The 72,089-nt window shown below is 42.2% G+C and overlaps 1 protein-coding gene and 1 long non-coding RNA gene across 2 annotated transcripts; one reads left to right on the forward strand and one right to left on the reverse strand.

The window, feature by feature from the left end:
• Positions 1–5,770: 5,770 nt before the first annotated feature.
• LOC131193255 (uncharacterized) lies at positions 5,771–45,121 on the reverse strand. The gene is made up of 3 exons (XR_009153871.1): positions 45,049–45,121; positions 7,813–7,955; positions 5,771–6,999 (listed from the first exon to the last, which is right to left on the reverse strand). It is a non-coding gene; the product is annotated as an uncharacterized LOC131193255 (long non-coding RNA).
• Positions 43,006–52,610, forward strand: PIRT (phosphoinositide interacting regulator of transient receptor potential channels). Its single transcript, XM_058173255.1, has 2 exons — positions 43,006–43,318; positions 50,755–52,610. Exon 2 carries the CDS (start codon positions 50,791–50,793, stop codon positions 51,244–51,246), a length of 456 nt encoding a protein of 151 aa, XP_058029238.1. The 5' UTR covers positions 43,006–43,318; positions 50,755–50,790; the 3' UTR covers positions 51,247–52,610.
• Positions 52,611–72,089: the final 19,479 nt, after the last annotated feature.

A 72,089-nucleotide genomic window follows, 5' to 3' on the forward strand; every position in this document is an offset into this window, starting at 1 on the left:
TCCATCTATTTGCCAGGAATTGAGGGGGCTGGATGCCATGATCTTAGTTTCTTAATGTTGAGTTTCAAGCCAACTTTTGTACTCTCCTCCTTCACCTGAATCAAGAGGCTCTTTAGTTCCTCTTTACTTCCTCTTCACTTTCTCTGTATACATACAAGCAAATGTACATTCACAATCCCAGCACCTCTCCCTCTCTTGTTGACTCAATTAGGAAGGTTCAAATCATCATGGATCTCGTCTGGCAACTATTTCTATGCTCTCAGGCAATATTAATAACTTTATCCATTATAATCGGGGTGAAAAACAATGAAATATTTTGTGGGGAAGGGGAATGGAATGCTAATGGATGCCCTTCTCTCTCTGCCTTGGCAAAAGTCTTTCTGGATACTTAAATCTGGAAAGGCTTCTTTGTGGTTCTGCTAAGCTGAAATGGATCCTTTCCTACAGTCCTTCTTTACCCAATTAATGTGAAATCCTCCTGGTAATTCTGTTTGTTATTGATACAGCAGATCAAAGTTTTTCTACCTTTCTCACTTCTTCCTAAAGTTACTTACATGGTCCAACATTTACAGCCAATCAGCAGCACAAGGAAGCCTACTGGTTTCCCAACAGATGGCAGTCAGACTGCCATCAAGGCTAACTGCAGAAAAAACAATTGCTCCCAACCTGCCTTCCATTGAGGGCCTGTATACTGCACCAGCCAAAAAGAGGGCTGTGAAAATATTTACAGACCCCTCGCATCCTGGACATTTCAACTTCTATCCTCAAAAAGACGCTATAGAGCACTGCACACCAGAAAAACTAGACACAAGAACAGTTTTTCCCCGAACGCCATCACTCTGATAAACAAATAATTCCCTCAACACTGTCAAACTATTTACTAAATCTGCACTACTATTAATCTTCTCATCTTTCCCATCACCCATCTCCTTCCACTTATGACTGTATGACTGTAACTTTGTTGCTTGTATCCTTATGATTTATATTGATATTGTTTCCTGATTGCTTATTTGTACCCTATGACTATCATTAAGTGTTGTACCTTATGATTCTTGATGAAGGTATCTTTCTTTTATGTATACTGAGAGCATATGCACCAAGACAAATTCCTTGTGTGTCCAATCAGACTTGGCCAATAAAAAATTCTATTCTTTTTTTTTATTATTTATTTTGTCACAACAGTATACACAAACATTGTCATAGATAAAAACAACACATCATGAATTATATATAAGTCTGTGCTGCAGGGGGATTTGAGCTGGTGAGCTGCATAGCTGTTGTTTGGCTTTGTGGTCGTGCTACATTGACTAGATTGAGCACAACCAAGCCCCCACCAACACAGGACACACCCCCAGCCAATCAGAGCACAGAAAAACCCCCATCCAATCAGAGCACAGCCAAGCTCCCACCCAATCAGTTCAAACCCCCACTAGCAGTTAAAAGGAAGAAACAGCTGCGATCACACATTGCTCCCAGAAGCACGAAGCTGAAGCCTGAAGATGACGAATGAGACTTCGTCGAAACGTCGCCAAGACACTTCCAATTTTACACGGGAGAAAACCCGAACAACCAAAGACCTATATATATATATATATATATATATATATGTTTTCTGAGGTTTTCACGGGTGTTTGTATGTAGGTCTTTGGTTGTATAAATGAATAAATGGCCTGCATGGCCTTATCCCCAAAAACTTTTAGTCCCAATTCACATAGGAGGGACACACTAGTTTTGCACTTCAGAGCAGATGAGATATGACCTAACTTGGAGTGGAAGGATTTTAATGTCCTTTGTCATGTCAGATAATTTCTTTGTCAGATTGTAAATCATGGACACTCTGAACTTCTGAAATGGCAGAAGACCAATTGAAATGCTCTGCTCCTGATGCCTAATAGATCCATAGAATTTCCAGAGGGTGCTTTTTTCCTGACTTTTTCATGAGTAACCCTGGCTGAAGAGTGGAATACAGAAACAGCCCTGGTGGTTGGTGAAATTGCTGCTCTGAAATCCCAAGCAGGTTTACTGGAGAGCTTAAAAAATACCTACAGTAGTAATGGCAGAAACGGGCACTTACCTGGGTATTGAGAAAAGCTCATGCTTGAGCCCACACAGTGATGATAAGAATGGGAAAGCATCATTTCTTCTTTTTCTCTATGCTTCTTGACTCCACAGTTTCATCCTCAATATCTCTGTACAGGATTATCCAGATCCTTTCACAGAAATGCGGGTTGGATAAAACGCCTGTGAGCATGTCAGATGAGTTCATGGATATTTTTGCTTGTAAAGTATCTTGTATCCACTCAGAGTTGGATGCCAATTAGTCAGAAACCACGACAGTGACTGAGGTGATGTCCTGTGTAGTAATCTGACATTGTTTTGAACTTGTAGAATTCAAGGGAATAGATGGAGTGCACTGTGGCTTGAACTGCACCAAAATTGACATGATTTATGTTCATCTTTGGCTCCTTCAGGCAGCCAGACAAGACATAATATGCTGATCTATGACTGTAATAAAGATTGATTTGATTTGATTTGACAAGGCTTAAACAGTTGGTTCTGAGAGTTTGTCAATGCTGCAATGAGGGAGAGTATTATTTTGCCTTCCTTGAAGCAGGCAGTGGTCTGCCCTCTTTTGAAGAAACTTCTGTTTTAGGCAACTTTTGTTTAGTCTCCTGTCAAGTAAACTTGTTGAAAAACTGATGAAGAATCAACTGCAGATGAATGGAAGATTAGGGTCCTTTTCATTTGGGATTCAAGCCAAGATCACACTTGGAGTACCACATCCTGTTTTGGTTACCACAATATAAAAAGATGTTGAAACTCTGGAAAGAGTGCAGAGAAGAGCAACGTAGATGATTAAGGGGCTAGAGCAGGGTGTCAAGCTTACGTCATCACGGCAGTGTCATGTGACATATCAGGACTTTTTTTCCTGTCACTAAACTGGGCGTGGGTGTGGACAGTTCATGACGCATTTGGTCTGCGGGCCGGGAGTTTGACAGCCCTGGGCTAGAGGCTAAATCATATGAAGAACAGTTGCAGGAATTGGGTATGTATAGTCTAGTGAAAAGAAGGACTTGGAGGGGGGACATGATAGCAGTGTTCCAATATTTGAGGGACTGCCACAAAGAAGAGGGACCTATTTTCCAAAGTGCCAGAATGCAAAACAAGAAGTAAATGGAGGGAAACTAATCAAGGAGCAGCCTAGAATTAAGGAGAAATTTCCTGACAGAACAATTAACCAGTGAAATGGCTTGCCTTCAGAAGTTGAGGATGCTCCACCACTGGAGGCTTTTAAGAAGAGATTGGACAGTCATTTGTCTGAAATGGTATAGCATCTCCAACCGCCTTGAGCAGTGGGTCGGACTAGAAGATCTCCAAGGTCCCTTCCAACTCTGTTGTTCTGTTCTGTGACAGAATTGATGTCACTTGCTCTGGTTGATGACCTTCTTTGGAACCTAGGCAGAGGCCCCAACTGCTTGTATAGGATTTCTTGATAGCATTCAATACCATTGTTGATGAAGGTTGGGGGCAGACATTCAACAGACATTCTGCTCCCACTTAAGTGGTTTTTTTTCAGCTGATAGTGCTGAGGGAGAAGCATTGAAGCTCTAGGTTTCTCCAATACGGGGTTATTCAGGATTAAATGGTCCCCTTGTTTAACATGGCATTAAATATCATATATTTAACATTTAATGATATCAATGGGGGAAGTCACCATGAAAGCTTCAAACCAATACTTGGAAGCTCTGAGGATTAAGACAGGGGGAAACAAATACTGATTAAATTTTAGGGCTGCTGGTCCTCACCAAACAATATAATAACCCCGGTCCCAATAGTTACTCTGAAGAATGTTGTTCTCCTTCCAATGGAGCTGGTTCATAATTTGAGGGCATCCTGAGGATAATTTGAGGATATCCTGAAGTTGTGGGTGGTACCTAAAAAGCAGATGGTGGTCATGGCTGGGGAGCATCCATCCCACTAGCTTTAGCTAGTGTACCTGTTGCAGGCCCAGATTTGGCCAGAATGTCCTCCAGCACTTATTCCTTAATCATCACTTAGCTTACAGTTATGTGATGTATATGGGATTATCTTCAGAGGTGACCTGGAAGCTATAGCTTTTACAAAATGTAGCAACTAGACAGCAGAATAACATTTATTTTAAGTTACTTAATTGGCTACCAGGAGATATCTACATGGTTTGGCTCCAGTATATCTTAGAAGCATGTTTTCTAAGTGGAATCTTCCTGGGCCATGCAGGCAAATGCAGACAGAAGGCTCTAGTTCCAGAGGAATGTGTGCCTAAAGATAGTCTTTCTCCATACTGATTCTGCAATTCAGAACAACCTCCCTTGGGAGCTACGCTTTTTTCCTCTTAGTATGTTTTAGAATAGAATAGAATACTTTATTGGCCAAGTGTGATTGAACACCTAAGGAATTTGTCTCCGGTGCATAAGCTCTCAGTGTACACACAAGCAACAAGTGATAAATCATGATCGTATTCATAAAATACAATAATCATAAATCATAAGATACAAACTTGGTAATGGTCATAGGATACTAAATAAGCAAACAAAATAAATCATAATAGGATACTAAATAAAAGCAATCAACATAAATCATAAGATACAAACAACAAAGTTATAGTCATAAGAAGCTAAGGAAATAGGAAATATGAGAAGGATAATAGTAATAGTAATACAGCCCTATTAGGTGATCTGGCATCCCAGAGCATAAGACAGTGTTGTGGGAATTAGTTGTTTAGCAGAGTGATAGCATGGGGGTAAAACTGTCTTTATGTCTGGTCATTTTGATGTGCAATGCCTTATAGTGTCATCTTGAGCAAAGAAGTTGAAACAGTTTATATGCAGGATGTGTGAGGGGTCTGTAGATATTTTCACAGCCCTCTTTCTCACTCGTGCAATACACTGGTCCTCAATAGAAGGCAGGCTGGTTGCAATTATTATTTCTACAGTCCTAACTATTCATTGAAGTGTTTGGTGGATCATTTTCATGCTTCTTTTTTTTTTTTTTACTCATAATGGGTTGCCATGCTGAGTTTGGGCTTGAAATATTTCTATATGTTTCATCTTATTATTGCAAACTGCAGAAAGGTAATGCCGGGTGGTATATACAGTACATAGATTAAAATAAAACCAATAAGTGAAAATTTTCCTATAGCAGCATGTAACACAATAACATGGCAAAATGAAGTAGCCTAGACTAGAAATAGCTTTTGGTCTTGTAAATGTCACTTTTAATAGAAATAAAGGGAAACCATTATTCAACATCCTAATGCTCTTTTTTTCCCCTCTAAAATATAATCCATTGGTTTTGTTTGCACAATTTGCTGCAGATATCCCAGGATTTGTTTTGATGGAAGGTGTGCGAACCTAAAATATAAAACACACAAGACCATCTGTTACTTATTTATACAAGCAGGTATATTTCTATTATTTTTCTGCTTATTGATTCATAGTTCTGTTATGATTTTTCCTTTGGGAAAAACATTTTGATTTTTCATTGCACTTCCAACTGTTTCCATCTCTCTAGACCACTTAATTTCCAAATGCTGTTTTTATTTCTCATGGTAGAGTAGACAAGGCATCTTGGACACCAGGATTCCCAATGGAACTTCATTATGGCACTTAACCATGTGCCTCATCCTCCCAGCAAAACTGGTGGTTTTATTTTTTACATTATAAAGTTTTTTATTTATAACACAACACAACATAATAAACACAAAACACGTAACATACATTCCCTTTTTACAACTGTTTCGTAGCGGTGATCTTCTAATATTTACATTTAACTCTGAGTGTATTTTCCCTCCTAATTTTTTTTTACAGGTATATCTCAATGTTTTCTCTTCTTTCCCGCAAATTGGCTCAAGTGAATTATAGCATGCACTTCAGTATCGGTTTAGTTTACAGGTACAATTGTACAAATTCAGCATTTATTAAGAGGAAAGAGTGTGAGCTGGCTATTCTGAAAGGAGAAAACACATATACAGTACATAGAAAATGGCATAGGTAGGTGAGTTGGGACTGTGATGAAGAAAATTGAATTGAAATATGGCCAGAATGCTCACCTGAATTCAGTGCCTTGCCTGAATTCTGGAACGAGGAAGGGAAAATATAAGACCTCTTACAAGGCTCATCATTGACTCACTCCATCGCAGATAATCTTCTCCTCTTCATGTTGGGAACAGCAGGTTTATCTTGCTTCTCTTGGGAGAATCATTATTGGTGGACCTAGAATCTTCCACAAAGCAATCATTTTGCAGAAGTCCCTAACTCTAATAGAGTTTCCTTTCAAGGGAAGTTCTAGATTCAGATCCTTATGTGTGAGTCCACCTCACTGGGTTTGGAGACTGCAGTTGAGCTTGGTGACTGGTCCAAGCTAATTTTCAATCCCCCCCACCAAACCTTCCTCATAAGTAAAAGCTTACAAGACCCTACTCACAAGTAGGAATAATTTCCAGATGCCCTTAGTAACTGAGTGGAGGTTCAGGTTTATAAACTCTCATTTCTAAAAGCAAGCATGGAAACAAGGTTTCTGGGTTGGTCTTTTGATTTTCTGGGTAGGACTGAACTTCTGCATCTTGTCATCTAGATATTTCTAGTACTCCATCTTGGAACCTGATTCTTCCTAATGTCTTGCTCTTGTGTTTGGAAGACCTTCTTAGTCTTTGGCTGGGCTCCTCACCTTTGAAAGCTTGGCTGCCTCGCAGCTTCTTCTGCAATCTTGACATTCTAGACTTTTAGAAGGACACAAAGAGACAGAGACAGAGAATGGACTGGGTTCAATGATTATCTTGCTCTTCCTTTAAAACAATTCAGGCTCTGCTGACATGAGAAAGAATGCAGTACCACTTGAGAAAACCCCAAAATGTCGTGTACCAGAGCAACTCCATTACGATCACTCCTAGTTTACCAAGAAGCAGCCCATCCATTCTTTGAAGTTTTGGGATGTGGGCTTGTAGAGGCTGAGACCTTTCCACTGAAACAAGAAACATTTCTCTTTTAATGCTAGGATCACACAGTTGGAGTACACCCACAACACACTTTTCATCACCCTTCTCCTCATTAAGTGCTTCTCTATATACTCTGCACTTTTCTTTCCTGACTTTTTATTTATCTAATCACACAATGAATGTTGTGTTTAATCATGTGGATTTCCCTTTGAGGCACAAAGCTCTTTCTGTGGAGTTTTTTGGGCAAGACTCCATCAATGAAGCGATGCTCTTGATAAAGTAAACCCCTAGAGTGTTTCTTGCTGAGCACTGCAGGCACACCATGAATTGTGAGCAAATAAACACAGAGCTAGAGATTGGCAGGAGTATAAAAGGACTGTAATGGTTTTGTGGGGGAATATATACTGTCAATAGGGAACAAGAACCTCCCCCTCACCTGGCTGCATCATCAAATCATGTACAGAGAAACAATTGAACAATTGTTCAACCTCTCTCTAACACAGAAGTTATTCTCTGTCTCTGCTTCTAGGAGAATAAGGTGTGCTTCAGCAGGTATAATCCTATCAGCAGTTAGCAAAATCTGTTATCATCCCAGAAGGTTCCAGTCTCCCAGTTTTTAAGAAGAGCTGGACTGCTGCTAATAGGCACCTAGCATGGTCCTAAGACTTACAGGGCATGGTAAGGTAAAGGTTCTCCCGCACATGTGTGCTAGTCATTCCCAACTCTAGAGGACAGTGCTCATCTCTGTTTCAAAGCCAAAGAGCCAGCGCTGTCTGAAGACGTCTCTGTGGTCATGTGGATGGCATACGAAACACGGAAGGCACACGGAGCGCTCTTACCTTCCCAGCAAAGTGAACCGGTAGGAAAGGTAAGTACATTTCACCCCTGGTAAGCGGGTCTCCAATTCTTCTCAGCAGTTTCCCCTGAAGATTGATTTCAGAATAAACAAATCTCTCCTCTTCCCTACATTTTCATTCTGATCCTAGCAAATAGACAAAGATAGATAAAGATAAGGTAAAGGTAAAGGTAAAGAAATAATATGATCCCTGGATGAGGTAGAACAATCTGTGACTTCCTGTCACATTGTTGTGACCTAGGCCCAAGTAGTTATTACCAAATACAATCAGTCCTAAACAAAGATATTTTATTAGAACAGCTGAGAATTACTTCATTCTCAGTTTAGTCCAAAATAATTCCAAAACAAGTCCTTCAGAAAAAGTCCTTCAGCTTTATCACAAACCTTTGTCTTCTTTGGCACTCTGCCAAAGGCTTTTCTTGGCAAAACCCCATGAAGTTCAGAAACAAGAGACACCAACAAGAAACAATTGTAGCAACGTTGCTTTCCTACAAAAAACCCGAGAGCCGTTGCTGCTCTTTTAAGCCTTATGGGAGGGGCCAATCATCTCCTGGCCTTACTCCATTTTGCTTTAACTGCTCTTGCCTTCTGGCAGCTCTTCGCATGCGTGCACTAGGAATAGGCTCCTCCTGTTCCTCTGCCTCTCTGCTGTCCGCCTCAGGAGGATCCGAAGTCTGTACGTCGCTCCCTCTGCCTCTGACGCAGAGCCCTCGTCCGGGCCTTCCCCTGAGACCAGGAGTGGCCCATTGTGCTCCCCAGCCTCCTTACTGTCTGACTCTGCTTCCAGCTCTGCAGGCTGCGGATGGACCACAACATACATCTTGCCCCAAGAATTGTCAACTTTTGGAAGTTAAATTGTGGAAAATGGATGAAAATTATATTAATTGGGACCAGAATTTCTGTTGCTTGGTGTCTGTTAAGTGAATCCACATAAGTGATTTTATTGAGCTTTTCTGCCACAGTTGTTAAACGAATCATTGCAGTTAAGTGAATCATGCAGTTGTTAAGCAAATCTTACTCCCCCCCATTGACTTCGCTTGTCGGAAGCTGGTTAAAAAGGTCCAGGCCTCTGCAACTGTTATAACTGTATGCCGGTTGCTAAGGAACCAAATTTTGATCATATGACTGTGAGGATGCTGTAACAGTTATAAGTGCAAGGACCAGTCATAAGCCACTCTTTTGAGTGTTGTGGTAACTTTTAACAGTCATTAAATGAATCAAGGACTATCTGTACCATACGTAGGAGGAAAACACAATACAGGTAGTTCTCAACGTACAACAGTTCACTTAGTGACTGTTCAAAGTTACAACGGCACTGAAAAAAGTGATTTATGAACATGTTTCATACTTATGACCGTTGCAGCATCCCCATGGTCACGTGATTTACATTCAGATAGTTGACCACTGACTCACATTTATGATGGTTGCAGCGTCCCGGAGTCCTGTGATCACCTTTTGCAACCTTCTGACAAGCAAAGTCAATGGGGAAGCCAGATTCACTTAACAACCGTGTTAATATTTTAACAACTGCAGCTATTCACTGAACAAATGCAGTACACAAAGTTTTAAAATGGGGTGAAACTCATTTAACAAATCTCTCACCTAGCAACGTAAATATTGGGCTCAATTGTGGTCATAAGTTGAGGAATACCTGTAAAACTGTAAGTCCTCAACTAACACTTAAGAAAAAAAAAGTCACTAAATAAGCCCTGAACAAAACTTTCTTCATAGGTCATACTTCTGCATCCTCTCTCTTCCCCCACTTTCAAACCATTCTAGACTATTTGTGTCCATTATTTTGGCTGGCTCAGGACTGTGAAAATAGGCCATTTATCACCTTGATCTCAGGCAACCAGCTCTACCCAACAGTTCTCTTTTTTTTTTCCACAGCATGGCCAAAAAAATCCTGCCTGACAGAACTTAATTTCAGAAGATAGTTTCTTTCTGAATTTCACTGCAAAGCCCATGAAGCTGCCATCAACATTCCTCAAGAAGAGCTTAATGGGCTCGGCTAGTTAGCCAACAGCATGATTTATATATGCTGCACTTTCATATTACGAACATTTCTCTGCCCGAGAAAATCAATTTCATTAGAGTCCGACTTGAACTCATCACCCAGGAGGATAATGTATGTTCCCTATTAATAATACAAGAATATAAAATTAGTTTTGATCTGATGAGGAGCTCATTAATTGTTTGAAAAGTATAAAAAAGCAAACTGGGATGATACCCCACCCTCCCTCCTTCATTTATATTTGTAAAACTACACAAATACAGCCCTGGAATGGGAAATGTCTAGCTTCGATTCTGACATTCCAGAAGGAATTCATCCAGAGAGTGAGTTGCTTGAAATAACATTACCAGGAAGAACGAGGGAGGTCAGAAGTTCTGACTTAAGTTCCACCCAGACCAGAAGGTGTTTTGCTCAGCAAGGAAATAATGGCTACAGAAAGCACCTTGCTGCTGCTCTGAATAATGAGGAGAAATGGCTGCTGGCAATAGAGAAGAAGAAAAAAAATCTGTCATTCCAGTGCTCCTTGGATATATAAACTTCCAGGTGCAGTCAAGCGAGCCAAACGCTTGGCTGGCATTTTACTTCTTCCTGACATGGCTCTACTGTTCTTTTCTTTCTTACAGAAAGGTATAGACTGCCCACCTTTCAGACTAGAGAGAAGTTCTAGGGTCATTGCTAAAGTATTTTAGAGCAGGAGTGTCAAACTCACAGCCCGCAGACCAGATGCGTCATGCGCTGGCCACGCCCAGTTTAGTGAAGGGGGAAAAGTCACGATACATCATGTGACAACGCGAGTTTGATACCCCTGCTTTAGAGCGAGTTTGCTTTAGAGCTAGAGATTTATTAGTCCTTGGGTAGAGGGACCTCATACATTATGTGTGTCGTGTCCCACTCCTCCGCTGACGGCCGGGTCAGGGAAATCCGAATCAGGTGTGCCTCTGCAGCTCTGCCAAAGTCCTAGCGAAGTCCTCAGGGCAGGCAGGAGACCAGAAAGTGACTTCAGCAAGATATGTTTAGACTTTGCCTGACTCAGAGAATGCCAGAAAGCAGGTCCTTTATATAGGCCATGGGGTGTGGCTCCATGACTCAGCACTTATCCAGGCCTGCCCCTCCCTTCCTTCTGTTGCCTCCGCCTATCAAGTCTTCTGACGCGAGGGTCACACCAGTCGGCAGCTGTTGGTAATTGACCTCCCTCAGGCTCACATGCTGTGGAGGAGGGGGAGTGGTCTAGTTGCTCCGTTTGCCTGGGCATGGAGCCAGAGCTGGGGGCTGGAGGTATTTCTTCCTCTTCAGCCTGTCTGGGCATGGAGCCAGGGCTGGGGCCGGGAGGCATACTAGAACATTCCTCCGTGTTCGGAAGCAGATAAGAAGACCCCGGCTGAGGTGAGATTGGACGAGACACAACACTGTGAAAGAGACCTATATGAGGATTGTTGCTACTTTATTCTGCCTGTAGAGCCATGGTGGTGCAGTGGTTAGAATGCAGTACTGCAGGCTAGCTCACTGCCTACTGCCAGCAGTTAGATTCTCACCGGCTCAAGGTTGACTCAGCCTTCTATCCTTCCGAGGTCGGTCAAATGAGGATCCAGATTGTTGGGGGCAAGATGCTGACTCTGTAAACTGCTTAGAGAGGGCTGGAAAGTACTGTGAAGTGGTAAGTCTAAGTGCTAGTGTAAGTGCTATAAGACAGCACCAGGGAGATTGATTCAATTTAGTTGTTTGTTCAGTTTAGGAGTCACCCCACTCCAGACTCACTCTGGGTGGCTCACAATACAAGGAAACATAAAAATAACAGTAACAGAGTTGGAAAGTACCTTGGAGGTCATCTAGTCCAACCCCCTGCTCACACAGGAGACCTGTACTAGGGATTTGAACCACCGAACTGCCAATCTTTCTGATTGACAAGCTCAGTGTCTTAGCCACTGTAAACAGCAAACAGATATGCATTCAGCAGATTCACCACTATCATACATCTAGTGGAGGCTCCAACCACCTTACCCTAAAACCTGGGGGAACAGCCATGGCTTTAAGAGCCTCAAGAATGACATCAAAGTGGGAACCACCTGGGTTTCAGGAGGAAACTCATTCCAGAGACAGGTGGACAGATTTTGATGGTATTGGTTTTATTTGCAGAACTGCAGCTGGAAATAGTAAGCGCTCATGTGCTTCATTTGGAATGAGGGCAACAAGGATGGGACTTAGGCAAGACAAAATGCCTGAATGAAGTGGGTCCACTACATTGATGTAGGCACGCAGAGACACTGAAGGGACAAATCAGTGGTGCACAGAGGGACCTCTTTGTCATATTTCACACAAACATAATTAGGGTTTTAGGAAATTGTCTGATATCAAGCCATACTACTCAGCCACCTGGTATAAAACTGTCAGCAATGGCTGCGTTCACATGCAAATTCAGGCATACTAAGGTTGATGAATGGGTGAGGACAACCATTGTAATTTGTAAACCATGGGTTTATGGCACAACAGAGTGTGCAAACCCAGACAGATGTGATTTATTCAAGAAACCTTAGTTAAGCAAGTGAAGGCCTAATATATTGATTGAAAAAAGCCACTGGCTAGTAGTTTTTGGAATATTTCCTAGAGTTATTGAAGATTAAATTGGAACATCATAGTCATGCTGTAGCCCTGAGCTCCAACTCTTTCCATAGAAATCCATCTTGCAGAATTTCATCCCAAAACACAACATACTATTATTTGGCTCTTAGCAGACAAAGAGACCATACTGACTCCCTATTGCTCCATTGTCTCCAAAGGAACCTGGTGATGTATTGCAAAAATCTTGCTCTTCATGAATCAATACCAGAAGTTTTGGGCTCAGCATACTTGGCTGCAAAGATTTAAGGAGCAGAAGAAAGATTCAGCTAGAATTCATCACTCAAGAACATTCCTCTTACCAAACAGCAGGTGTCTGCTAATTAAATCTACCAATTAGCCGGGGATCACTAGGGAATGCTTGTTAATAGTAAACCTAAAAAAAAACCATCCATAATCCTTAGGTAGCAACGGTTGCATATTGACTAAATCTAACAGTAAAGTAATACCAGCAAGGTGAGATTGATGAAAACTTTTCACATTGGGGTCAATATTATATTAATTGATTGATTAATTTTTCAATAATGTTATGATAGATAGATAGATAGATAGATAGATAGATAGATAGACAGACAGACAGACAGACAGACAGACAGACAGACAGACAGACAGACAGACAGACAGACATAATATAATCCCATAGACAAAGTTCTAACTCCTGCTTTCTTCAGATACTTGCCTCTTCTCTTGACATTATCATCTTTATCCTTGGACTTGTCATTTTCTAATTTCCATGAAATAACACCAATAAGTCTCCTATTTTTCAATTTTAAAGGACAGTCCGTAACTCTCTTTGGGTACATTATTTGATTTTCAAATTATCATTATATTTCGCTTGTAAATCCAGTAGTTCCATCTCTTTCTTAGGAGTTGTAATTTTTAAGTTCACCTTAAAGTCCACTTTAAAGGACTTTCTTCATCTTCCATAACAACCATTAATTTCAGGAAAGAGTTAACAAACTCAAGCATTTCATCAGCCCACAGATCAAAAGTTTGCTTTAAAGTAGCCATCCTGTGCTTTTGTAATCAACTTTCAAAGTTTTGATTTGCATCTAAAATGTAAACAAAACAGTTTTTTTCCCACACTAAAGGATCATTCTAATTAATTTCAAAGTCTTTCTTTAAATCAACTTCACACAGCTTTAACATTTATATTCTTTAGAAACAACTCTAAAGTCACTCCTTTGCAGTATATTGTTAAAAAAAATTACAAAATGTAAAAAAATAAAAACTCACAAAGACATAACATCCTTTATTTTTAAACAAACTGAAGGAAAACTTTCCCAGCAACTTGTAGGCTTTTTGAATTTTGAAGATTTTTTTTTTATCCTAAAGAGACAATAAAAACAGTAAAATGCCAAAGTAATTTAAAAGATGATTTAAAGTCCATGAAAGGCTGCCCTTATGGCTCAGAGCATGACGGAACCCATGATTCTCAATTGATCACAAGTTGCTGCAAAAATCATTTCTGCTGTCTACCCACAAAATGAGTTGTTCTAGAGTACATATGGGCAATCTCCAGTTCTCTCTTTAATCTAGAGAAAATCTTGGCAGTCTGGCTCTCACATCCAGTTGCCTTTTTGGCTATAATGCTCCACAGTGTAGGGAAAAAATGTGGGCCTTGCCTCACCTCAGCTCGGAGTCCCCATGTCAGAAATAAGCAGGGGTAGATTGGAAGAGGATATGTGTTACAAGCAAGACTCCCATGTTTGGATAAATCACAGATTTCTAAATCATGATTTATGGATAAGAAACTGTTGGCTGGATTTATAATCCACACTGAACTTCAGTTTTCAAAAATCAATGGCTAGATACACCTATCTAACTGTTGAGCCAAAAAAAACAACAACCCCAAAACCACATTTTGACTTAATATTATATATGAACCCAGTTACAGTCTCTTTCCTGACTTCAATTTGCAACAAATGGAAGATCCATCAGATATTTATTTCCTCAACTTGCACAAGATAAATATGGCAAATAGCAGGGCAAATAACATTAACCCAGATCAGAGGCATGGTTGAGGAGAGTCCAAAGCTCTGGTTGAGATGTGAAGAATTTTGAGTTGTCCAGATTAAAGATTTCCCAGTCCTGAAGACAGGGTAGATCAGTGGATAAGTTTCAATTCATTCTCACCTTTTCTTCCGCAAAACTGAATAAAGTCTGTTCTTTATTCAAAAAGTATCCCATTGATCTTCTATAGTTAGAACTATTGGTGATATCATTAAAAATACAAAAGAACCCTGTTTCTCAATTTCATAATGTGGAGGTCATGCTTTTCACCATTTCTCTTTTAGCCTCCAGAAATCCAGGAGCTTCTTCCTCTCATATACTGTACCATGCTGATTTGATCAGATATACTATAGTTTGGATTCCTATAAACAAATTGTGCCCTATTTCTACAACTGCCAACTTTTCAATCTCCTTTTATCAGGAACTCGATACCCAACATTATTAGTCAATGACGCAGGTATAAAAATTATTCCCATTTGCTTTCCACAGATGAGTCCAACTCTAGTAACAGTAACAGAGTTGGAAGGGACATTGGAGGTCATCTAGTCCAACCTCCTGCTCACGCAGGAGACCCTATACTAGGGATTTGAACCGCCAAACTGCTAACCTTTCTAATCGACAAGCTCAGCATTTTAGCCACTCAGCCACCTAGCCTAGCCACCTTGTAGTTCAGGCTATTTTTTTTCTGACTTCCCAGAATATCATACCTTTTCTTCCATAACTAGGGAATAAAGATACACATTCCACTTCCCCATAGTGAGTTTTCATAAACTTCCTCCGTCCCATTGGCAACATTTGTATAACTAATGGCTCTGGAGCAGTAATGGGATCCAAGTAATTTAACAACCGGTTCTCTACCTTAATGATTTCTTCCAATAATCAGCTCACCAAACTGCTCAGAAAGTTAACAACCGGTTCTCCCGAAGTGGTGCGAACTGGCTGAATCCCACCACTGCTCTGGAGGCTAAATACTTCAATTCTAAGGTAAGATAAATGGATCTGTGGGGGAGTTCTGGATGTGATTAGTGTTTGAATATGTTGGAGTAGGCACCACCTGGCATTAGTTATATTTCTGTAAGGTTTCTAAGTATTTTTTAGTGTCTTCTTTCGGGTCAAGAAGCAATATTTCTTTAGTATGTAATGAAGAAAGAATTACTGTCACATAACACAGTCACAAATCATAACTTTGCATACTCTTTTAGTAGACCTCAAAATGATATCATTGAATCACTGACCCATATCTAGTAATGGGCACATAGGCCTGTTTATTATGTACAATATGTTTGTTTGCCCTTGTTAAGCTTCAACTGCTCAGCAGAGAGCTATCCTTGTTAGCAGCAAATATTTGATAGGATTCTGTTCCTGCTTTTTATATTTGGTGAGGATGAACCGGCTTTCATTAAATGCCTGTAAAAAGAATGTTTCTGCTCTTAGCAGGGTACACCTGGAAAGGTTGCTTCTATCTCTATTGTATGAATTGATAAAAAAAAAAAAATTCACCCTTTTGTCCTTGAGACAGGAAGCTGAAAACTTCTCAGAGGATTGAAAGTGAGCGCAATGCTGTAACTTTTAATAGTACTTCAGGCAATATTTCTAATTATGCTTACTTTCAACTTGTGTTGTATGGCTCCAGTATTTTCTGTAGTGGCTTATAGACAAGCCCTTGCTCAGATTTTAGATGCAACTGAAGAATTTCAAATAAAAGCCTAGAATAATTTTGATACACTTCACCATCTGTTCTAAGTCTGGATTGATTAAGGTGTCAAAATCAGGATATTGTCACTCATTTTTGTAGACAACAAAATACCTTATCCCACTAGACTTGAAATCCTGGGCTTGGAAAACTTGGAACTCCGTCGCCTTCGACAAGACCTAAGTTTAACTCATAGAATCATCTATTGTAATGTCCTTCCTGTCAAAGACTACTTCAGCTTTAATTGCAATAATACAAGAGCAATCAATAGATTTAAACTTAATGTCAACCGCTTTAATCTAGATTGCAGAAAATATGACTTCTGTAACAGAATCATCAGTGCTTGGAATACTTTACCTGACTCTGTGGTCTCTTCTCATAATCCTAAAAGCTTTAACCAAAAACTCTCTACTATTGACCTCACCCCATTCCTAAGAGGACCATAAGGGGAGTGCACAAGAGCACAAACGTGCCTACCGTTCCTGTCCTATTCTTTTTCTTTTCTTCTTCCTATATATATATATATGCTTATACCTTTATACACTATATAACCTTTCTGTATGATAGTTACATATATTGTTGTGACTAAATAAATAAATAAATAAATTTGTTTTGTGTTAGTTTCACAGACTTTCTGAGAAAATGGAAGCCTCTGTCTTCCACTAAACAGGTGGGAAGGAGAAGAGGGAGGGGATGAAGTCTCCTGAAATTTCAGTCTCTTGGGAACTGGTGGGATTTTTTCTCCTATTTTTTTTTTCCTTCTGTTATTTTGCTTTTTTCTTCTAAAGCTAGCACACATTCACACTCACCTGAAAATAAGACAGGGTGTTATTTTCTTTTGAACTCTCTCCCCAAATAAGGGCTTGGCCTTATTATCGGGGGGGGGGTCTTATTATTTTGGGGGTACAAGAGGCAGCAAGCATGGGACTGGATGTCCCGTCGCTACGGTTGCCTCCCCACCCTGTTCTTCACTCCAGCCAAGTGGCCCAACACATCCCACCCTATCCCAATGGCAACAGCTGCTTCCCTTCCTCACCATCTCTTTATTGAGAGAGGTGGCAGGTGGGGTGGGGCAGAAGCGAGACATTTGGAGCGAGACGTGGCTCCCTTTGCCGTCTCTTCTCCCCACCCCCTGCCGGGCATGACAGGACAGGATTCCTGCCCCTCGCTTATCCACCCACCCCCTTTAGGGATGCTATTTGGGGGTGGCAAGTAGGGTGGGTGAGAAGTGGGATGCGCATCTTACCTTTCCAGCTCCATCATGTTCCTCGCCGCTGTGTCCTGGAAACACGCTGTAAAAAAAAGCCTTCTCGTGAATTCAATCAAACTTCTCGAACTTGCAAGAAGACTTTCTTTTACAGTGTGTTTCCCTGGACACAGCAGCGAAGAAAGCAATGGAGCTTGAAAGGTTAGACCTGCGTCCCGCTTCTCGCCCGCCCCATCTGCCACCCCCAAATTGCATCCCTAAAGGGGGCAGTGGCTAAGCAAGGCACAGGAGCCCTACCATGCCTAGCAAGATGGGGGGGGGGAGAAGAGATGGCAAGGGGAGCCACATCTCACTCCATGCGTCTTGCTTCTCCCCTGCCTCCCCTGCCACCCCTCTCAATAAAGAGACTGCAGGGAAGGGAAGCAGCCAGGCTGCTCTTGCCATTGGAGTGGAGTTGGATGTGTTGGGCCACTTGGCCGGCACAAACAACAGGGAGGGGAGGGCATGTCCCCCCCTTCCCCTCCTCTGGCTTCACCTCCTCAACTCATTATGGTTGTGTGGCAACCAGAGGAAATGGTGGGACCAGCTGTGCATGTATTTAAGTAGTGGGGGGGTGGGCTTATTTTGCAGGGGTGGCGGGGCTTATATTATTGCATGCATGGAAAAGCCCGATTGGGCTTATTATCTAGACATGTCTTATTTTGGGGGAAACATGGTATATCTAGAAGAAACAGATAAAGAACAGCATATGAATAACAGGCTTTTCTCCACTGCTGAATTAAAGTGCTTATGAAAAGATATAACAATATGATTGTTGTCCAACCCCTAACCTGCCTCTCTGTTGTGTCTCTTTAGATACACTGCAAAGAATATTGTCCTGGTTACGTATGGGCCACACATGTTAAAGTAATTTATTGATTCCTCTGGATTTGCTGTTTCCCCCTTACACATGTAACTAGAGAGCAGGAAAACCATTGAACAATCATGTAATTGGAAAAAGGGATTTGGTAATAGGATATTACCCTCATCTGTTGGCTCCTTCTGGTGTATCTCACCTTATAATCAACAAGTTTCTTGGAAGAAAAATAACGTCACAAAGAATTACAAGTACAAGTATGTATTAGGAAGGGACAAGCTGAGCTTGTTGATTGAAAGGTCAGCAGTGCAGTGGTTCAAATCCCTAGTGCCGCATAACAGGGTGAGCTCCCATTACTCATCCCAGCTTCTGCCAACCTAACAGCAAAAAATGCAAGCAGAAAAATAGGGACCACCCTTGGTGGGAAGGTAACAGCATTCCATGTGCCTTTGGCGTTTAGTTACACCGACCACATGACCATGGAGACGTCTTTGGACAGTGCTGGCTCTTCGGCTTTGAAACGGAGATGAGCACTGCCCCATAGAGTCGGGAACGACTAGCACGAATGTGCAAGGGGAACCTTTACCTTTTTATATGTACTAGGATGTCCCTCCTCTTTCCTTTTCCTTCCTTTCTTTATATACCATATACCAGCTTCCAGATTTCTTTTTTTTTTTTTTGTTTACATTTATACCCCGCCCTTCTCCGAAGACTCAGGGCGGCTTACAATGTATAGGGCAATAGTCTCATTCTATTTGTATATATTTACAAAGTCAACTTATTGCCCCCCCAACAATCTGGGTCCTCATTTTACCTACCTTATAAAGGATGGAAGGCTGAGTCAACCTTGGGCCGGGCTCGAACCTGCAATAATTGCAGGCTTTGTGTTCTTAATAACAGGCCTTACCAGGCAGAGCTAAACCGGTCCATTCTTTCTCGTATGTTCCAAAAGTCACATCATTCCTGTGTTTTGTTACTCCACCCTTCTACTACCCAGTACATAGAACTAACAGCTGAGCAAATATTGCACAATTTAGATAAGAACATGAGTCCAGTACAACTCTTTAGAGAGACAACAGAATGAAGGTAACCAAGAGTGACCAGGCACAAAAGAGGAGCTCACATCAGCCTGAGATGACCTATAAGTCTGTCTCTGCTTCCACCCACTACTGATCACCTAATGTTACCTCTGATTAATGAGTTGTGCAGTATAAAAGATTTTTTACATCTTTGAGTAGCAATAAGATGCTATCAGGTTAATCGTGAGAGAGAAAAAACATTAAGACCAATCTAGCTAAGATCAATTAGCTCACTCAAAGGTTGGGAATGCAATGAAGGCAATATTGGGAAGACCTAGTAGAACAAAGATGTTGACAAGTCATGTTTGGTACTGTTTGTTTGTTTGTTTGTTTGTCTATCTGTCCATCTCATACCAGTGATTCTGGATGTCAAACAACCATAAAAGCCAATCAAAACACAATATAGGAAAAAAATTAAAAAGAAAAATTAATCAGCCTATAATCAGATACCGCTATAATCTGAAGTTGTCAACATAATCAGGAAACAGAGTCCCTCACATACTCACAAGCTCAGGCCCAACCACCTAAGCAGGTCTTCAAGGCCTTCTGAAATGCCAAAACAGGGTCAGGGCTATTCTAATCTCAGGAAAATGGATGTTACAGAGTGGGTAGGCATTACAGCAGAAAAGGCACATCTTCATCCATCCATCATGCCTTGGCTGAAAGAACACAGATCATGCCCATCTGGCCCAAAGTGAGCTTTCATGCCTAAGGGAAGACTAGAATTCCCAATCTCTTGGTTTCTAGGCCAGGACTTTAACCACTACTTGTTACTACAATACAGTACATTATTTACAATTTAGTACAATAAATATGACAGAAAGCAGACTTTGTCAGACTCACTTGTGCAATGAAGTTTACTCAATACAAAATAGATAAGAAGCCAAATGAAATCAGAAAAGATTTTCCTTTTTTACTGTGATTTAGGATGAATAAAAGAAATATTGAAAGTGTTAACAAATGGGGCCGAGAGAGACTAATGGATTATATTTAGATCAGACAAATAAGTTAAGGCAGGGGCTGCTGAGGAATTCTGGGAGTTGAAGTCCACAAGTCTTAAAGTTGCCAAGTTTGGACACCCCTGGATTAAGGGATAAGAAAAAAATATGGATGGTGGAAGACAAACAAAATCTTTGCTCAGTCAAATGATGATCTGGGGTTCACTGCCTAGATCTGATAGAAACTGAAGGAGCATATTTTAAGCAACTTCTTGAGTTTTGAATTGCATTTGGACTGAACAACTTTCCTTGATGCGTGGTGGGGTTACCACTCTTGTACCAATATCCTCGTCTCCCACCATTGCCCAACACTACACCAACCCTCCAACATGCCCTCTTGCCAGTTTTCTATTCCATACATGAGATTGGTGGAGGAATAAGTTTTCTTTTCCTACAGAGACATTGCCTGCCCTTCCCTCATCCTCTGGCATAGCTAATTTCCCCAAGGAGATGGATTAACTTTTGCATACACAGGATGGCTGTAACACTCAGCATTCATCAGCCATGCTGCCAGTCAAATGCATTCAGTGTCTAGGTGTACTCTTTAGTGGGACATGCTTCATTATTCATAAGGCAACACTGGGGCCTTAAAAGTCACATTTAGAGGATTAATAAATAAAATAGCAATATAAATAAAGTGCAGGCAGGTCTCTTCTGCACATAGCTGGTCCAGCTATGTGGCTAACAGAGTGCTTAGAACAGAGATAGTTCTGTTCTGCTTATCCACCATACCTCCACAACTTTATAGAAAGTATGAAGGGGAGTGTTAACCTAATATTCTTTAGAACAGCAATCACCAATATTTCTGGCACTAGCAGTGGCAGCTGGGGGGGGGATGTTTCACACCCAAACCCACCATTTCTGCAAATGGAGTTTCACATGTTCACCCACCACTTGCATGGTCCAGTTCCCAGTGGGCCACAGTCTGGTACCGGGCCACAGACCAGGGGTTAGGGACCCTTGCTTTAGGAGGCACCCTTCTGTATGTAGCATCCTCCTCTTCTCTCTTTGAGCTCTAGCAGACTTAGCTAATGGTAAAGGGGGAAGGAGGGTGGGAGAGAGAGGGGGGGGAGAAAGGGAGGGAGAGAGAGACCTGGTGCAGAATTTAGTACTCTCCAGGTAAGATTGTCTACAGCTCCCATAAATTACATTCAGAATGTCCTTCCTTTTGGGCTTATGGCAATTTTATACCAAGCCACCTGAAGAACACTGATGCAGGAATTTATGATGCTATACTATATATTCCACCCAAATATTTTAAACTCATGTTTATGTGAGGTCTGTCTTTGCACCTTTTAGGTCATTGTTTTCAGAAAGACAGTGGCTTTTGAATCCAATGGGAATTCCTTCTGCATTTGAATGAATTCTTCGTAAGTTGGTGCAGGTAGTTCTTCAGAACAAAGTAAGACTTCATATGTGAACTAATTTGTCATTTAGGTCAGAATATGTCATAGGACAGGGTTAGGCAATTAGATGCCTTCTGGATGTCTTGCTACAACTCTCCCAATCTCACGCCATTGGTTATACCTGCTGAGAATGAAGCAAGCTGAAATATAAAATATCAGAACAGCATCAAACTGCATCTTGCTTGTTTTCTTGCAGACATTTTATTACCCAAACTATACCTGTACTAGCAATGATGATATTACCTAGTTTAAGTAATGAAACATCTGCAAGAAAACAAGCAAGCTCAGAGAGCACCAAGGATCCCTCATTTCTCCTTTATTGGCATAATGTGCCCCATTACATAGGAAAGTTAAGAAACGGCCAAATCCAAAGCCTCCTTATTTAGTTCAAGACCTCCTGTAGACACTACCTTTCCTTATAGAAATCGTCATAATAGCTCTGACAGCCCTTACAAATTAGCCCGTATACAAAGTCTTACTTTGTTCTGAAGAAGTACCTGCACCAACCTGTGAAGAATGCATTCCAATGCAGAAGGAATTCCCACTGGGTTCAAAAGCCACTATCTTTCTGAAAACAATGAAGCCTGCGCTTAATTGAAGGTAGCAGCCATGTGGATTTGGTGCCGAAAAAGCAATGACACTGTATCACATCTTGACATGTCACATTTTTTGAACAGCCTAAATGCACAAGGGACAGAATCCTCTTCTGATGTGTCTGATGAAATGAACTCCAGTCTCTGAGGGTTAACGGTATTCTTAGGTGGTATTTCTGTCACCGTTAACTGGAATGTTGAATTTGCATCATAATCCTGACAACCATTGTCCTCTGTCCCTGCTCACACCATTCTCCTAACGGGAAATTTGCCACATCACTCAAATATTGATCTGCTTTTTTCGGAAAAGAAAAGTCATGTCATCCCCTGCTGGGTTAAAATAAAGCGTAATTCCCGCCACCCCTGAATTCAGCTCTTCCTGCACTGGACTTGAAAGCAGCTGGATATCCGTTCCCATTCAACAGCCTGGGTGAAGAGTCTAAGCGTGTGATATCACTTCCACAGAAAATGGCTTCCCTCATGGGACCCACCCTGCTGGAAACCTTCTTCCCAGAGGTTTTTTTTTTTTTTTTAATGAAACGCTTGCCAAAGTGACCTCATTAATTAATTAAACGAGCTAAGGCTCTGTCCCTTTACTTCAGTTAATTGCTCCTCTGTCATCTGGGGAAAATTCTTTATGCCTCATTGATTATTCTGGGCTTTGCCTGATCAATAGTGCAATAAGGCACCAAGGCTTGAAAAAATATTGAAAAGATAAATATGTGGGACACTTGAGGGAGAAGCATCCAACTCTGGATGAAACCAAGGGCCAGCGATGCCCTTGCCGCTGGTCAGTTTCTCCGCTTTTCAGAGAGACTCTTTTAAAGGGGAGATGCAGTAAGATGCTGTTAAAGATTTATTGCAGGCTTGTTCTATGTCACAGTGTCATGCTTTCTGACAGACCAGCCATGTTAAGTACTGATGTAATGTCTGTGTATAATATGCAGAAAGCAAAAAAATATGCCTGTCTGCTGATGGGAATTTATAATAAATTAAGGTTGTCCTTTTCCTTTGCTGAGTAGCTTATTAAGTCAGTGATTAGCAGAGAATCTGAACAAGTAATTCCTGCTTGCCGCTTGGAGCACCATTATAACTACTTTTTCCAGCTCTACTTCTGGGAATCAAAATCTCCAGGAGAGACTTGCACAGTAGTTGATTATTAATCATCATCATCATCATCATCATCATCGACTGGATAGTGGACATGGCTGTATCTGGAAACAGCAATATAGAAGAGAAAGAACTGAAGAAGATAACAAGATACAAAGACTTGCAAATAGAAATAGAACAACTGTGGCAAAAGAAAGCAAAGGTTGTACCAGTAGTAACAGGTGCTTTGGGTGCAATCTCAAAACAATTGGAGCATCTCTTGAATACTATTGGCATTGATAAATTCACCATCAGTCAATTACAAAAGGCAGTGTTACTTGGATTTACATCATACCTCTAACACCATTTAACAAACGTCTAACGAACAACTCTAACAAACATCAACATTTGCCTATCCCAGGTCCTTGAGAAGGACTCAATGGGTGGATAAAAATGCCAAATACCATCTGAACATCTGGCTGACTATGCGACGAACCATAACGTATCATGTCACTAAGAAAGGATAGGGACTTTTTTTCCCATCCTGTGGGTCAGCAGTGGATAGGACCAGAGATTCCAGCCAGCAGGGCCAAGACTACAACTATACTCCCCCAGAAACAATAATTGGTTCAAATCAAAGGTCTGCATTTCTCCATGTGTTGAGTATGATCAACACACCTGATAGAAAATTTCTTGTTCACACCCCAAAGTTGTGAACATACTATGTAGTGGGCTATTCTTGAATTTCTGTTGTTAGCTACTAGTTGATTTCAGTCTTTCTCTGCTTTTGTACCACAAGGAAACATGATTCCCTAATCATGCTGTGGAAGGGGAGGTACAAGAAATTAAATTTCACGCAACTAATATGCTAAAGCTAAAATATCTACAGTCCAAATAACACCAAAGGACTTGCTGGCTTATACTTACTCTGTTCACACTCATTTTTACTTGCAGTACCAGGTACTAATGCAGCATATTTTATGCTTTACCGTTGAGTTCAGTCATCTTCACTCTAGTGATAAGAGGAAACTGAATAATGCAACAGAAGAGCTTCAGGGATATAATTTATGAATAACAGAATAAACTGGAAATTAAGGGCTGGGTCAAGAGAATTTCAACCAGTTATGCTGATTTTGTAAAAGGGAAGCCACAGCTCTTCTCACACACTGCTTGGCGATGGACCTACACCTTGTGTGCCAATTGTTGTTCAGGGCAAAGGGCTTTGAAAGTTCTTCAGAGTAATTGGAAAATTTGCATCCTCCATATTAGTTATCAGTCGCCTTCTGTGTCAAAATTTAGGAACATAAAATTCCCCTTGTTCAGATTTCTATCATGAATGATTTTAATGTAGAAAAGCAGCATAAATTATGTTTAATATTTACATTTATAACACTAGTTAGTATGTTAACAGTGGTGTCAAATGCATTGTTGAGAGACTTGAAAGATGGAAAGATCATCATGAAGAAAGTCTATGTGGTTGCTAGGAGTCAAAACAATTTGATGGCGTATAAACAATTTTAAAGTTCAATAACCTAAAATAACTTTAGTTATTCAGTTCTTATCTTCCCATTTCTGCAGCTGTGCTTATATCTGGGATATGCAGAAACATATATTCTGTTTTAGGTGTGTAAATGGGCCTTTGAGGGTCTAGCTCGAAAAACAAAACAGAAAATCATGTTCCATTGTTACAAATTAATGAATGAAAATAATCTAGATGGTTTGAGCTAGCAGAACAATACTAAGAGGAATTTGTTACATCCTTGAAATCTAAGTCTTTAGATCACAGCTTCTGAAAGGGCTAATGAGGCTAGCTCGCTCTTAGGAATAACCTGATTTTTGTTTATTTCTCTGGAAGCTTGACAAAGATTTCCCTGTAACTCAGTTCTCTTGAATGACAGTAAACTATTTCTCCATCTGTTTCAGAACTCTGTATGCTGGATTTTCAGCTGCTGTCCAGGGAGTTTGGCACAAACCGTTTCTCCTGCCAAAGATTATTGAAGATTATTGAAATTGAACATGACACCTCCTGCATGCAAAGCATGTGCTCTGCCACTTGGATGTGTGAGACAGGGACATAGATTAGTCCAAGTAACAAATTGTGAAAACTGATCTTCTGGAGCAAATACTCTTTGTCCCACGTCTATCATACATTTCTTCATGGAGCAACATCTCCATCTGGTGGCAAGTCAAAATATTAGTTCATCATAATAGCTGAAGATTTTGCTCCTTTCCTTCAGCAAGCAAACGCTACCCATACTAACTCAACTGCCATATATCATAGAAAAGTAGTTACTACTTCAGTAGCTACTTCAGTACATATATTATTATACGTTATTGCACATAATTTATACCCTATGACTATCATTAAGTGTTGTAAGTGTTGCACCTTGATGAAGGTATCTTTTCTTTTATGTACACTGAGAGCATATTATTCTATTCTAAATAATCAGTATTTTCCTATTTTTTGTTTTATGTCTTCTTGGGGCTTTTCATCACTGCAGCCTTAAGCAATTCTGAATGTAAAGTGAGTGTAAATGAAGCCATTGTAGGAATTTAGCACCCACCCCCCTCCTAGAAGAATGAAATATTCTAGGAAATATTTTAAAAAGCAGAATATTATACCTTCCTGGATGAGAAAAGGAGAAACATGCTCTTGGAAAGCGGCCCCCACCTTTGTTAATAGCCCCAGAAAGACAAAAGACATCTTATCTACAACACAGAAGACCTTCAGCTCCAGGGTGATGGGATTAAGACATGGTCCTCAGGACATGATAGGATTAGCCTCTACCCATCTCACCACATGGCACCTGGGAAGATTACATCAGCCAGCAAGGCTCAGGCAAGCTTGAGGGACAACCTACAATGTTAGCTAAGGCTCCCACCCCCTGGGAGTCTGACAACCAATCAGGATACTCTTCCTGTGCCCCAGAAAGTTCAAAGCTCAGAAAAAGCATAAAACCAGGGAGCACACAGGATCTCAGCCCTTTTTTCTGTTCAGGAACTCAAGCCATGTGATCCTGACCACCATTAAACCATCTTTCCAAGCAGCCTCCATGTTTCCAGTGTCTTTGTCCCCACTTGGAACTGAACCCAGATGGATATTTCTTCCAACAATTGGCGACCCAGATGGGACTCCAAGCTAACCTAACCAATGGACCTGGCCCAGGTAAGCCTCCCTTGCTAGCAGCAGACCCATTGAGTCTGTGGGTAAGTTTTCCTGGACCTTGGCCATTTGGAACTAGGTTTTAAAGGGGTTTTGAGTGTTGAGCTCAAAGGCTGCTTGGAAAGAAGGTGAGTACCTCTAAATTTTAATTTTAAGCATGGAAAAGCATGGGAAATATGTGTATGCCTGCATGTGTGTGAATGAGAGAGCCCTTCTCCCAATCACAGCTGGATCTTGCTTCCTCTGTGCATTTCCTAACCACAGAAAGACCAAAAGTCTGGAGAGCATGGGGGTTTTGCCAGAGCACAGGACCTTCTGTTAGGGAAGGAGGAAGTGTGTGTGTGGGATTCCACCTGAGGAAACAATCTGATTCCACCTCTTTGAGCAACCTCTAGCCGCACCTCTACCTACTGCTAGCTCCACCGAGCCGTGACCGGTAGGATAGAGAAAGCAAGGGGGGGAAGCCAAATGTGGAACTTTGTGTTTTCAAGGAATGGAAGCCGAGCAAAAGGAAAAGAAGTGTGAAGGGGGAAAAAGAAATATATAGGAACTATCGGTGTTTCTAAAAAGGAAAGCAAAGCCTAAAGTGGTGCATGTGGAGTGAGAGGAGGTGCTCGTACCTGCTGTAGGGGCAGCAAGGTCCTCCGGGATCACTATTTTTTTTATTGGTGATCTTCAAATAAGAGTTCCCTTAAGGAAGGGGCCCATACTTCGACAGAAGGGAGTCGGAGTCCTTCGTGGATACCTTTTTCCCCCCGAAACTGCAGGAGTACCCGGCTATGACAAAGTGAGCCTCACATTCCGAGGATCATGGGAAGCGTAAGCTCGAGGGTAGAGGAAAATCCCCTGAGAGACATGCTTGGGGCCTGGGACGCCAGGCAGGCGCCAGGCATGCGAGAAAAGAAATTGAAGAAATTGTGTAAAAAATGGGCTTTGCTAAGAGATAACACCAGGAAGACAAATTTGGCTAAATAAAGGTACTTAAAAGAGAAGGGAAATATGTAAGTAGGAATGTTTGGGTTTTTATTTTGTTTGTTTTGTTTGTTTGTCTCTTTCTCTGTCTTCTATGGAACCACGTGGTCTGTCTGTTAAGATTTGTGCCTTCCCTAATTTAACTGAGATTTATGGCAGGAATGATCAGTGTTTGTGTAAATTTCAGTTTTGTTTTCCTCTTTGTCCTCCTTGTTTTTTATGTGTGTATGTCTGTCTTTGTGGGCCCTTGAGGTAATTGTAACTGTAAAATGTATCTGATCTCTAGAGACAAGAATTTTAAATTGTTAGAGAAAACAAAACAAAAGGTTGAAACAATGAAAATGGGAAGAGAGAGAAAGAAAGAGCCTTTGCCCTGTTTTCGTGTGGCCACAATAGGGTACAGAACTTTTCATTTCTGCTTTTTCTCCTCTCTTTATCTTAAAGTAACAACTCAAGTTTATAAGGAAACATTTTAAGTTCACTTACAAGATAAGTTTATGAGGAAACGTTTTAAGTTCACTTACAAGAGAAAAAAAAAATTCAGTCTTGCATTTACTGTGTATTTAAATGATTTTACCTGTTCATCCTCTTCCTGAAGTATGTGAAGTTTTTTCTTTCTCATCAGTTGTGTCTCCATTTTGTTGAAACTGCATTACCTTTTAGTAACTGCAATATTGATGTGTTGTTTCTTTTCAAACTCTGCCTGCAAGATATCTACCCCCCTTTAATCGTGTTACAATGCCTTTCCTGAGAAGATTACCCACAAAAGTGGGGAGGAGATCCTGTTCTAATGTCTTTCAGCCCTGAAAAGATGACTCTGCAACTGTGGAAGCAGAGCACATGGTTCCAGATGCTGCCCCCAGAGGAGACCTTCCATTTGTTGGAGTCAGGAATTGAGTTTGAATCCAGCCCCCACTGAAAGTCATCACAGCAACCAGATTGGAGCAGACCTTTCCAAACCTGACTGACCAACAAGCATGCCACCCAAAAGATATGAAAGAAAGGACTCTGAGATGTATAAGTAAAGACTAAAGACTCTTTTCAATTCCCAGAAGACAACTGGAAAGACTATGGGGAGGTGGAAATTCATTGTAATGTTTTCTTTCTTGTCTCATTTACATTGTAATCAGTCTAAAGTACTCATGTAAGGATTGTATTTGAGTGGCTACCACAGCAAGTTCTGAACACCTTAGATTTCTGTCTAATGGTAGGGAAATTTGTCCAGCATGTTTGTATTGTTTGTATTGCCTGTATTGTAAAAGTAGCTGCATACACAGGCACACACAGAGAGACACACCATTGAGAATTAGACTGAAACTATTCCCTTCACTTACCTCCACACAAGACTTCTAGGTTGATTTTTGCTCTGTGGCACTAAAAGCCCAAGGAGTCAGATCTCCCTGCTAATTCCATGGGGGAGGGGCATCCCCCTCAGGCAATTCCTCTCTTGAAGAGATAGCAGAAAAAGTGATATCCAAAACCCAAGCCCTGACTATGACTCACAAATGATGCTGCCCAGTTGCCCAGTAAAGCAAGATATGTTGCACTGGTGGTCTCATGAGTAGAAGTCCCAGGGCTCATTGTGTAATTTATTTTGTTAAGAAAGGAAAAAGCCTGGATTGCACACTGATTAACCTCAATTTGGACTGGAAAAAAAAAATCTTGGATAGACTAAAGTAAGAGCTAGGGCAGGTTCAGTAACCAACCCTTGGAAATGGGCAGCCTGTAATTTAAAGGAAAACCATGGCTGTGAAAATTTTGGGATGTGTGCTTGCTTGACCTGACTGGAAGCTCTCAGAAAGTGATATCTAACAGCTGAAATTAATTGGCATAGAAAATTGGATACTGTAAAATTCTTACCAGAACTTTTCCCCTGGCTGCTAGACCTTCATGGTTGAAAGCTTTTGGGAGCCACTGAAGGAATCTTTTTTTCTGTTGTCTCTATCAATGGCTTCCTTTGCATCAGGAAAATTAAAAGCACCCACTGATTTGATCAATTTTAATTTTTGCCAAGAGCATGTTTCAAAACTCACGTTTTGAAAAAAAAAAAAGTAGGGATTGTAGGAATTTAGCACCCACACCCCTCCTAGAAGAATGAAATATTCTAGGAAATATTTTAAAAAGCAGAATATTATACCTTCCTGGATGAGAAAAGGAGAAACATGCTCTTGGAAAGCGGCCCCCACCTTTGTTAATAGCCCCAGAAAGACAAAAGACATCTTATCTACAACACAGAAGACCTTCAGCTCCAGGGTGATGGGATTAAGACATGGTCCTCAGGACATGATAGGATTAGCCTCTACCCATCTCACCACATGGCACCTGGGAAGATTACATCAGCCAGCAAGGCTCAGGCAAGCTTGAGGGACAACCTACAATGTTAGCTAAGGCTCCCACCCCCTGGGAGTCTGACAACCAATCAGGATACTCTTCCTGTGCCCCAGAAAGTTCAAAGCTCAGAAAAAGCATAAAACCAGGGAGCACACAGGATCTCAGCCCCTTTTCTGTTCAGGATCTCAAGCCATGTGATCCTGACCACCATTAAACCATCTTTCCAAGCAGCCTCCATGTTTCCAGTGTCTTTGTCCCCACTTGGAACTGAACCCAGATGGATATTTCTTCCAACACCATTTAAAGACTTTCCTTGCAAGATTTCTTCCTTTCCTTGCTTTTGGTCTATTGTTCTGTCTGGATTGACTTTCCGTGGTCTTCATTACCCCTCCTGGACGTTTAAAAAAAGGAAAATATAGCACCAAGTTTACTATTATTTCCATGTGTTGATCTAGAACAGTGTTTCTCAATCATGGCATTTTTAAAGATGTTTAAAATGACTTCATCTCTCAGAATTCCTCAGCCAATATGTTGTTACTGTTGAGAAACCCTGCTCCAGAACTGGCAAAAGTCTTGTCAATTTCAACAAATCAAACTCATTGTTTTATCTCTCACACACATGCGCACACACACATACACACACACACACACACACACACACACACACACACACACACACAGAGAGAGAGAGAGAGAGAGAGAGAGAGAGAGAGAGAGAGAGAGAGAGATCCAACAAACATAAATGCTCTGTAGAAAGTTAGCACCCACCCCTCTCCTAGAAGAATGAAATAGTCTAGGCAATATTGAAAAGACAGGATATTATACCTCCCTGGATGAGAAAAGGAGAAACATGCTCTTGGAAAGCAACCCCCCACCTTTGTTAATAGCCCCAAAAAGACTGGGCCATTCTATCTACAAGACAAAAGGCTGGGCCAGTCTATCTACAAAACAAAAGACCTTCACCCTCAGAACATAATAGGATTAGCCCTCTACCCATCTCACCACCTGGGAAGATTGCATCACCCAGCTGGGTTCAACCAAGCCTGGGACTCAAGACAGCCTATAAAGTTACCCCTGCATAGCCCCGGGAATCTGACAACCAATCAGAATACATGCCCTTGCCACAGGAACAGGAAGTTCAAATTCAAAGCCCGAGAGAGGGTATAAATCTCTCCATCTCTCTCTCTCCCATGTGCTCAATTGCCCCAGGACCTCAAACCATGTGGTCCTGTCCAACATTAAACCATTTTTCCAAACAGTCTCCATGTTTCCAGTGTCTTTCTCCCCACTTGGAATTGAACCCAGATGGACATTTCTGCCAACAGTTCCATTCTAAAATTTGTAACTCAGTTGAAATTGTTGTGGAAAGTGTCTGGTTGCAAAACTAGATGTTATGCCATCACTATGGCTTTCTGTGCTACGGTAGTTTATATTCAGGAAGAACAGTGTCTTGTTGGCCAGTCACATTTTCCCTTCTAACAACATTCAGATTTTGTGCACTATGGCAGGGGTCTCCAACCTTGGCAACTTTGAGACTTGTGGACTTCAACTCCCAGAATACCTCAGCCAGAATTCTGGGAGTTGAAGTCCACAAGTCTTAAAGTTGTCAAGGTTGGAGATCCCTGCACTATGGTCATAAACTGTGCATAGCATGTGCTAAAACATGGGGATGGGTGGGGGGTGTGTGATTATTTCTGTATTTTTTGTGTGGAGCAGGAATTGAGAGATTCTTGTTACTCCAGAAGCTGTGTTAGCTCAGAGGAAGATGACTTTGATTGAACAAAGATTTCAGAACTTTTCTTTCTTTATTTTTTTTTGAAAAAGTTTTTTATTTCTATTTCTCATAAACATGTCTTAAATGTACAGTCTCTTATCCATTGTTAATCATAAATATTTTCTTTTAACTTTCATATTAGTTCGTTCTTTATCCTAAAAAATTTGAGTATACTCGGGATTGCTCTTCTACCATTTCATCTCCCTTATTTTACAACAATCCTTCTTCTCCTTCTCCTCTCTTTCCTTTCCCTCCCTTCTTCTATTCTCTTCTACTTTCTTCTTTCCTCCTGATTTCAGAACTTTTCTATAGGTCAGTTAGAGAATCTGCGATCCCTGTCTATTCACATCATTTTACAATCAGCAGAGGTGAGGATAATTATATACTTGGGTTAACGTGAAAAGTTTAAGGTGCTTTGGAGAAGAGACTGAGGGACAGTGGAATGCTCTGTAGAAGTTCCACTTAAAACCTTTATCCAGAAGAAATGTGAGATGACAAAAATTCTCCCAATCAGTATAATACCTTCCAGATGAGTTGAAGGTACATTCCCATATCTTATTAATAATATCACCGAATATGGAAATGCCTGAAAGTAAATTCTGGCAAATCTAGGAATAATATCTAGGACCCCAAATTGTCTGCTGCTTCCTATTCTTTAGTCAGGTCTAGGACTTTTCGGCTCGAACCCCTTCACCTTACCTGTTTCTCCTTAAGGTTTTCGCCTCTGTGTTATTAGCCACAAACTTTTTTCCTCAGCTGGCCCTCCCCCAGTCTTTTGCCCCAGCACATCGGCCATGGCCCCTCCATCCCAGTCCCTTCACTAGGGCCCATTCATTGAAGTACAGTTCGCGTCGGGCTTTTGGCCGCCCAGGACAATTTGCAGCCAGCCAATCGGTGCAGGGACTCCGGGCTTTGGGAGTGGAAGACCGAGGGCTGCAGTTCAGAGGAAGGCTCAGGAAGGCCAACAACACTCCCCCCTTTGTCCAAAGTGCCTGAGACAAGGGCTGGTTCGCATCTCTTTGCCATAAAAGATCAGAGGAAGGGGGCTGTAGAGTACGAGGGATCCATCAGATGGGGTTCCCAGGGCCTCTCCCTGTGGAAGAGGGGGCTGGGAGGGGGAAAAAGTATTTTGTCCCCGATCAGGGCTGCCCTGGTTCGTAGTGCTTGGGGCTCTGACCCCCTCCCACCATGAGCCGAGCCGCTCGCCTGTCAGTTCAGAGCAGCGCGGGGGTGGGGAGGGGGGGGCTGTAGAGGGCAAGGTATCCAGCCACAAATGACAAGGGGAGGGCTCCTGATCAGCACTGCGAGTAAGGATTTTGGGAAGAGGGGAGGACGCGTTTGCTGGTTCTCTGGAGGAGCCCAAAGGGCCCTGCTGCCCCTTGCCCTGAAGGAGAGCCACCTGTTCATTCAATCGTTCTGGGGTCTGGCTGTGGGGCTTCTTGTGTCCCCCTCTTATTCATAGGCTACATCAGGGAGGTCAGCTACTTCTGCTGGCCATTGAGGAGGACTTGCTCAGCACCCCGGCAGGATTGAAGCCCAGAATGCCAAACAGAGGGAGTGGTGGCACTCAGCAATGCCACCCCAGCCTTCGATGCTGACGGGGGCGAGGCTTGGCACATCCAGAGGGCAGCATCAATGCCAGCCCTGCCACACATGATTTATAACAGGGGTCTCCAACCTTGGTCCCTTTAAGATTTGTGGACTTCAACTCCCAGAGTTCCTCAGCCAGCAAAGCTGGCTGAGGAACTCTGGGAGTTGAAGTCCACAAGTCTTAAAGGGACCAAGGTTGGAGACCCCTGATTTACAATATAACTTTTTTATATGTAATTTATTCTGGCTAATCATCAGAACCATAACTTATAAATGGGTTTTTTCTGTTCCATGCAAAAAATCTACCAGGGGTTTTCAGACTGCAATAAACATAGAGACTGTCTTTTCTCTGATCAAAGAAATTAATTCAGCCATCTCTGCATGCTCCATCATCTTCACCAATTGTTTTGTCTATCAATGTCAAAAGAAAAACCTCTGGTTGCAATCTACTTACTTAGTTATAAAACTTATTGGCCACCCATCTTACCACAAGGTAACTCTGATTAATTATATATTAATCTTTAAAATCTTCTCAATCAATGTATATATTCAAATCCAAAACATTCTAGCTTTTTTACACATCCACTAAACATGATGAAGTAGCCCTTCTCTTGATGTTCACATTTTCAAAATAAATTTGAAGTGTTTATACATTTCAGACGAAACTATACTGTTTTCCATCCAGCTGCATATCACATATAAACATAATAGACTCATAGCCCAAGTAAAAGCTCAATTAAATTTGGAGAAAAAATGTAAGACATCTGTAATGTATTTGAATTTTAGGAGGGAAATTTGGGCGGGAAAATGCATGTTGCTGATTGGCTGATGCCTCAGCCAAAATACTATTTAAAGAGGGGTTTTTGCCTGTTGGCTTTTGCTGGGATCACAATAAACCAAAGAGCTGTTGTCACTTGTATCGTCTCCTGCCTCTTCATTGCCCGAACGTAACATTGGCGATGAGGGTGGGATTTTGAAGGCAGTGAGACTAGGAAAAGAGCTGAAGGAGCAACGTAATTTCAAACCCAGCCAGTATCAAGAGCGGATACATAGCGATGTCTAGCTATACGCCGCCAGCGCCATTCGACCCAGCCAAGGAGAAATGGGGGTCGTACATGGCTTGTTTCGAGTGTTTCCTCGAAGCTAACGAACTGCAAGGAGTATCGGATAATAGGAAGCGCGCTTACTTCCTGAGCCACTGTGGGCCAGAAGTCTTCGATACCGCCGAATCGCTGTTGGAACCAACGCCGGTACAGTCAGTGCCATGGCAAATGCTACAGACGACGCTACGAGCACACTACGTGCCGGTGCCATCGAAGTTTGTACAACTGTTCGAGTTTAGGCAAAGAGTTCAGCGAGAGGGCGAATCGATAAGCGGGTATATGGCCGCATTAAGGAAAGCCGCAAACCACTGTGAGTATAGAGACTTGGAGGACTCTTTATTAGAACAACTCATTTGTGGGGTCAGGGACATCCGACTACAGAGGCGGCTGCTGTCAAAAAGCAACCTAACCCTGGCGATAGCCCTGGATGAGGCCAGGGCACACGAGATGTCCACCAAAGCGGCGGAAACCTTACAAAAGCCGAACACGCCGAATGCCACGGTGAAAGCAACGCCTGTCCACAGCGAAGAAATCCAGGCCGAATTGGACGGTGAGGAAGAAGAAGAGGTTTTCCACACTGGGAGGCCGGAGAGAGGCGACCGGGACGAGTGCGTGAGTTGCGGAGGCCAACACCAAGGACAGAATTGCAGGTTCAAAGACGCGATTTGTCGGCGGTGTGAAAAGAAAGGACACATAGCTCAGGCCTGTCGAGCCTCCCAACCTTCCCGCCAAAGATTCAAACCGGCCAATCAACAGGGCGCCAGTTCAGCGAAGCGGCCAGGGATTGGCCAGTTCAAAAAAGGCGCGAAGTCGAATCACACCACTGTGCGAGTGGGCCACGCATCGACACGAATAGAAAAGAAAATATTCACTAAGACCTACATTGAAGGAGTGCAGTGTAAAATGGAGGTGGATACCGGCTCATCAATCAAGATTATATCCTGGGACACGGTCGCACGGGACCTGCCAGACGTCGCGAAACGCCAGCTGCAACCCCAAAAGCTGAGAGTGCAAGACTACCAAGGGAACCGAATCCCTGTTCGAGGAGTCACATCCGTCAGAGTGAAATATGGACAATTCAAGAAAACCCTGCCGATCACCATCGTAGATGGAAACCTGCCCAGTTTGCTAGGTCTGGACTGGTTCCGCGCCTTGGGCATGGGAATAACCGGGGTTCACAGAAGCGGAGTCAAACTGAAGGACGAACTGTTGAGAGAATTCGAGGACATTTTCCAAGACAGCCTGGGCAAGTACATGGGGACCCCCATTTCATTCAATTTGGACCCCCAGGTGGCTCCCATTAGATTAAAAGCTAGGAGGGTCCCATTCGCCCTCAAACCCAAGATTGACAGGGAACTAGACAAATTAGTAAGCCAGGGAATACTAGTCCCCGTCGACCATGCAAAATGGGAGACACCAAGAGTGACCCCAGTCAAACTGGACGGATCAGTCCGGATTTGCGCTGACTATAAGGCAACGCTTAACAAAGCATTGCAAAAGAGTGCTTACCCCGTTCCTGTAGTGCAACATTTGTTGCACTCGTTAGGGCAGGGACAGGTCTTTGCCAAACTCGATCTGGCTCAAGCCTACCAACAATTACCGGTTGACAACGGAACAGCCAAAGCGCAGACGGTTGTCACACATCGGGGCGCTTTTAAATGCACTCGACTTCAGTTCGGAGTTAGTGTAGCCCCCGGGTTATTACAAAACCTAATGGAACGACTCCTACAAGGTCTACCAGGAGTAGTTCCATATTTCGACGATGTACTGGTATCAGCAGAAAACTTGGAAGAATTAGGGGTCAAATTGCGGAAGGTTTTGGGCATTTTCAGGTCTGCGAGGCTTAAGGTTAAACTCAACAAATGCCAGATAGGAGTTGAATCTGTAGAATTCTTGGGTTACCGGATAGATAAGGAAGGCATCCACCCAACTGAGAGCAAAGTGCGAGCCATTAGAAAGGCTCCAACCCCAAAAAACAAAACGGAATTACAAGCATTTTTGGGGCTTGTAAACTTCTATGCGGTATTTTTAAAAAATAAGGCAACGGTAGCCGAACCGCTACATAAACTGCTAGCGAAAAAAGCTGTTTGGACTTGGGGCAGGGATGAGGCTAAGGCATTTGAAGGCGTTAAGACTCTCTTGTCCAGCGATAGCCTTCTAATTCAGTACAATGGGACGTTGCCACTAGTACTAGTTTGTGATGCATCACCCTACGGGGTAGGGGCTGTCCTCAGCCACAGGTTACCAAACGGTTCAGAAGCCCCTATCGCATATTTTTCCTGCACGATGTCCGCTGCGGAAAGGAACTATAGCCAACTAGACCGGGAAGCCCTGGCTATAGTTTCTGGGGTTAAAAAATTCCACGAGTACCTGTTTGGGCAGCAATTTGAAATAGTCACAGACCACAGACCTTTATTGGGACTCTTGGCGGGGGACCGTCCAACACCGGTTGCGTTATCACCCAGGCTGACCCGTTGGACTATTTTCCTGGCAGCATATTCGTACAAACTGTCTCACCGACCGGGCAAGGACTTGGGACATGCGGACGCTTTAAGTAGATGCCCGTTGCCAGAGACTATTGAAGACCCGACCCCAGGGATGCCCGTCTTGTTAATTGACTTTTTGGACTCTGGCCCAGTCACATCTACGGAAGTGACTAGGGCATCTTACAAAGACATTGTCGTAAGAACTGTGATCGGTTGGGTGCAGAGAGGATTGCCCGCTGCACCGGGGGATCGTTTCAAAGACTTTACAAAAAAGCATTCGGAACTGTCGGTACAAGGGGATTGTCTGTTATGGGGGGATAGAGTGGTTATTCCGGAGAAATTACGAGGGCATGTGTTGGAACTATTGCATGTGGGCCACCCGGGGATTGTGAGGATGAAAAGCCTAGTGAGAAGTTACGTGTGGTGGCCACAAATGGATAAAGACATTAGCGACCGGGTAGGGAAATGCCAAGCATGTCAAGAATCAAGGCCACCACCCCCAACAGCCCCCATAAGGGATTGGGAGAAACCCCAGGGTCCTTGGTCCAGGATCCACATAGATTTTGCTGGGCCGTTCCATGGGCAGACCTTCTTAATTGTGGTAATGCCTACTCGAAGTGGTTAGAAATTTTACTCATGAAAACCACAACAGCGGAAGCTGTAATCACAGTCTTGAGGCATCTATTTGTGACACACGGGTTGCCCGACACTCTAGTGTCCGATAACGGCCCACAGTTCACGGCCACCCAGTTTGAGGGGTACTTGGCAGAAGAGGGCATCCAACATGTCCTCTCGGCACCTTTCCACCCGGCGACGAATGGACTTGCAGAACGTTTCGTACGCAGTGCCAAGGAAGCGCTATCTAGAATTAGCCCAGGAGATTGGCAATCCAAAATTGATACCTTCCTGGCAGTTCAACATAGAACTCCCTGTGTGACCACCGGCCGCAGCCCATCGGAGTTATTAATGGGTAGAAGACTCCGGTGCCCCCTAGATCGGTTAAACCCAACATACTCCCCTGATGGGTACCAAAGCACAAAGGGAAGAACCAGAACAATGACAACAGGTGACCCGGTATGGGCACATAACTATAGTGAGGGCCCAGCGTGGCTAAAGGGAACAATTGTAGGAGTGACGGGCCCAAAGTCATACATAGTGGACATGGGGGATGGCCGAGTGTGGAGACGCCACATAGATCAATTACGAAAAAGAATACAAAACAATCCAGAAACTAAACAGCCAGACCCTGACTACCCAATATTTGAGCCAACAGCTAACTCAACCCCGAGGCGATCGGAGGACTTAGCTGAGTCTGAAGAAGTCCAGTGATGCCAACCGGCTCCTCCAGAGGACAGCAGGGATGACTCTGACAATAATCCAGGGCCGGATGGCCCAGAGGAGGAGCTGGGAGGAACAAACAGTCCCTCCGACCAGCTCGACTCACTCCCAGGGAATGAATTGCGCAGGTCAGAAAGAGTTAGGAGACGCCCTGTCTACCTGCGTGACTACGTGGAAAAATAACATGCAAATGTTATGCAAAAAACTATGTAAATATGGTAAAATGTGTTCTGGGAGGGGAGGAGTCTAATGTATTTGAATTTTAGGAGGGAAATTTGGGCGGGAAAATGCACGTTGCTGATTGGCTGATGCCTCAGCCAAAATACTATTTAAAGAGGGGTTTTTGCCTGTTGGCTTTTGCTGGGATCACAATAAACCAAAGAGCTGTTGTCACTTGTATCATCTCCTGCCTCTTCATTGCCCGAACATAACAACATCTACAGGGCAAAGGAGGAAAAAATGCTTAATTATCTCCAGCTGTTTGCTTTTACTTTCTCCCACTAGATGGCAGGAGTATTCCAATGCAGCCATGCACAAAATTACAATATCTCTAAGCACAAAGCTGAGTTCCAAAGGCTGTGCTTTAAACACCACATAACTGAGCAGAAGCTCATTATCTGCATATAGATAGTTGGCTGTGCTGTAGAAGCCCTTGGAAATGCATCCCCATGGGGCAACTTCAAAGGGCATCCAAGACAGCAGATCATGTGTCTCTCTGAAACCAGATGCTAAGGTAGAGAGAGATCCTTTATATCACGATGACAAATATTGCTGCTCTGCTTGGACAGCTACCAGATACAGCTATTTTCTGGCGTTTATTACTTGGTTTGAGGTTGTGGCTTCCTGCCTTAGAGCATTAGAGGTCCGGATAAACCCACAATCTAAATCTAATCTAGAACTAATTCTGCAGTTGCTCCAGAATTAGAACAGAGCTAAGGCACATCTATATGCAATCTACTGAGAGTAAAAGGAAGTGGCTACAGATTTAGCCAATGTGCTTTTCAAGGCCTCTGGTTGCCATAGTGGTGGATGAGTTGTTCCTCTTTGATGGGCCAGCAAGACTTTTCTCATAATGTCCACAGTATCTAGGCTATCTGTCGTGTCTGGGTCATAGAATTTGTAGGAAGGGAAGTTTCAACAGTTTTACTGGTTTCACGCTCTAGGACTAAGGTACTATCATGAAGGGCCACTTTTTAAGTTACTGGGGAATCAGTACAGTTTAAAATCTCCCTGGGGTCATCCCAAAATCTGATGCCTTTATACTGACAGTCTTTTTTATCTTCCTTTTTCTTGGCACAATCATATTTTAGGGACTTTATTGCACTCTCATTTGCTCAAATTATCAGTGGTTTATATAACTAAAAGGTTTTAGAGGCTGAACTCTGCACTTATTTACAGACAGATTCGTTTCCTAAAAGGATAAGCAATGCTTCTCTTTAATGTCTACTAATGGTCTCTTCTTTTCTCACAGTTTCTACTCTGCCTTTGTGTTATCTTTTTCCCTCTCTCCTCCTCACTTCCTGGCTGGCTGTCCTTATAAGGAACTGTGCAATTAACCCTTTACTTGGATTTTAATAATGCAATGTGCAATAACAGCATAATGCAACACTTTACCATTTCATCACAAAGATGATTTCCAACAGGCCCTAACAAAAAGGAGGGGAGGCTTTGCCCTGATCTAATTCCTAAGAATGTTGCAAGATTTTTAATGCCTTCTCAACTCTACAGATAGCGTCCAAGTACTTTCTCAGCTGTTTCTTTAATTAATTATCATGAATGAATGGGCTAACAGAACAGTCTCCAAATTAAATAGTGAAGAGAGTGAATTAGGGACATGATGGGGGGAGGGGTGAAGAAAAGTAAGTGTCTGGATCCAAATTTTCCTTACCAACCTTAACAGCTATTTTAGTGAAAGCAAAAGACATTGCAGATATGTGTGTGTATCTGACATTATGCCTAATCTGGCCAGTTCGTGAGTTTATATATTTCAAATGAACAGTAAACTATACAATTGGTTGGACAAAAGTATACATTACTTAAGGGGGATATCATGTTACCTCACCCTTAGTCTTAATAATTGGGATTAACATAACATGAGATTATGAAATTGATGGCCACCAATTTAAGTGGCAAAATTATAAGGCTAAACTGAGGCAAATACAGAGATAGCAATATTGAGGTAAAAGAACTTCAGGGAAGAAGGCAATTAAGCATATTGACCAGCTTCTAGAACAGATGATAGCATCTCTTCTCAACTTATAATATTTATATACCTCTCTATTATTTACATTTTCAGGAAATATGAGAAACCTGGACAAATCACATTTACAGTCCTTTCCCACTTCCACCTAACTGTGGCAGAACTGTGACCTGGCAATGCCTTTTTCCTGTGCTATCGTCATGATATTGCTTCATCAATGACTTGGACGAGGGGATAGATGGGGAACTCATCAAATTTGCAGATGACACCAAGCTGGCAGGAATAGCCAACACTCCAGAAGATAGGCTCAAGATACAGAAAGATCTTGACAGACTTGGACATTGGGCACTATCTAACAAAATGAAATTCAACAGTGAAAAAAGTAAGGTTCTACATTTAGGCCAAAAAAAAAATGCACAGGTACCGGATATGTGGTATCTTGCTCAATAGTAGTAACTGTGAGAGGGATCTTGGAGTCCTATGGACAACCATTTAGATATGAGCCAGTAGTGTGCAGCAGCTGCCAAAAAAGCCAACACAATTCTGGGCTGCATAAACAGAGGGATAGAATCAAGATCACATGAAGTGTTAATACCACTTTATAATGCCTTGGTAAGGCCACACTTGGAATATTGCATTCAGTTTCGGTCGCCACAATGTAAAAAGGATGTTGAGACTCTAGAAAGAGTGCAGAGAAGAGCAACGAAGATGATTAGGGGACTGGAGGCTAAAACATATGAAGAACGGTTGCAGGAACTCGGTATGCCTAGTTTAATGAAAAGAAGGACTAGGGGAGACATAATAGCAGTGTTCCAATATCTCAGGGGTTGCCACAAAGAAGAGGGAGTCAAAATATTCTCCAAAGCACCTGAGGGTAGAACAAGAAGCAATGGGTGGAAACTAATCAAGGAGAGAAGCAACCTAGAACTAAGGAGAAATTTCCTGACAGTTAGAACAATTAATCAGTGGAACAACTTGCCTGCAGAAGTTGTAAATGCTCCAACACTGGAAATTTTTAAGAAAATGTTGGATAGCCATTTGTCTGAAATGGTGTAGGGTTTCCTGCCTGGGCAGGGGGTTGGACTAGAAGACCTCCAAGATCTCTTCCAACTCTGATATTATTATTATTATTATTATTATGTCATTTCCAGTCCATGAGCGAGACATCCTTAAAACCCTATCAAAGTAGGGTTTTCTCCGTAGGCCAGGTCAAAGCCTAGGTTAGGCCTAAGTCAAAGATAGCTGCCAGATGTATAAAATCTTAGGCCTTGTCAGCCAATACCTGGAAGGGAACTCAGGTAATTGCAATGACTTGAAACAAAGGCAAGAGAGGATCAACAATGAGGTCAGGGGTGAAATGCTCCCGGTTCGGACTGGATCGCTCGATCTGGTAGCAATGGTGCTGGGTGGTTCAGAGAACTGGTAGCAAAAATCCCTCCCCCACCCCCTGGCATGCCCAGCTGAGCCACCTGATCATCAGAGGGGTTTTTTTTTACTTTTAAAAGCATTTTTTCTTTGGCTGAAAAAAATGCTTTTAAAAGTTTTTTAAAAAGCCTCTGATGACCGCTGCTCAGCTGGGATCGTCTGAACTTTTTAAAAGTATTTTTCTCAACCTCTTCAGCTGAAGAGGTTGTAGAAAAAATGCCTTTAAAAGTAAAAAAAAAAAGTTGGCCACTCCCACCCAGTCACATCCCCCCCACCAAGCCACGCCCACAGAACCGGTAGTAACAAATTTTACATTTCACCCCTGAGACAGGTTCATGCTAGTCTTGTTTTCTGCTGACTTAAGGATTTATCTGAGTAGCTAGGAAGTTTCTTACGGCTTGGAACTGGGGATTGTCTTAACTCTTAGAAAGAATTCTGGAAATATTCAGAGCATTTATATTTTTAAATGTTTTGAGCATACTGGCTCACTAAAATAGAAGAAGCACTGATTTCTAATCCTATAGGTTTATATTTCTCTCCTTGTTTAATATCTAGTTCCTAATTCTTCCTATGAACAATCAAAACAGCGATCAAGAAAAACAAAAATTAATCTAACACCTATATTTCACATTTGTCAAGATAGTCAATGGGAGGGGCGGGTCCTACTCATGAAGGGTCCCAAAAATATTGCTAAACTATAGTTTTAGAAAAGCAGAAGTTGTACCTGCAATTTATTAATTCAATGCTGTATTTTCCAACTGTAGAAAGCAGTCTCATAGCCCCAGAGAAAGCTAAAGTTTTTTACAGAGTTGTATTTAAATGGCATGCTATGAAGCCCCCTTTCAAAATTATTTTTAAGGAGTTGTGTAAATACATGAAGTATTGATAAGGGTCATAGTTCAGCAACATCTTCAGCATCTCTTATCCTCTACTTTTATATCATACACAAACACACACACACTATCATTATGTTTTTGTTTGGTTCTTTCTTATTGTTGTTTGTTTACTTTACTTTAACCCAGGTGTGGAAATAGGAAAACATTATGTGTTTATCTTACTGCAGAAATGCTGTGCATTTAGGTAGGAAGCAAAAAAATAAAAAAGCTTTGATCGGGAACTCTGAAGGAAAGGAAGAATGTGTATTAACATTCAAATGATTCTTTCAGAATCAGCCTTTGTAGTTCTGTTTTGTTGTTGTTGATGTTCCTTCCTTTGACCAACCTGACATCACAGTCTGCCTCTGCCTTCCCTTCTCTGCATGCAGAATGGTTTGCTTGTTAAAGGACAGCAATGTGTATTGCAGTTTACACCCCGGCTGGAGTTTCAGCAAGGGAAGGGTTAAGGCATGCTGATGGCCACTAAGCGAGTGAGCTCATCTGAGCTGGAAAAGGCTCCAAGAATTCTGAGCCACTCAGTGCAGATAATATCAGAAGTGGGGAATATCTGAAGCTGGAAGCAAAGCTACTTGGCGAATTTCAACATCCACCTAAGATACATTCCATGCATATTCGGGACTGCAAGCCAACTGATGGAAGCCACCAGTTCTGTAAGTACAAATATTTGATATTCTAACTGGGTGACTGGTTGCTCCGTGACAGATAGAAACGGATCACCGCGAAATATAGAGCTATTAATTAAATCAATATCTCAGGGGAACTAAACATCCCAGACACTCAAAAATGGATCTTAACTGATTTGTTTTTCTTTTGCTCGAAGCTATTCAATCAAGTTGAAATTCACCTAACATTTGCTTCCTTGCATGAGCTGAAAAATGCTGGGAATCAGAGCAGAGTAAACAGGCTTCTGCTTCAGTTCCACCCATATTCAGTAATTAAACTGCAAATATAATTCAGAAGCTTCAGTGACAGGCCAAACTTTTGTGTGGTGCTTCGGCTCAAGTCAACTGGCAGATCAAGATTCCAAAATAATAAGTTGGGAGTTTCCCAACGAAAGGCAGGCGTTCGGTCTTCTTGAAAGAAACCGAGGAAAACAAGCTGCTAATTATGCAGTCCAGGGATGGGCAGGCTTAGCCTTTGTTGGGGATCTAGTGGTTTGTTTGTTTTTAAAAATCTTACTGGAATCCAAAGATCCACCAACTAAAACCTGGTGCAAAAGTCTGGACTTGAAATGAAAATATTGTGAAATCAAGTTGTGTTTCAAATGCTGGAATTTAACACACAGTCTTTTTTCACAAGAATCCACTTTGTTACCATGAGTTTCCTTCATTTGAGCAATACCACTTTTGCAAGGGGAAGTAATTTTGGTTAAACATATGGCGTCGGACATTTTCACTAATGTACTACAAATTATCCAGAGGTCTATTAGTTGCAATCTATTCAGCTCATGTGTAGTCTGTCCTGGTGGCGCAGAAGCTTTGGTATAGGATTATGTGAAGACAACTTGAATCAGTGAGAACCCTCACAACAATCTGTAGATGCAAATTGCAAAGGCTGTGCTTACAGTCCCCAAATTAAGAGCCTTCCAAGTAAACCATCAGATAGATTGTTTCTGATATCTTCAAAGAAGGGCTGTGGATAATTTCACCTGGTTCCTAGTTCAAATATCACAGTCTCAGACAGGGACAAATTAAGATTTCGCATCCCAATCACTACCTTTGCAGGAGGACTGTAGCTTTGGCACTCCCTCGGTATGTTAGCTTCTGAACATTCTCAATATATGCTTAACATGCTCAAATATATGGATAATACTTCATCCCTTTCCTACTATTGTTGGCCTGGCCTGTCCTTTCTGTGGTTGAACAGCATTGTCATTTTCTTCATAGTCGCTTGAGACTATATGGAACAAAAAAAAAACTGTTTGTACATGTTTGGCCTCAGATTTATTACAATTTGCCAGTGCTCCATGTGCTGTTTTCTATTAAAGCAACATAAAAGGAGAATCTATGGAGGGTACTAGAAGGGTTTCTACTTGGCTTCTAGGATCCCAAAACATTATGAACAAATTAGCTCTGGTACGTTTAGCTAAGCCGCCAATAGCTTTTCCTTCCAGCAGGAGCAGACTAGCATTAAAAATTTAAAGTTTGATGACAAAAATCAAGGGATCAAATCGCCTAGTTTATTGATTGAACCAAACAAACCACCAGAAGAACTTTGAGGTGGTGTGACATTCACATCCTCTCAAGGTTTTCTGGAAAGGTAAGAACACAAAGGAAACTGCTTTCAACTTCCTTTCATTTCTAATCAAGGTTAGAAACCACTTCCCCAACATAATAGCTACTAAATTGAGAGAGATTACAGTTCATGCACCCAACCTTACCTGGCTATTCTGAGGAAGCAGAACATCTTGTACCTTTGTTTTCAGAGCTTTCAAGTGAGATATTCGAAGTATTGCTGACAACCTTGCAAATATTTGAAGGATATCTATACAAGCACAGACAGCCCTGAATGATGAAACATTTCTAGATTCCTAATATTTAAATCTTTCATGAGTAAGGTTCTCAAATCCGCATATATTCCCCAAATTTCTTAATTTATTTTATTTATTGATCACATTTCCATAACACCCATCTCACCTAAACAAATTGGACAATTGAGATGAATTGCTGGAGAACAGATATCTCGACAAGATGTCTCTAGGCAGTTTCTCTTCCATAAAATTGTCCTGAGCATTAAGTCAACTTAAGAGTCAGTAAATAATATTTTCTAGAACGTAATTTGAAGAAAAGGTAAAACAGAGATTTGTAATACCATTGAAAGAAGTGTCTTTCCTTAATTGGCATACTCTTCTGTTCTTCACATCTAACTTCCTTTAACGCAAGGGTGGAGAACCTGTAGTTTATTTATTTTTTGTTCCAGGCCACAGGAAAATTCCATTCAAATTGAGGGATTTCAGAAATATGCTGACAATGCTACACTTCCCTAGGTCCTAACTTGTGACATAGTTGTTCTACTAATACATGCAAAATTATTTATATAATTCTAGTATTAAACGACTAAAAATATGAGCTCTAGCACAGTATAGTATCTAATGGCAAGTATAGTATACCACAGCCAATGAAATCCAACAAGAATATCCAGATATTTTCTGCCCTACCTGATTTTAATTCATTCAGCTTTTTTTAAAAATATAAAAAAATAGGAAATTGGCATGCTCAAATGTAAGCAGCCAATTTCTAATTCTTGATTTAGAAAAAAAAAAGAACATCACCAAGTCCCATTAGGCCTACATACCTGTTTAGGAAATAGCAAGTGGTTGTACTATAATTCATTGCTTTGTTTGGAAAAATGATTATCTGCTTTGAAAAATAATAAGTATATTCAGATGATCAAGAGCATCTTAGGAGGCTAGAGACGATAGAGTGGAACTGCCCCATGTGCTTGCCATTTTATAATGAAATATTTTGTGATTGTCCATGCAAGGTTCATTGTAGCAATTATTTCCAGCGAGATCCCCTGCTATGTGTTCTCAGAATTCTAGATAGGCCCGCAAGTCCATTTCTCCTGCAGATAACCAGAGGTCAGCTGACTTTGTTTTGACAGCTGCAAAATGTTCTATCGGACTACACATTTGATCATGCCAAAGTACCATGGTTGTTCTGTTATTCTGGGTATTTCTCTATGTGATGTGGGGTGATGTACTGCAGTACAGCACGTGTTAGCTTGGCTAAAGAACATAGAACTTAGTTTTGAGATTCAGTGCAGTGGCTGGTTTTTTGATTTTTTTTAAAAATCTCCTTTAGTCAGAATCTGAAGTGAAGGTAGTCAAAATGAAGTTTGGTTCATGATATGACCTCAGAAATATATAAATACAGCCTTACAATTGCAACTGAACCCAACATTTCTGGGGCTGAACAGGACAGTTGTTAAGTGAACTTTGCTCCATTTTTACAACCTATCTTGCCACAGTTGTTAAGTGAATCACTGCAGTTGCTAAGTTAGTAACATAGTGGTTAAGTGAATTTGGCTTCCTGCTGACTTTGCTTGTCAAAAGGTTGCAAGAGGTGATCACATGACCTCAACCGTCATAAATATGAGCCAGTTGCCAAGCCTCTGAATTTTGATCCGGTTACCATGGGCAGGCTGCAACAATCGTAACTCTGAAAAATGGACATAGGTCACTTTTTTCAGTGCTGTTGTCACCTTGAATGGTGACTAAACAAACTGTTGTAAGTTGAGGACTACATGTAGCTACTGTTTTTTTATAAAAGGAGAGTAAATTTGCAAGGATCAAGATTTCTAAACTTTACCATATATAATATAATATACAAATGGATGAAGACTATTGCTTGACATAGTGTAAGCTGCCCTGAGTCTTCGGAGAAGGGCGGGATATAAATGCAAAAAAAAATAAAAAATTAAAAAAATTAAAAAAAAATACCAAAATCTGTGCAGGCCTTTTTTCCCCCAGCCAAGCTCAATTTGGGGGGGGGGGGAGGGTAAATGAAGATATCTGTAACTTTATTGTTTATGGATGGAAATTGATGTCCTTTGCATCCCTAACAGTCTGTGCTGGGATAAATTTCCATTTCAACTACAGATCGATATACTGAAGACTGCTGTGCAAAAGAAATGGGGTAGCTGCAAAGAATGAATGTGGTAGAACTGTTTGTTGGATGGTTTAGCACATATACAGTATGTATGTACATGAAAACAGAATACATAAATGATTTCTTTGGAGGAAATAGTAAACAAATTCCATTATTTATAAAGCATAATATAGTAGGCACAATATAGGCTAAAATTATAAGTGAATTAGCACAAATCAGACACAGCAAGCAATATACAGTATAAGCAACTTCACATTCCCACATCTCTCACCTCATGTTGAATCAGAACCTTCAGCAGCTTTGACAAATCTTTGACAACTATTATCCTTGATAAATATTATTGGCCTACATAAGCCATCCCACTGTGACAAAACAGTTCATTATTTACATATCTGTTGTGTCATGAATTGACGTTGCTGTAGCTTGTAAAACCATGTTAATGGTTTGATGCTTGGATTTCTTCTTCTGGAGGAAGAACAGGAGCTCTGGACCTGGGGATCTGGAGGTTAATGGAGCCTGTGAAATAGATATGTCCTCTATCTTTGGTCTATCTATTCTGCAGTTGCTGTTATGTATTTTATATTATGGTTCATTTGTATGTAAAAGTGCCATTTATTTGTTTGTTTGTTTATTGGTCAGATTTATATAGCTACCCTGTTCACCAGAAGTGACTAGGGTGGCATACAACAATAAATAAATTAAATAAATAAATTGTGATTTATTGAGTAGACAAAATGAGTGAATGAATGAATTTCATTAAACTGTTTGCTGCCTTGATTAAATGGCCTGCCATGCCCATGTCAGGAGGATTAAAAGCCCTGCTATAGATGAACCTGAAGAAGGATATAATCAGAATAGCACAACATAATAAAAGCACTTGATAAATACGATAGCAGCAAAGCCGTATGAAAACCTATGTATGGATCATGGATAAAACACCAAGGCACTTTCATTTCTGGGTCAGATGTCTATGGAAATGCTCAATCATCCAGGTCATGGTTGCTCAAAGGTGCATTTTCCAAAGGCAACTGGACTTACTTCGTTTTTCCTTGAAGACATTTCATTTTTCATCCAAGAAGCTTCTTCCATTCTGACTGAATGGTGGAGAATGGAAGGATTTATATTCTGCAAGTAATATAAATCCTTCCATTCTCTACCATTCAATCAGAACAGAACAAGCTTCTTGGATGAGAAGCAAAACTTCTTCAAGGGAAAACAATGTTTGAAAAAGCACCTTTGGGACAACCATGACCTGGATAATTGAGCATTTCCATAGAAGTCTGACCTAATTGGTCACCTGAAGATTTAGATGTAGGAATCCATTCCTAACCGCAAAGTCAAAATACAACATGTCTATTTGTCACAAGCTGTGCCCTCACAACACTAAACACAAATAAATGAGGCTGTGTTTGTGTAGTGATGTTGTGATGCCCATATTATCATTTACCCCTCTTCTCCCTTCCCATGGATGCCCATGGTTTTGGAAACAGACTTCAACCTTTCACCAATTTTAGAACCATCTCACAATACAAAGCCCCCAAGATTTAATGCTAATTTTTATGTTGCTTTGGTATGCTGGTTTGAACATATCTGCCTGGAAAAAAACCAGAGACTTTAAAGTAGCCGTTGCCAATCTATTATCCTCCAATTCTGCTGCGTCTTCAGCTCCACATACTTCCCAGCCAGCAAGACCCACATTGGGAGGCACCAAATTGGGAAAAGCTGTTTTTAATTAATAAATAATCAAACAGGTAAGCCATACACTGAACATGTTTTGGGTTAATAGGTCTCAGACTTCATGAAGGACTTTGCTGACTGGCAACTATCAGAGACAAGAATAAACTTGCTGAGTCTCCCTAGAGAAGTTTCGCTTCACTTCAGAGCCTGAAATTTCAACCAAACTTTGGAGCAGCTAAAAGCCTTCCTCCTGGGAAATAGAATAATCCACCAACTTCCAGTTTGAGAATGTACTTGAGTAGGTTAAATATTTCTGGGAAGTTTTTTCCGTTGTCCCACCACCCTGTTATTTGCCATGATAATTACCAGTCAAGAAATAAATAAAAAAGGCCTCATTTTTTTAAGCTAGCACAATCTAGACCAGGGTGTCAAACTCAAGGCCTGCGGGCCACATCTGGCCCATAGGGTGCTTAGATCTAGCCTACAAGGCTGCCCTGGAAACAGCAAAGGACCAGTCTGTGGTGTCTCTGCCAGCAAAAATGGAGCACGGGAGGGCTGCATGTGGCCCCCCTCAACTTCCATTTTCACTAGTAGAGAGCTGCAGGAGGCCATCCCAGCCAAAAATGGGGCCTGAGCAGGGGTGAAATCCAGCAGGCTCTGACAGGTTCTGGAGAACAGGTAGCGGAAATTTTGAGTAGTTCGGAGAACCGACAAATACCACCTCTGGCTGGTCCCAGAGTGGGATGGGAATGGAGATTTCGCAGTATCTTTCCCCTGCTATGCCCACCAAGCCATGCCCACCAAGCCATACCACATCCACCGAGCCAAGCCCACAGAACCAGTAGTAAAAAAAAATTGGATTTCACCACTGGGCCTGAGGGCTGTACGCAGCCCTCCCAAGCTCCATTTTTGCTGGCAGAGGGCTAGCAAAACAAAAAGAGAAATATTTCCCCTTTTGCCTTTGAGCAGGCAAGAAGAGACAGGAAAGGTGAAAGGGAAAGAGGAAAGAAAAAGAAAAAGAAAAAGAAGGGAAGATGGGAAGAAAGAAGAAAGGAGAATGAAGAGGGAAGGAAAAAGAAGGGAAGGAAGGAAGGAAGGAAGGAAGGAAGGAAGGAAGGAAGGAAGGAAGGAAGGAAGGAAGGAAGGAAGGAAGGAAGGAAGGAAGGAAGGAGATTACAATGAGAGTGAGGGAGGGTCTGAGGGGAAGTCCTACCTTAGCACTTGGCCACCACAGGTGCCCCCGACACAATTGATGTCGAGCTGGCCATGCCCATCCTGGCCACACCTACCCTGGCCCTGCCTCCCCCCCGCAAGGTCAAACACAACCCTGATTCAGCCCTCAATGAAATGACATTCCTGATCTAGATGGAAAAACCTTGAAACCCATATATATAGAATCCTTTTTTTCAGGACTGTGCAATATGGTTCCTTCTGCTGTCCAAAGGGCAATTCTTCCTGGGCCTAACTGTGAGACAATCACTGCAATCTGATGAGTGTGCTTCCACTGCCAGCAGACTTCTGAAATTATAGACCTGTTGTACCACGTTCTCTCAAGCGACCTTGATCAGAGGCCAGAATTTCAGGCAAAGGCATGCAAAACCTCATAAAATGCCCTTTCCTGGATTTATGTCCTAAGCTTAGTGTGTGGTTGAAACAATGAGTCAGCCCTGCCCATAAATAACATTAATAAATGATGGCCCATGGTTTGGGCAGAAGTGGAGAATCATATCTAAGACTGCTCAAATAACCTCAATTCCTCTCTTTCTCTCTTTGTTCCTCTCTTCCCCACTCATCTCCAGAAGTGCTAATGCTGTGAGCCTATAAAAGTGGTAGCCATGGAAACCCAAACCAAAGAAATGGAGGCCGGAGAGAAGTCCCCTGAGTCCAAAGACTTGCTGCCCAGCCAAACAGCCAGTACCTTGTGCATCAGTTCTCGGAGTGAGTCCGGCTGGAATACTCCTCCCCGGAACAAATGGGACATTTACCACAAACCAGTCATCGTGCTCTCGGTGGGTGGGGCAGTGTTCCTCTTTGGGATTGCCATTACTAGCCTGACTTGCCTCACCCTGGACAGAAACAACAACACAACCAGCATAAGCAACAACATGGGCAACAAAACCACCAACATAACCAAGGAGGTGTTTAAGCTGTGTGGGCCGGCCTTCCTTTCTCTTGGCCTCATGATGCTTGTGTGTGGGCTTGTCTGGATCCCCATCATCCGCAAGAAGCTGAGGCAAAAGCAGAAATATCCCATCCTCCAGAGCATTAAGTCCTTCTTCCTCAACCGCTGAAGGTAGCTTCTTTTGGTTTGGCCGCAAGGCCACTTGAGCAGGCTAGGTCCTGCAAGTCAAACCAACTCTGTTCTGAAGGTGAGATCACCATGCCCTTCTCTTCCTTTTGTCTGTTCAGGATTAGCCCATTTCTGGGCAGAAATCACCACAGCTGTCCCTGGGCCGTCCACTAGTGAATGAGTTTTCCTTTTCAACAAGAGGAGCATACTGTATCTTTCCATTGCCAGATCAAACCCCCCAAACAGTTACTTTGGCTAAACTTGATTGTGCATTTAGCATAGTGAATATTGCTTTGAATATTTATTATACCGATCGACCTAGAGAGCTTCAAAGTGGAGATGCCATCTCATAGATTTTTGTAGAAGAAATGGCTTCTTTGGGGGCAAAACTGCTTGCAGAAAATAGTTCTCAAGTGTTGTCTTGTATGAATGGGTATAATAAATGGATTGTAGAAAGAAAATATTCTCCCATTCCATAGTGGGAGAAATTTTAGAGTTTAGAAACCAAAGACATATATTCTTAGAGTGGGAAGTGATATAGAAAAAACACTTGGAAAGTGGTAGGGATACAAACATATTGAACACAGAAAAGGCTGAATCTTCCACAAAGAAACTGGATCCTATTTACAAAACCTGCCCCTTTCTCTTTGCTAGGTAGGTACAAATATCCTTTATTAGTAGGGGTGGTTTTTTATTCTTATTAGTGTTCTTTTTTATTTGAAAGAGCAGACCCGGAAACTATATGGATCCGATGTATACCCATAGACCATAAAATTAGCTGCGGACAAACTCCAATGAACAGAAAGAGATCCAAGGACAACTTGAAAAAAGTCATTAAATGAAAAGAACAAAAACTCTTTTAAAATTATGAACATGAAATCGATTTTTGAAGCAAACCTTGAAAGGTTAAGATGTTTGGATGTTTAGAACGGCTCTTTGTCCATATATTTTGCCCTTCGTCATCTCTTTGTGCTTGTGGTCAGGGAGAAAAAAAATGTCACTGACAATGTCATTTTCTCCAAGAGAAAATTGAAAGGAAATATTTCATTAAAACCAAAAACCAAAGAGCTCTTGAATGCTGAACTATATATGCCCATTTCTAAGATCAGGAGCGCACTGGACTTGGCAAGCAGGAAAGGGAGAAAGGGCTCAGGCTCCAGTTCGAAAATGGGAAGGATAAACAATCTGCACAAGCATCACACCAAAATGATCTCAGAGACTACTTCAAAGACCATTGGATTGTGGGTTTGTAGCTGTTACACTGAAGCACGGTGCAGATATTAGGATGAAATAAATCAGAGATGCAACCCAGAGGCTTTGCACGTACTTCCTTAGCGGGATTAACTTTTACAACAATTTCTACAGGTGGGCCTTCTAAGCTATGGTAATATCTCCTAGATGATACGAAAGTGCCTCTTTATGGGGATTTGTGGGCTTCTTCCCTCTCGACCATTTATTTTTGCTTTAGGAGTATCAGATTAATGACAGGCCAGCATTTGCTCAGTGCAAGAATGGAACCAAAGGGCAAGAAGAGATGAAATTAACCTCAGTCCACCCATATAAGTAGTCCTCAATTTACGACAGGTCGTAAGTTGTGATGGTCATTGAGTGGGTCATCACACCCACTTTTACAACCTGTTTTGCAGTGATCATTAAGCAGTGGTTTTATAGTGATCGCTGTGGTCATTAGGTGAATGCCACAGGCATTAAGCGAACCCACTTATTTTGCTGGAAATCTTAAACGAATTATGGATTTCCAGCAAAAATGTAAATGGTGGTTGTGTGACTGCAGAATGCTACAAATGGCCCTAATGAACTCCCAAAATGTGATCATGTGACTGTGAATAGGGGTTGGCTAAATTAAGCCATCAGTCATAAGTCGAGAACTACCTGTAGCTCCCTGGGAAGAAGTTTCCTTGCCCAGCATTAGAAGTAGTGTTTTCCCACCTCCGCTGGCTGAAGCAGGACATCCACTATTTACAATGCATTGTCTTACACAAAGGCCTGTGTTCCAGTTGTGCGCTCGGGTGGCCCTTCAGTCCTCTTTCTTTGCTTTGTTGGCCATTTTAGGTTGGGCTACCTCCAAGGAAAGACCAGGCCTTTCCTTGCCACTTCTGGTTCTGTTGTGAAAATGTTGGCCATTCAACAGTTTTAATGGCGGAACTATCCTTTCCTTTTCTTCCAAGGGCATGGGGTGGCGGCGGCAAGAGAGCTGCAAAGTTTCTCCCAAGTGCTAGGAAGAACTACGAAACTGTTCACACGCCTCCTACCATCACCACACACAGAGAGATAAACACACCTATGAAGACCAACCCTCAAAAGACATTCTGCAAAGAAAAGCAATTAGTGCTTGCTTTTCTGGTGTGGGTGGGTGGAGGAAAAATCAGGGGAAATCATCAGTCGGGATATGCAGTGTGGTAACCAGGATCTAATCAGAAAACCAACCCATCACTGTGGCCAAAGGGCTGAAATCTGGAAAGAGATTTCGTAAGTAGTTTCATCACCTGGTTTATTGCTGGGCGACAAACCACTAAAGGCAGCCCCACAGAAAAGTCCAAAAAATGAGTTTTTATTGGGGGGGAGGGGGGTCAACTTGTCTGAACAATCATCCTACATTTCTGGTCCATTTTATAAGAAGGGAATCCTGTTCTCTTAAATGCCATTTCTATTCCCCCCCCACAACCAACATCTGGTGTTCACTATGGTCTCAATCATTTAGTTCTGAGTTTCTCAAAATCGAGAAATGATAGATAACTGACGCCTTACTTCAATCTTTTGGGATAGAATAGGGAAGCTTCTTATGTGGGTTGTGCCTGTGGTGAAATCCAAACCAGTTTGCTACTGGTTTGCTGCCCGCACATGTGCACTGCGTGCCAAATGCGCACTGTGTGCCCATGCACAGTACACACCAAAAGGAGCATAAGGTAAAGTAGAAGCGAGGGGGGATCAGCTGTTGTGTGAGATTTAACTTCGCTAGAAAGCAGGATTTGCTTTCTAGCAAAGCTAAACCCCACTGCACAGCTGATCGTCGGAAATACTAGTTCCGAGGAACCAGTAGCTTTTTTTAACTACCAGTTCTCCCGAACTGGTAGCTTTTTAAACTGCCAGTTTAACCAAACTGGTAGCTAACTACCGGTTCACCCGAAATGGTAGGGTGTTTTTTTTGTTTTGTTTTTTACTACTGGTTCGCCTGAACTGGCGGTTTTTATTACTACTAGTTCGCTTGAACCGGAGCGAACTGGTAGCATTTCACCTCTGGGTTGTGCTATTCATCTAGTATTTTGGACACTGGGATTTGTAAAAGGTTCATTTGATGTTGCAGGAAATGGACAGTTACTCTTCACAACTGTAAAAAAAAAATTGTTGCAATACAGCTCTGGGACCAAAAGGACAATTTTAAAAAGAAGTCAGATGGGTTGTGTGCTTTGTGCTGGAATTTAAGGGTGTAGTAATCACTAGGAAAAGAAAAAGCAAATTTTAAAAATTCACAAAATGATACAGGAAGCAGATTTATGTTTTGGGTCAACAGTGGTCAAGCTTAACATTAATTGACATTTGGGACATAGAAAATAAATAACATATTACGATGCACATGCTACCTGGAGGTGGACAATCAAATGTTCCCAGAGCTGGAAAGTTAAAACATCTCTGTAACATGGGCACAGCCTAAAAAGAGAATGTTGCAAGAATAGAAGTCCATATTGTCATTATTTCCTGAGGACAGAAGCAAAAAAAATAAATAATAATGGCAATTTCCTGTGCCAAATAGAAAAACTGGATTATGTGAGCAGTTGATTCCCTGGAATAAAGGGCTATTTTTGTAGCATCAGTAATTGTATAGTTTGTATGTCGGTTTATTTCAGAGGCAAAACAATATTTAGCCCTTCAGTCAAAACCATATTTACAATGAAATTCCAGGAAGTCCAATGGGAGATAAATGTTGATTCAATTTATTCTGTCCAAAAGTGGAAGTGTTACTTGCACATTGCCTTCAGGGCCCAAGAGGAGATAATGGCAGGAGAGAGTCATTCAAATCACAAGATCCACTAACACAATTACAAAAAATTATTGTTCAGTATTTGACTTGTACTGTAGGGCTGGTTCCTGCTAGCACTGTTGCCTCTGATGTCAGTATCTCTCCTATAAAGTTTTTTTTTTTAAAAGTGGAGACATTATGGTAAATACTGTGTTGGAAAACATGGAGGGATTTGGCAAGTTTCCATTCAGGTGGAAGGCAGCAGCTGAAATCTGAGTATTTAAATGTTTTCCGACATTTCAAATATAGGAACAGCTATCCTTCTCCTGGGAATCAATGCTTTTAAGTTGCTGTGCCATTCCAGCCTGCACAGTGTGCTGTTCAATTAGGCTACAAAACCTCTCCCGTTTTGAAGTTTTCAGAAGTAACCAAGATATGTTTTCCCTTCACAAACCTGACAGTTTTGTATGAAATGCAGAGAGATTATATTAAAGAAGGTTGAGGCATCCCAGGAATTTAGTCCTGCAATATATGTGTTTGCTGATAGCAAGAAGAAAACCTGAATAAATCCAAATGTAGCTATTGATGGAAATATTTGACCATGACCCTTTCAGGAATGGAATGTTAGCCACCTCCCTAGTATATATTCTCCATAGCACAATCATGGTTTAATAGAATTGGCTTTAGAAGAATATAGTTGTAATTGCTGTACAGTGGATCCTTGATTTCTCCCATAAACAGCAAGCACTTCTCATTTCTATGTCCCATAGATGGCATAATGGGGGGAGATGATGTGTTTGGTAGTCCAACATATCTACAGGGTGACATTTGGGAACAAATGCTTGAAATAGTATGGCACTCGTCACAATTTCAAGCCAGGTTAAACTGGTTCCGTTTGGGCAGCTGCAGGAAACATTTAACAGGAGACTTTGATATCTGGCCTGCTCTCTTCATGTTTTCCATTCTTTCCATATGGAAATATAAAAACCTAAAACAGGCTCTCTTGTCACCCCTTAAACATATTTTATTTGGATGTCTATGGAGATTCTCAGTCATCCAAGTCATGGTCATCCCCAAAGGTGCTTTTTTTCGAATGGCAACTGGACTTCCTTGATTTTTCTTGAAGGCATTTCACTTCTCATCCAAGAAGCTTCTTCAGTTCTAAGTAGCTGTTGCGGCATGGAAAGTGTTAATGACTGGCAGACTGCAAAGAGTATAAATCCTTTCCATGCCCCACTGGTTAGTTAGAACTGAAGAAGTATCTTGGATAAGAAGTGAAATGAAAAAACAAGAATGTCCAGTTGCCTTTTGAAAAAAAAACATCTTTGGGGACATATTTTATTTGGGTTTCTTGCCGTCAATGCTGATTTTACAGCTGTGGCAGCTTATCGTTGAATTTAACGAACCTCGTCCCCTCAGTATGAGAATGAGAATGGCTTTTAGGTTTTCCTCCATCTCAGTCCACAGAGACAATTCAGGCATCCTGGAGTCTGATTCTCTTAATAGATCCAAGCCTTAAAAGGCAATGACATGAGGCACTTAGTCTTCCATCATGCCATAGCAGCTACCTCTGAGCCTCTGACCTGGTGACCTCTGTGCTGACTTTATCAGTCTTGATACTCTTCTCAGGAAATATTACCATTTCCGGAGGGTAGCATTAAGCCTTGATGAGTGGCCTTTCCCCCATATACAGCCCTGAGGAAAGACAGTCTGGATCAAAGTCAGGCATCTAGAGTTCAATGGATTATCATTTATTGATTCAGATTTAGTGTGCATCTGTAATTTTACACACATTTAATTAGAGTATATTAGTTCTATGCCGAATGCATTCTATTTGTTAAACAAAGTAAATACATGCAAACACAAAACATAAAATTGAACTCAGTATATATTGCAAAAAATAGCAACATAATAAATAGTATCTGAGTTGTATGACCTAAAACCATCATCCATGTCAAAGCTATTAATATAATAAGAGCAGAAAAAAATATGGGACAACAAATAAGTCTCAGAATAAACTCTTAGCCTGATGCCAAAAGGGTAGCAATATGGAAGCAATTTCATTTTTTTCCCATTTACTCTACCAGTAGGGAAGAGACATCATGTTTTTAAATAATAGAGAATTATTTTCCTGTGATAGGTTTATACTAAAAGCTGCTGGCTTATTTTGTAAAAGAAACCCTAGTATAATAATAAATGCAGTTGTTTATTATTATTATTATATAATAATAATATATATATAAATAAATATATATATATATATATATATACATATGTTTTCTGAGGTTTTCGTGGGTGTTTGTATGTAGGTCTTTGGTTATTCGGGTTTTCTCCCGCGTAAAATTGGAAGTGTCTTGGCGACGTTTCGAACCAACTTCTTCCCTGGTCCAACACCTTAAAGCCACAGGACACGATATTGACTTTAAAAAGACCAGAACTATCGCCAAAACTGAACACTTTAACAACAGAATAATCAGAGAAGCCATCAAGATAGAAAAACGCCCACACAGCATGAACAAACGAGATGATACCTCCCACCTACCAGCCATTTGGAAACCCGCCCTTATTGACAAACGAGTCCCTAACATGAGGAATGACACCAGACCCACACTCACGAGGTCCACACAGGATGTCACCACCACACATCCACCCAGAAAGCAGACCCAAATCCACACTAATCATGAAGCACGACCAAGGACCAGAAGCCAGACTGCAGCTGCAACATTAGCCATTTCAAACCCCTCCAATCCATACATGCAGCAGACAGACACCCACTATGAAGATGTAGCACGACCACAAACACGAAGCCAAACAACAGCAATGCAGCTCACCAGCTCAAATCCCCCTGCAACACAGACTAATCTGAGCACAACCAAGCCCCCACCCAAACAGGACACACCCCCAGCCAATCAGAGCACAAAAAAACCCCATCCAATCAGAGCACAGCCAAGCTCCCACCCAATCAGTTCAAACCCCCACTAGCAGTTAAAAAGGAAGAAACAGCTGCAATCACACATTGCTCCCAGAAGCACGAAGCTGAAGCCTGAAGATGACGAATGAGACTTCGTCGAAACGTCGCCAAGACACTTCCAATTTTACGTGGGAGAAAACCCGAATAACCAAAGACCTACATATATATATATATATATATATATATATATATATATATATATATATATATATATATATATATATAATTTATTTATCAAACTTATATACCGCACCATCTCCCGTAGGACTCAGGGCGGTTCACAGGCATATTAAAAACAATATGATAAATAAGCATTAAAACCCAGTTAAAACTAAATATTATCCTGGCCTGATCACTAAAACAATAAAACCAGTAAAACCCCATTAAAATTTAACTAAAACATTTTATTCTTAGGCTAGTCCATACGCTGGAATAATAAAGTCTTCAGTTCCGTCTGAAGGTCCGGAGGTCGGGAGTTGTCGTAATTCGAAGGAAGCTCGTTCCACAGGGCTGGTGCCGCCACAGAAGGCCCTCCCTGGGGTCGCCAACCTGCATTGTTTGGTCGACGGCACCCTGAGGAGGCCCACTCTGTGGGAGCGCACAGGTCGTTGGGAGGCAATCGGCAGAAGGCGGTCTCGAAGGTATCGGTCCTAAGCCATGGGCGCTTTAAAGATGGTAACCAAAACCTTGAATTGCACCGGAAGACTACGGTAGCCAGTGTAGGCGCGCAGGATAGGTGTTATATGGGAACAACGGTGCTCCCTCTATCACCAGCGGCCGCGTTCTGGACTAACTGGAGCCTCGGGTGCTCTTCAAGGAGCCCCATGTAGAGAGCATTGCAATAGTCCAGGCGGGAAGTGACGAGGGCGTGAGTGACCGTGCGTAAGGCGTCCCGGTCAAGGAAGGGGTGCAACTGGCGGATCAGGTGGACCTGATAAAAAGCTCCCCTGGCGACGGCTGTCAAATGTTCCTCTAAGGACAGCCGATCATCCAGGAGAACACCTAAGTTGCGCACTCCCTCCCTGGGGGTCAGTACTTCCTCCCCCACAGTCAGCGATGGTGTAAGCTGACTGTACCGGGATGCCGGCACCCACAGCCACTCTGTCTTGGAAGGGTTGAGTCGGAGCCTGTTCCTCCCCATCCAGACCCACACGGCCTCAAGACACCGGCCCATCACCTCAACGGCTTCATTGGGGTGGTTCGGGGTGGAAATGTACAGCTGAGTATCATCAGCGTACAGATGATAATCCACCCCGAAACCACGGATAACCTCACCCAGCGGTGACATATATATATATGTATGTATATTATATGTCTATAACATGCAAATATGATCTCTACCTGATACGTATATTTGATAACAAATCATTTAAACAGGAAAGTTGACACAATTGCCAAATAAAAATCATTTTAAAAATTGAAAGGTAATTTTAAATATTTACTATTTACAACTTATTCTTAATTAATTGCCCTGAACACATCTTCATTTTGTGTTAGATATTTTAGGAGAAGCATTTCTTTCATTTTGCATTAATGTTGATGAGATTTTAAGAGTACACCCAAAAGCATCTTCAAGTTTGGCACAAGGTTGTTCATCTTATTTCTTTTTTTAATAACTAAAATATTTAATCTGCGCGATTTTGGTTTTGCCACTGAAATCTATATTGCATTTGCTATTTCCGATTTTAGATCAGTTGGTGACCTCATGTCAGCATATTCATGTCATGTTAGCATATTCCATAAGATTCTTTCTTAAATATTTCTTTCTTAAAGAACATTTTCCTTTAAAAAGGCTTTCCATTAATGATTTTTCTAATCGAGCTATTTCATTCTTGTTTGCTAAAGCAAAAATATGTCCTTCTCCATCTCATATAAACAACTAAGTTTGCTTAAATATTTAATGAGGGGTAGTTGCATTTCAGCAATTTATTTTTAATTTATTTTAAAAGCATATTACTCAAAGTATGATTAATAAATAAATAAAAGTGGGATTCTGTTTTTTCCAAATTACTGGAAAGCAATTTAAAAATGTCTTCACTTGTTAGAATGTTTGCATCATGTTTGCTTAATACTTCAACTCCTAACTGAACAGATCTTAAGCTATTTAACACACTTATGAAATTATATGAATAGTCATATTATGAAATGATAATATTCCTCTTTCCATAAGTAACCAAGCATCAACTGTTATAAATCCATTTTTATCAAATTTAGGATCTTTAAAAATCATTTTTTAATGTCTTCCAGCATGTTTTACAATTCTGGATGACCTGTGGGTTCCAATTTTTCAATACTGAATATTTCCTGTTACAAAAGATAATGCTGTTAGATAATATTTAAATGATTCTACCATTTTTTCTTATATTAAATATTGCTAGAGAGACATCATCTTACAGATCATACTGTTTGCTCCAGTTATGTTATCTGGATCAGAATAAATGCTTTTATCTTTCTCATATTTAGAATCTTCATTGTATTCGTTTCCACTGCTATTTGGTTTTGATGCTTCATCTTTCAAATTTTTCTGACATAAAGCGCTTTTGTTACAGCAAGGTGACGTTCACAATTGCATCAAAATGTTGGATGGTATGTTATTCGTTTCCATTTTTTCCCCATAACTGCTATACTATCACTAGCTGATCTTAATCTTTGACTCCACAGTCAATGTTTCTTGTTCATGGTATCAGTGGATTCCTTCAAATCAGTAACATGTCTATGATTATTGTTAAGTTTTAATTTTTGCAAGACAGTTATATTACTTTTTTCTGTTTATCTAGTTTTCTGATTGAGTTTTCCCAGGATTTGAAGAAAAAAAAAATTACTTTCCTCAATAAATGTTGGAAAGGAATTATTTCATGGAAACACATTGAAATTCAAACTGTTTTGCTACCAGTTTGTTGGCCATGCATGTGTGCTGCGCGCCAAATGCGTGCTGCATGTGCATGCACAGTGCATACCAAATGTGCACTCTGCACACGCACGCATGTGCAGTATGCACCAAAAGGAGGCTTGGGAAGGTAAATAGAAGTGAGGGGGGATCAGCTGTGGTGCGCAGGATTTCCTGCTTTCTAGCAAAGTTAAACTGCACGGCACAGCGATCCCCTCCCCCCCCTGCTGTTCTACTTGCCTTCCCAAGCCTCCTTTTGACACATGCTGCTTGTGTGCACATGCGCAGTACACACCAAAAGGAGGCTTGGGAAGGTAGGTAGAATAGCGAGGGGGGGATCAGCTGTGGCGCACAATTCAGCTTTGCTACAAAGCAGGATTTCCTGCTTTCTAGCAAAGCTAAACCCCACTGCACAGCTGATCGTCAGAAATACCAGTTCAGAGGAACCAGCAGCTTTTTTTAGCTTCTTGTTCACCCGAACCAGTAGCTAACTACCCATTTGCCCAAACTGGTAGCTTTTTAAACTGCCGGTTCAACTGAACCAGTAGCTAACTACCAGTTCAACCAAACCGGTAGCTTTTTTATACTACCACTTCATCCAAACTGGTAGTTTTTATCACTACTGATTCACCCGAACCGGAGCAAACGGGTAACATTTCACCCCTGCATGCAACTCTCTTCTTGTGACCCATAATCATTGCTTTTTCAGGCTGAGATCTAATTTAGCACATTAAAATCAAGGTTTTCCTATCATGTAACGTGGTTGTAAATTCTGTGTTTTTCCAAAAAAGAGAAAGTGAATATGAATAAATACAAATACAACTGCTCTATAGCAGGAATCCCCAAACTCTTCATCTCATCAACTCCTTCATGAGGTTTCAGACCAATCATTGGTCTCCAAATATTTATTATATGAAAATAATTTAATAAATACTACTTTAATAGCACTATGAATAACAACAACAATAGCAATGGATAGTTCCATCAACTCCTGTGAATCAATACAGACCATTTGGGAGAAATCTGGTATACAATATATAAACTACTGTGCAATGTATAATACTATCAACCTGGCATGTGTGTCCCATCCATTAGCCAAGATTCTACACAAGACTTTATATATGGGGAATGAGAACTGACTGTACATGGCTCTGGCAGAATAATCACCGGATGACAGGAAAATTGAAAAATGCAGGATCCACATTCTGACTCTCCTTTCATTCTGTGGAAGACTGACATACCCTAATAGAAACATTTCACTTAAGCCTACTGAGGTACTTGGCAGGAAATAGACAACCTTTGATTGAACTTTGTGCCAACCTAATGGACTTCAGAGAGTGAATCAGTTGCCAAGTCCTGATGCCAGCACAAGGACACTGAGGTCTGGACAATTGGATAAAATCATCCAATGTCTCCTACAGCTTTTCTCTTTCCTCCTCTCATTATCCGGATGTGCCAAACTTCAAAAAGAGTAATACACAATTGCAGGCTTCAATAAATCATCTGAGGGTGAACTCTGGTGAATATCTGTAAGAAGAATCTTACCAGGGGTGAAATCTAAAAATTTTCCCTACCGGTTCTGTGAGCATGGCTTAATTGGTGGGCGTGGCTTGGTGATCAGATGGCTTGGTGGACGTGGCCAATAACAATAAATAATAAAAATAATAAACAAAGTATAAAAAAACAATAAAGGTAAAAGTAAAGGTTCCCCTCACACATATGTGCTAGTTGTTGCCGACTCTAGGGGGCGGTGCTCATCTTTGTTTCAAAGCTGAAGAGCCAGCACTGTTCGAAGATGTCTCCGTGGTCATGTGGCCGGCATGACTCAACGCCAAAGGCGCATGGAACGCTGTTACCTTCCCACCAAAGGTGGTCCCTATTTTTTCTACTTGCATTTTTATGTGCTTTCGAAACTGCTAGGTTGGCAGAAGCTGGGATAAGTAACGGGAGCTCACTCCATTACACTAGGGATTCGAACCGCCGAACTGCCAACCTTTCGATCAACAAGCTCAATGTCCTAGCCCCTGAGCTACCGTGTCCCTATAAAAAAAAAAAGAGGTACCAAAAACCAACTTTCACACTTTACACACACACAACACAACACAACACAACTGACTCACACACAATGTAAAAGCAGCTGCACTTCACACTTCACATAGCCACAAAAAGCTCAAAAACCAACTTTCACACTTTACACACACACAACACAACACAACTGACTCACACACAATGTAAAAGCAGCTGCACTTCACACTTCATACAGCCACAAAAAGCTCAAAAACCAACTTTCACACTTTACACACACACACAACACAACACAACACAACTGACTCACACACAATGTAAAAGCAGCTGCACTTCACACTTCACATAGCCACAAAAAGCTCAAAAACCAACTTTCACATTTTACACACACAACACAACACAACTGACTCACACACAATGTAAAAGCAGCTGCACTTCACACTTCATACAGCCACAAAAAGCTCAAAAACCAACTTTCACACTTTACACACACACACAACACAACACAACACAACACAACTGACACACACAATGTAAAAGCAGCTGCACTTCACACTTCACATAGCCACAAAAAGCTCAAAAACCAACTTTCACACTTTACATACACACAACTAACACACACACACACACACACACAATATGCCACTTACAGCTTTCTGAGATTTTGTGTGTTTGTGTAGTTAGAGTGTAACACTACAGAAACACACCAAATCTCAGAAAGCTGCACAAAAATTTTATTTTATTTTATTTTATTTTATTTTATTTTATTTTATTTTATTTTATTTTATTTTATTTTATTTTATTTTATTGTGGACTTCAAATCCCAGAGTTCCTCAGCCAGCAAAGGCAGCCAGTTGATCACCGAGGAAATAGATTAGCCAAGCGATTGATTCTGTCTGGCTGAAACTGAAACTGCTTTCGGGCCATGCGTTCATCAGTAATCAGGTAAGTGCCTTAGAATCTCTACTTTTACTTGTAGAAAACATGTTTTCTACAAGTAAGAGTACAAGTAAGGTTCTGCTGCTTTTTACTTTTAAAGGCCTGTTTCAGCTGAAGCAAAACCGGCTTTTAAAAGTAAAAAAAAAAAAACCTCTGCAGATGGTGGGGCTCAGCAGAGGCAGGGGGCGGGGCCAGGGATTTTTGCTACCGGTCCTCCGAACCAGCCGCCGCCATCGCTACCGGATCGCGCGATCCCCTCCGATCCGGGTGCATTTCACCCCTAAATCTTATCCATTTTTAGCTGTTCCTTGACTTGTTAAAGCAGCATCTATGGACTGTTCTGCAATATTTTGGTTTTATGTGTTTCTTTTGGGATTCTTCTTTTCCCTTTCTTTCTTTCTTTCTTTCTTTCTTTCTTTCTTTCTTTCTTTCGTTCTTTCTTTCCTTCTTTTTTCTTTCTTTCTTTCTTTCTTTCTTTCTGGCTTCCTCACTACTTTGAATTAAACCTCCTTCCTTCTATACAATCTTTAGTTTCTCTTGAGTCAGAGAAAATTTAAAGCTACCCGTACTTTATTTTTTGCTAAAATTTTACCATAATATAAAATACAAATGAAAACAAAAATAATGGGGAGTTATGGGAATCGGGTGGGAAAAATAATGGGAAATGGGGAAAGGAAAAAAAGGGGGAAATGGATCTAAGCAGTGTAATAAAAATAGGGAATGGCAATCAAAGACAAATAAAGAGACAGGATGCCTCTGACTACAATCTACGAGTTTGGGGCTCTTGCACACAGATATGTTCCTCCCATCCAGGAGCTGGGAGGAAATATAAACATAAATTGGGCTCCCCCCAGCCCAGCACATCCCTAATATGAATCAGACCGTGCTATGGTGCTATCCTTACATCCTTTGGTATGGCACTGTGAGAGCAGCAATTAATGGTTTACTCTGGCTGAAATTTGAAAGTCATCAGCCACAGAGAAAATTGCCACTAGTAACTATACAGCAGATATGCTGGGGTGGTGCTTATAAGTCCAAACACTCCATCTATCTATCCATCTATCCATTCTTTCTCTATTCCTCCAAATGGAAAATGACCACAAGATGGCAGCAAATAATTCATCTCTCTTCACTCCAGTAATGGTTGCCTGGATTTACTCACCTTCAGACAATTCTTGAAGTTCAAGAAAGTAGGGTTGGTGCATATGAAGAGAGGGTGCAGCTGTGGGGAAGTGTTGGGTAAACACATATTTTTCTTCCAAATTCAGTAAAACAGCTGACTATTGATCTGTTTCAGTGGTGGGTTTCAAATTTTTTTACTACCAGTTCTGTGGGCATGGCTTGGTGGGTGTGGCTTAGTGGGCGTGGCAGGGGAAGGATACTATAAAATCTCCATTTCCTCCCCAATCCAGGGGAAATCCCCATTTCCTCCCAATCAGCTAGAACTTGGGAGGCAGAGAATAGATGGGGGTGGGACCAGTCAGAATTTTTACTACCGGTTCTCCGAACTACTCAAAATTTCCACTACCGGTTCTCCAGAACTGGTCAGAACCTGATGAAACCCATTTCTGATCTGCTTGGTCACAGCTAAAACAGCAATGCAGAATAGATGTTAAACCCAGGGACAAAATGACACAAAGCCACTGGCTCAATTGTAGGTAAGCTGATCACTGTCCCCAAACATTTTTATCTAGGGCAGTCTTCTCCTTTGGGAACCATGGTGTGTCTGTATGGAAAGTCTTCGTCTGCTTTCTTCAAAGAAAACATTACTTCCATGCCAGAACAGCCTGGAAAAGCTTTAGCCTAAGGTTTTGTTGTGAGCACATGACCTCAGCTAAGGATTAAGTTGGACATCTTTGGTAACTAAGCTATCTGCACAAGTTTAAGGCACCAAAAGCTTACCAATTATATTTTAATAGCCTTAAAGTAACCTGTAAATATCATCTTGCAGGCCCTTTCTGAGATTTTATTTATTTATTTATTTATTTATCGTATTTTTATACCGCCCTATCTCCCAAGGGATTCAGGGCGGTTTACAGCCAAATAAAATATACATATAGATAAATACAAGTTAAAACCACAATTTAAAAAACTTATTAAATACGGCCGAATATTAAAACCCCAATAAAATAATAAAACCTGATTAAAACCAAATTTAAAATTTAAAAATTCTAGTCCAGTCCTGCGCAAATGAACAGATGTGTCTTAAGCTCGTGGCGAAAGGTTCGAAGGTCAGGAAGTTGGCGAAGTCCTGGGGGAAGTTCGTTCCAGAGGGTGGGAGCCCCCACAGAAAAGGCCCTTCCCCTGGGCGCTGCCAGCCGGCACTGCCTGGCTGACGGCACCCTGAGGAGTCCCTCCCTGTGAGAGCGTACGGGTCGGTGAGAGGTATTCGGTAGCAGCAGACGGTCCCGTAAATAACCCGGCCCAATGCCATGGAGCGCTTTAAAGATCATTACCAAAACCTTGAAGTGCACCTGAAAGGCCACAGGTAGCCAGTGCAGTCTGCGCAGGAGAGGTGTCACGTGGGAGCCACGAGGGGCTCCCTCTATCACCCGCGCAGCCGCATTCTGGACCAACTGGAGCCTCCGGGTGCTCTTCAAGGGGAGCCCCATGTAGAGAGCATTGCGGTAGTCCAGGCGAGATGTCACAAGGGCATGAGTGACCGTGCATAGGGCATCCCGGTCTAGAAAGGGGCGCAACTGGCGAACCAGGCGAACCTGGTAAAAAGCTCTCCTGGAGACGGCCGTCAAGTGGTCTTTAAAAGACAGCCATCCATCCAGGAGCACGCCCAAGTTGCGCACCCTCTCCATTGGGGCCAATGACTCACCCCCAACAGTCAGCCACGGCTGCAGCTGACTGTACCGGGGTGCCGGCATCCACAGCCACTCTGTCTTGGAGGGATTGAGCTTGAGCCTGTTTCTCCCCATCCAGACCCGTATGGCTTCCAGACACCGGGATAGCACTTCGATAGCTTCGTTGGGGTGGCCCGGTGTGGAAAAGTACAGCTGAGTGTCATCAGCGTACAGTTGATACCTCACACCGAAACCACTGATGATCTCACCCAGCGGCTTCATATAGATGTTGAACAGGAGGGGTGAGAGAATCGACCCCTGCAGCACCCCACAAGTGAGGCGCCTCGGGGTCGACCTCTGCCCTCCCGTCAACACCGTCTGCGACCGATCGGAGAGATAGGAGGAGAACCACCGATAAACGGTGCCTCCCACTCCCAATCCCTCCAACCGGTGGAGCAGGATACCATGGTCGATGGTATCAAAAGCCGCTGAGAGGTCTAATAGGACCAAGGCAGAGGAATAACCCCTATCCCTGGCCCTCCAGAGATCATCAACCAATGCGACCAAAGCTGTCTCAGTGCTGTAACCGGGCCGGAAGCCGGACTGGAACGGGTCTAGATAGATAGCTTCATCCAGGTACCGACGTAATTGACATGCCACCACACTCTCTACAACCTTCGCCGCGAAGCGAAGGTTGGAGACCGGACGATAATTACCTAATACAGCTGGGCCCAGGGAAGGCTTCTTGAGGAGAGGTCTCACCACCGCCTCTTACAAGGCGGCCGGAAAGATCCCCTCCAACAAGGAAGCATTCGTAATCCCCTGGAGCCAGGCTCGTGTCACCTCCCGCGTGGCCAGCACCAACCAGGAGGGGCACGGGTCCAGTAAACATGTGGTGGCGTTCAACCTCCCCAGCAGCCTGTCCATATCCTCGGGAGCCACAGGGTCAAACTCATCCCAAACAGTCTCAACAAGACAGCCCTCCGACATCCCACCCGGATCCACCCAATTTTGATCCAGACCATCCCGAAGCTGAACAATTTTATCGTATAGATAACCATTAAACTCCTCGGCACGTCCCTGCAACGGGTCATCCCGCTCTCCCTGTTGAAGGAGAGAGCGGGTCACCCGAAACAGGGCGGCCGGGTGGTTATCTGCTGACGCTATGAGGGAGGAGACGTAGCAACGTCTCGCTTCCCTCAGAGCCACTAGGTAGGTCCTACTGTAGGACCTAACCAGTGTCCGATCAGCCTCTGAATGACTGGATCTCCAAGAACTCTCTAGGCGTCTTCTCCGGCGTTTCATCTCCCTCAGCTCCTCGGAGAACCAAGGAGCCGGTTGAGATCTACGCCGGGTCAGAGGCCGCAAATGCACGACACGGTCTAAAGCCCCAGCCGCGGCCTGTTCCCAGGCCGCGACTAGTTCCTCAGCCGTGCCATGGGCTAGACCCTCAGGGAATGGCCCAAGCTCCGTCTGGAACCTCTCCGGGTCCATCAGGCGCCTGGGACAGAACCAACGTATTGGTTCCATCTCCCTGCGGTGTTGAGTGGCGGTCAGAAAATCCGGCGAAGGAGGGAGTGATCTGACCATGACAAAGGTTCAATGACTAACTCCCTCAAGTCCAGATCCTTCAACCACTGACCAGAGATGAAAATCAAGTCCAGCGTGCCTCCCCCGATGTGAGTAGGGCCATCAACTACTTGGGTCAGGTCCAAGGCCGTCATGGAAGCCATGAACTCCCAAGCTGCTGTCGACGACATGCCGGTCGATGGCAAGTTGAAATCCCCCATGACAATAAGTCTGGGGGTCTCAACTGCCAGTCCAGCAAGCACCTCCAGGAGCTCGGGCAGGGCAGCTGTCACGCAGCAAGGAGCCAGGTACGTGACAAACAAGCCCATCTGACATCTATGGCCCCACCTCACAAAGAGGGATTCACAACCGGCAACCTGAGGTACAGTGGTCTCCCTCGGCTCTAGACTCTCCTTAATAACAACCGCCACCCCCCCACCCCTACCCGGGCCCTCGGCTGATGAAATGCCCGGAAACCCGGTGGGCACATTTCAACAAGGGGCACGCCCCCTTCTGTGCCCAACCAGGTTTCCGTAACGCCCATAAAGTCCGCGGAACCCCCCTGAATAAGATCATATACTAGGGGGGCCTTATTGACTACAGACCATGCGTTGCACAACATCAGCCGGAGGCCCAGGCTCTGAGGGTCTTGACCATCCGGGGAACGGGAGAAGTCTGAGGGATCGGGGCGCGCGATCGCCTTCAAACATCGAGCGCGCACCCCCAAGAAACGATGCGAGCCCTCACTTCCGCCATATCTGCCCCTCCCACTTACCGTACAAATCAGACCACCCTCACCAAAAGGAACGCAATCCTCCCCCGTAACCTTCGAACCTGTTAAATGGACGCCGCGAGCACGCGCAGGAACTGGCCCCCTCCCGACGGGCTGCCCCCAACACCCGCCCTTGCCCTCCCACCCCTTAAAAATTCCCTATCTAAAAAACCCCAAAGGCTCTTCCTTGACGCATGCCACCTCTGTGGGTCCCAAGACCCGTCATTGAGGCCGGCCCTCGGTAATAAAGCGGGCCACTCCTGCGAGGCGGGGGCACCTCGCAGGCGCAAGAGTTCCTGTACCGAATATCGCATAAATATCGTATAAATATCACGTGACTAGAAGAAAGAATTCGACGAGGGATGAAACTATCCCAGGATGGCAGGATATTACACAATAGTTTCTCCAATGGATACCCATTTTCTGATGACTCTTCAAATGGTGGCTGGTACATGATGACAAATAATATAAAGATGGAAAAAGATGGAAAAGTGACTCAGTCCTAAAATCCACTGAAAATGAGGTAGGTAGTTCTTCTAACATCGCCATCGGTGTCTCTTTTTTCAGTCGTTTCTGGATAAGTCCCCCGGCAGATCGCAAACCAGTCTCCAAGCCTCTTCCACCAAGTTCCAAGGGAACATTCATGGCCAAAGAATCCCAAAAGGCCATGTAAAATGCCGATGACAATGCGCATTAAAATAGTGGAATGAAGCAGGCCCATATAGGCCAGGACGCCTCCAATGCCCATCACACCACTCCCCTCCACCAGGATGGTCCAAGACTAAAAATCTCTCCAGGCCAGCCCCTTGCTCCAAGAAATCCAAATCTTGTCCAAAGGCCTGACCGCTCCACAGGTCCAGGCCTTTTCCAAGAACCAGGCCAGGCCAGGCCAGGCACCTCCGAAGAGGGCCGGCGCGTTGTAAAATGCCGCAGGTCCCAAACGCAGCAAGGAGCGGGATAAAGACGGCCTAGAAGAGAGTCTCGTACAGGGAGGGCAGTGGGGGGCTGGAAACAACCCTCCATCCCCCTCACACCTAAAAACAAGTCCGGGGGGCAGTCGAGACACCGTAGTTATTCCGATGCAGGAAAAGTTATTCCGGTGCGAAAAAAGCAGAAGAACAAGCCGCGGCCTCGTCTATCAGCAACGAATGATGAGCCGCGGCCTCACCTCACGCCCGGAGTAATGGCCGCCGTCCGCCGCTCGCCCTCGCCCTCCCGGCCTCATTCTTGGCAGCCGTGAGTCCGAGAAGGCCCGCAGACCTCTCCCACGGCTGCCGAGAGGATGGTAAAGCGGGCCGGGGGGCGCAAGCAGCTCGGCTAGCCGCCTGGACGCTGCCATCCAACGAAGAACATCCCGTCGGCGGCTCCAATCTTCTAGCAAGCCGCCATCTTGAGCATGCGCAGATGCGCAGAGCCTATATCTAGATCTTTGAGAATCAGGGAGAATGGGTCTATAACCAGAGGGAAAAAGTGGAGCAATTGTTCTTATCAACTCCAATATGAAGAGGGGAAAAAAAGATGATGTAGGTCATTACAAACCAAGCACTTTGAAATCAATACCAGATAGATGTTTGGAGCAGATTATTAAGATGTAAATTTTTGAAAATGTAGAAAAGAACCCACAGCTTGGTAGGAACCAACATATATCACATGTATAAACTATAAATCATGTCCAACCAAACTGATTTCCTTTTTCTGACAGGATGGCCAATTTTAGTTGATTATGGGAATGTTGTAAACATAATTCAGTGAAATATTTAACAGAGTCTTCCATGTGATTCTGTAAAGAAGATGACAAAGATAGATTGTCTTGGCTACCATTCAATGGATACAAAGCTAATTGAAGAATCATGATAATAAATGAACACGCCGATAATGTTTTACTCCTTCAGAGCCACTGACAATATACCAGAACCAAGACTTTCAAACTATCAAAGTCTCTGAACTCAAGTAAGCCTCCTTAACAGCTTGCATAAACATTTGTAGATGTTGACTCATGAATTACCTTGAATCAAGAAGAGGGCCATGAAAATATTTACAGATCCCTCACATCCAGGACATAAACTGTTTCAACTCCTACCCTCAAAACGACGCTATAGAGCACTGCACACCAGAACAACTAGACACAAGAACAGTTTTTTCCCAAAGGCCATCACTCTGCTAAACAAATAATTCCCTCAACACTGTCAAACTATTTACTAAATCTGCACTACTATTAAACTTCTCATCGTTCCCATCACCAATCTCTTTCCACTTATGACTGTATGACTGTAACTTTGTTGCCTGCAATCCTTATGATTTATATTGATATATTGACCATCAATTGTGTTGTAAATGTTGTACCTTGATGAACGTATCTTTACTTTTATGTACACTGAGAGCATATGCACCAAGACAAATTCCTTGTGTGTCCAATCACACTTGGCCAATAAAAAAAAATAATTCTATTCTATCAGCACTTGTATTTTTAAATGGGAATTAAGAAGTACTTACCACAAAGGCTGCCTTGTGCCTATCTCCATTTTATTAACTGGGTACTGTCATCATAAGCAGAAAATGTAACCCTTTTTATCAAAAATAATAATATTGACATTTGACATCATTACCAGTCAGTATTTATTATACAACTATATAAAAGTTATTTGTACCATCAGTTGTTACATTGGCAGAAGTGTGTGGTTGTTCCTCAGCACTGTTCAAATAAATTTGGCTCAAGCAGATTGTCTGGTCTCTGCTCATAAATTGAGTCATGGGAAATTTTCCCCTTCAGCTCCAATTCAAGATGGAGGAAAATGTCAACTGGAACACCAAAGGTCTCCATTCAAGCTCCAGTGTTTTATCAATGGCTTGGAGGAGGGATTAGAACATATTATCAGATTTGCAGGTGACATAATGAGGGGGATAGCAAGCACC

The sequence above is a fragment of the Ahaetulla prasina genome, chromosome 2, assembly GCF_028640845.1.
Source record: "Ahaetulla prasina isolate Xishuangbanna chromosome 2, ASM2864084v1, whole genome shotgun sequence".
NCBI lineage: Eukaryota > Metazoa > Chordata > Lepidosauria > Squamata > Colubridae > Ahaetulla > Ahaetulla prasina.

Bases quoted from the DNA above. Each gene is read 5' to 3' on its own strand.
- PIRT (XM_058173255.1), top strand. From the start codon at position 50,791: ATGGAAACCCAAACCAAAGAAATGGAGGCCGGAGAGAAGTCCCCTGAG.